This window comes from Onychomys torridus, chromosome 18 (assembly GCF_903995425.1).
Source record: "Onychomys torridus chromosome 18, mOncTor1.1, whole genome shotgun sequence".
Lineage (NCBI taxonomy): Eukaryota > Metazoa > Chordata > Mammalia > Rodentia > Cricetidae > Onychomys > Onychomys torridus.
The window spans coordinates 59,176,898-59,244,348 of record NC_050460.1 but is presented as its reverse complement, the minus strand read 5'-3'; the positions used below and the strand labels follow the sequence as shown (position 1 = coordinate 59,244,348).

The window sequence follows — 67,451 nt, the reverse complement described above, 5'->3', positions numbered from 1 at the left end:
ATGACCAGAGTAGAGGGAAACAAAAACAGAGGACATGACCAGCTCCAAGAGGGAGAAGCAAAACCAAAATGCATGTGAATACACAGATTAGGCCTGTCCGCCCACACAGAAACATTCAACGAAGGTAAGGCTGGTATAGACATGAAATAAAGTGACATTAAACCATAAATGGTGGGTGCTCTGGTTTAAGTGCACACTGAGGGGGTACTGTCTTGAGCATGGGAGGAGGGGCTATCGGGAGGCAACAGTGAGAGAGAATGCTGTCCCCCACAGTAGGGAACTGGGTCATATCTACAGACAAAAACTGAACCCCCCCCAAAAAAAAAACCAGAATGAGCATGTTATTTTCATAAGTAATTGTACAACAAAAGAGTGTGGGATGGAGAAGAGGGACCCCTGAGTCTGTGGGATGGAGGAGAGGGGCCTGCTGGGTCTGTGGGATGGAGGAGAGGGACCCTGAGTCTGTGGGATGGAGGAGAGGGACCCCTGAGTCTGTGGGATGGAGGAGAGGGACCCTGGGTCTGTGGGATGGAGGAGAGGGACCCTGGGTCTGTGGGATGGAGGAGAGGGACCCTGGGTCTGAGGGATGGAGGAGAGGGACCTTGGGTCTGTGGGATGGAGGAGAGGGACCTGCTGGGTCTGAGGGATGGAGGAGAGGGACCCTGGGTCTGTGGGATGGAGGAGAGGGACCTGCTGGGTCTGAGGGATGGAGAAGAGGGACCCTAGGTCTGTGGGATAGAGAAGAGGGACCCCTGAATCTGTGGATGGAGGAGAGGGACCTTGGGTCTGTGGGATAGAGAAGAGGGACCCCTGAATCTGTGGATGGAGGAGAGGGACCCTGGGTCTGTGGGATGGAGGAGAGGGACCTTGGGTCTGTGGGATGGAGGAGAGGGGCCTGCTGGGTCTGAGGGATGGAGGAGAAGGACCCGCTGGGTCTATGGGATGGAGGAGAAGGACCCTGGGACTGAGAGATGGAGGAGAGGGACCCGCTGGGTCTATGGGATGGAGGAGAAGGACCCGCTGGGTCTGTGGGATGGAGAAGGTGGTCACCACCCGCAGGAACAGAGGGTCCTGCAGCATGGAGAGGGCATGACATGGAGCCTGCTAGAGCTTGTGTTCCTGAAGATAATGTGGGAGACAGCAGAGGAGATCCACAGTCCGCAGCTCCACCCAGCCATCGCGTCATGTGGTCACTCAGGATAAGGATGTGCCTTGGCTCAGCTGTGACCCCACCCCCAGCTGTGACCCACACTCCCAGCCGTAAACTGGCTGTTTTTGTCTGGAAACCGGATGAACAACAAGGAAAAGGAAGGTGGCCACACTCTTGAGGAAACATATGTGGGAGGAGCATAAAAACCCCAGGGCCAGGCACCCCACACAAACACACTCACTCCCACTCACGATCTCACGGGCATTCCTCTTAGTCCAACCCCCACCATGGCTGACACCTGCTGCACGAGGACCTGCGTGATTGCTGCGTCCACCACCACCTCTGTCTGCTCTAGCAATCTGAGCTGCGGCAGCCGGATCTGCTCTCCCGGCAGCGCCTGCACAGGTGCCTCCTGGCAGGTGGACAATTGCCAGGAGAGCTATTGTGAGCCTCCATGCTGTGCTCCCAGCTGTTGTGCCCCAACCCCTTGCCTCCTCTGCACCCCAGTGAGCTGTGTACCCAGCCCCTGCTGCCAGTCTGTCTGCAGCAGCTGCTGCACACCCTCATGCTGCCAACAGTCTAGCTGCCAGCCAGCTTGCTGCACTTGCTCCCCCTGCCAGCAGTCCTGTTGCGTTCCTCTCTCTTGCACACCTGTCTGTTGCACACCTATCTGCAGTGTTTCCTCATGCTGTCAGCCATCCTGCTGTGGGCCTGTCTGCTGCAAGCCTGTCTGCTGCACACCCATCTGTTCTGGATCCTCCCCATGCTGCCAGCAGTCTAGCTGCCAGCCCTCATGCTGTCAATCTCCCTGCTGTGTGCCTGTCTGCTGCACACCCATCTGCTCTGGATCCCCATGCTGCCAGCAGTCTAGCTGCCAGCCCTCATGCTGTCAATCCTCCTGCTGTGTGCCAGTCTGCTGCAAGCCTGTCTGCTGCAAGCCCTGCTCCAGTGTGTCCCTGCTCTGCCGCCCTGTGTGCAGACCTGCCTGCTGTGTGCCCACCTCCTCCTGCTGTGCCTCCTCCTGCCAGCCCAGCTGCTGCAAGCCCTGCTCCAGCATGTCCCTGCTCTGCCGCCCTGCCTGCTCCCGCCAGGCCTGCTGTGGCCTCTCCTCAGGCCAGAAGTCCAGCTGCTGATGGGCCTGTTCCTGGTGCCATCTGGCTCAGGTCCCTCCCTGTGGCCCCTCTCAGCCTCTCCAGTCTGCTCCTGACTGAGATAGATGGTCCCCGCAGAAGAGGGACACCACGTGTCCCCTGTGCTGACCTGACCTCTCCTCCTACCTTTCCTGTCACTCTTCCCTGTCCCTGTGCTGCTCTGGGTCACTTAACCTGATATTAGCAGCGCACAACACCAATAAATCCATGGCCACCCAACACCCTTCTGTGTCGCTATTTTTCTTAAGTCTGAGATGAAACGTCTAGCACAGACAACAGGGAGGAAGTTGGGGCTTTAGCCTGTCGCCTCGGGAGAGGTGAGAATGAAGCAGAGAGAGATGTGTGTGTTTCATTCCCTTCTTTGTCCGTCTGTCCTTCCTGCTCCAGCTCACAAGATGGCATTGCTCACATGCAGGGTGTATTCCCCTCAGGGAACCTGCTCTCAAAACACACCCCAGGATGTACCCCGGTTCCAGTCAGGTAGGCTACAGGGAGCAGCCATCACTTGCCTCATGCTGTGAGGGCACATGACCTCCATGGAGTACAGTCTCCCTTAACCACAGGCGTATCTGGAACTGAGTGACCCTGCCCAGTGGTCATGAAGGCCTGTAGCCTCTCTTCTGAAGCTCAGGGCCTCTTTCTAGACAGATTCAACCAAGAAGCCACATGCCCAGGACTCCCAAGGACTGGTCGCCTACATATGTGGCCTGTGTTGTCCATCTGGGCAAACTTGTCTGCACCAGGCTTTCTGTGGATGCAGGAAACAGGGCAGAGGGCTGCAGCCTTCAGCACCCATAGGTCCTCTCTCTGGTTGCCGTTAGCTGTCTAAAAATCCCTGTCTCCAATGCTCTTCTGACAAGCCTGCTTCCCTGGTCCTTGGAGCAGGTATGCACCATGGCAAGGGTGGAGGAGGATGTACAGACTCCGGGAGAGTACCCTGACTCCTGTCTGTTCCCAGCCCTTGGGTGTGGCCGCCTTCCCTAGCAGCTCCATCAGCGTGATAACACTGAATCAGGATCTACCTGTCATAATTGGTCCTGACTGTCACCTTAACTGTGCTGAGAGGTGGCCTGGAAGTGATGAGATGCAGCTCTAAGCATGCGTGTGATGGCATGTCCAGAGAGATCTAATATGCCCTGGTGCCTCACCCAGTGTTCCAGCACAGCCTGGCTGCCCACCCTGGCTGCCAGCTCTCTTCTGCACAGGGATGCCTCCCCTGACACTGCACTGTGCTTTTGTGCCAAAGTGCTGGGACAGTCCTAGGAGACCAGAACTGGGTAGAGCTGAGAAGGCCCAGCTCTGAGCAGCCTGGGGGCATGGGCGACCCTCCTGAGTCAGGAGATGCAAGTATCTGTCAGTCATAGCTCCAGACTCACTTTCCCAGTGGCCATACCCCAGCCCTGGCCTCAGCTTAGTCAGATCCATGCTGTGGGGGGTCTGAGGATGTCCTCAGCCCTCTGCCCATGGACAGTATCTGGTAGACCCTGAGAAGGCTGTGGGCTCTTATGCAAGGGTTCATGGTCAATTGAACTCACAAACTTGGGCAACAACATGGCTGTGACCCAGAAACACTGGGGTGTGGCCTCTCAGTGACCAGGTGATGCTCATGAGATGATGGATGAGCGTGTGACCACTTGGCAGGAGGAAAGGTTACCTAAAGTTAGACACTCGTGGCCCTGCAGACTTTTGAGACAACAGACTCCAAGGAATTGGAATGTCCCTGGGAGTTTTATGCTGGAAGAAGGAAAAAGCTGAGCCTGGTCCTAGCCAGAGGAGGAGTTTGTCTCCCAGAATACCTTGCAGGAGCCACTGGAGCCCAAACAAGGATGGTGGGCAGGACGACATCTTGACCAGCACTGCCGGCTGTGCATACCTGCTACCCTCTACTTCAACTTTACCCTGGTGTCAGAACACTGAAGACGGACTTGGGGTGGTGTTTTCACTGGACCTCTCCTGCTCTTCCCCATGTGGCTGCACTTTAAAAAAAAAAAAAAAACCCTTTCTCTGCTGTTCACCAATACTTGTATAATTGGTACATCAAGGCCCGTGGCAAGTGTGGCATGTCAGGGCTGCAGATCTCTGAACCGGCTGCTAAGAGAGTCTTGACTGAGAGCTCAGAGACATGGAAAGCTGTCAAGCCTGGCTGGACAGGTCTGGACAGTTCCTTCCCTATGGCCACATGGGCATCTGGAGATGGCTCAGTGATTAAGAGCACTGACTGCTCTTCTAGAGGACCCGGGTTCAATTCCCAGCACCCACATGGCAGCACACAACTATCTTGAACTCCAAGATCTGACACCCTCACACAGATATACATGCAGGTCATGCACCAATGCAAATAAAGTAAAAATAAATGAATTATTTAAAAAAAGACTGAACTCTGGGCTACCTTAGTGTCTCTGAGAAAGGGGTTCATCCCTATCTCCCCCAAACCCAGCCATGGTACAAACCCAGCCATGGTGAAGGACCAAAGCAGCATTCACTAGGCATCAGGGACAAGCTGATAAAGGCACAAAATTGCCCAGCCCTTTGGATAGGCCAGAATAAAATATCTAATAAAGCCAATCACTCAAGCTCACTATGAAGATGTAGGAATTGGTAGCATGGCCTCAGATGACACAGTCTTAGGGTCATGGTCTTGGAACACATGGGTCTTTTGTCACCTCAGACTCCCTTCACCCCACAATCCAGTGACTCTGGGATATCTAATCTATAGAAAGTGGTGAGGGGCAGAACACCAAGATGCAGCTCGGCTGGGCCCCACACTCAGCCTGTGTCACCCTGGGAGTCACACAGCATAGGTTCCACAGACAGAACCCAGGGCTGAGCACCCACACTCCTGAAATGGAGGCAGGGGTGTGAAGCCATGTGTCTTGTCTGGGGACACATGCATCAGTACTTTGTGAAGACATGGAGAATGTCACCTCTTAGTGTATTTCCCAGAGAAATGGTGGGGGACTTTTCCTAAGTGTTACTGTGGAATAAATGACCCATCGGAACCTCCCACCCCACCCCCAGCTTAGCTGGAATTCATAAATTCCACAAACAGTTTTATAGCTCCACACCGCTTCCCTGGCACAGTTTCCCCACCTCAGAAAAGCTGAGGGCAGCTGGCAAGAGGCAGCCACCTGCCCTCAACACAGGCTTCTGGCGGTGACCCATATGCCCAGCCCTCTCTCATTCTAGCATATGGAACCACCTAGAACTCACTGCTGTGATCTTGGATTTCATCCTTCCTCGGGTGCTCAGCACTCCCTGTCACCCAAGGACTACAGTGTTGTAAAATGACAACGTCACTGAACAAAACTGCATGCCAACTTCCCAAGAAGACCCTGTATCATATTCTGCGTCTCCCTCCCCAAAGCAGAATTTGACCAAGTGCAGGCACTGTCCTGTCCCCAACCACACTTCAACCAGCAGAGTCCTCCAGGTCCAGGCTGCAAAAGTCTTTATCATGAACACCCTTCGTGAGACAGGTGACCATCTCAGGCAAGGCCATTAAGGACAGAACCTTCTCTGGAGGCCAGACACTCACACACACAGAGCCATATTCCAGGCCATGTCCCCAGTGGTGCACATTACCCAGTCATCATGGAAAACTGTCAGGTATTGGACAAGAGAGGCGGGCAGTGTGCCAGCCAATGTGGCCTGTGACAACAGGCCTTAGCTGTGTGCTCTGCATAGACACTCAGAGCCCTCTGACCTGGATCACTTGACATCAGGAAATAAACACCAGAGGAGGCTGTTGTGTACAGACACACTGTTCTCTGATGAGTTTTTCATTGTTTTGGTGGTGGTGGTAGTGGTGGGGTTTTTATTTGTTTGTTTTGTTTTGTTCTGTTGTTTGTTTTTTTAAGGTTTTGAGGCAGGGTCTCAATAGCTAGTCCAGACTGGCCTCAACCTTGAGACCTGCCTGCCTCAGCCTCTCTGACTTCTGATGAGATCTTACAATGATTCTCCACTGGCTCTTCCCTTTTCGGCTCCCCAGTAGCCATTGGTACAGGATGGTGCCTCCAGCTGGCCCTGAAGAGTATGGCCACCAGGCCTCCACCAGTGGCTGACATCTTACATACCAAGAGTGGATCTTCGAGCTACCAGGTTTGCTACCTATTTCTTTCTCCCAGAAACCAGGTCTCAGATTCCCACAGTCTCTCCACCTGGACAGAAGGTACCAGCGAGCCTGCTGCAACCTCATCACTCTCAGAGTTGAGCTCTCCACCTCTCCCTTGAGCTCCCAGCAAGCCCTGCTCCCCAGACCACCCAGGTCCAAAGCTGTGCTTAGTCAGGAAGAGGAACTTCCTATAATGCACACAACAGGAAGAAAGCTGCGTCTCTCTCTGGGAAAACACAGGTTGGAGGATAAAAGGCCCACAGGCCAGCACCTCACACACACTCACATACACACTCACTCACTCACTCACTCTCCTCCAGCCGACCCCACCATGGCCGCCTCCACCATGTCTGTCTGCTCTGACGCCTGCACCAACTCCTCCTGGCAGGTGGACGACTGCCCAGAGAGCTGCTGTGAGCCCAGCTGCTGTGCCCCCAGCTGCTGCCAGCCCAGCTGCTGTGCCAGCCCAGCTGCTGCCAGCCCAGCTGCTGTGCCCCAGCCCCCTGTACTACTCTTATCTGCACCCCAGTGAGCTGTGTGTCCAGTCCCTGCTGCCAATCTGTCTGCACACCCTCATGCTGCCAGCAGTCTAGTTGCCAGCCCTCATGCTGTCAATCCTCCTGCTGTGTGACCCTTTGCTGCAAGCCTGTCTGCTGCACACCCATCTGCTCTGGATCCCCATGCTGCCAGCAGTCTAGCTGCCAGCCCTCATGCTGTCAGCCATCCTGCTGTATGACTCTTTGCTGCAAGCCTGTCTGCTGCACACCCATCTGCTCTGGATCCTCATGCTGCCAGCAGTCTAGCTGCCAGCCCTCATGCTGTCAGTCATCCTGCTGTGTGCCAGTCTGCTGCAAGCCTGTCTGCTGCACACCCATCTGCTCTGGATCTTCCTCATGCTGCCAGCAGTCTAGCTGCCAGCCCTCATGCTGTCAATCCTCCTGTTGTGTGCCAGTCTGCTGCAAGCCTGTCTGCTGCAAGCCCTGCTCCAGTGTGTCCCTGCTCTGCCGCCCTGTGTGCAGACCCGCCTGCTGTGTGCCCGCCTCCTCCTGCTGTGCCTCCTCCTGCCAGCCCAGCTGCTGCAAGCCCTGCTCCAGTGTGTCCCTGCTCTGCCGCCCTGCCTGCTCCCGCCAGGCCTGCTGTGGCCTCTCCTCAGGCCAGAAGTCCAGCTGCTGAGATCCAGGACCCATTGAGAGCAGTAGGGACTACCTCCCCACCAGCCTGTAGTTCTCACTCATGCAGGCACAGCTCAGAAGAAAGATGTATGCCATCTGAAGAGAAACCAGAGTAGAGCTCAACCACTTAGAAGGACCAGTGTGTTCCTCCTACACCTGGCCCCAGGATTGCTGGCTCCCTTTCCCTCCCTGCCTATCTGATGACCCTGCTTCTGTGGTCAGCTGTACCACTCTAGACCTCTGCACTTCAATAAAGTCTCCTCTGACCCACTCCGGCTCTACTGTGACTGTCATCCTGGGGCCTCACTCTGGGGCCTGCACCCTCCCACCCTCCCTGTATCTCCAGTTGTAAAGCTCGGAGTCATTTCCTAGACCCACAGCTCCTGTCCCCTTGTTCCATACTCTATACTGGGGTGGGCTTCCTCCTGCTCTGGTTCTGGACCTGTACTTTCCCATCTCTGGGGCCCAAGGAGTGACTTTGATAAACCCACTGAAAGGGCTTCATGGTGAGGGAGAGAGGTATGCCGAGGAGGGTAATGGAGGGTGTGTCCTCATCCGGAGAGCCTAGGAGAAACTCAGCATGGCATGGTGGCTTTCCAAGAATTCCAGGACTGAGGGAAGCTGCTCTGTGGATCCCACCACCTCATCTAGGTGCCAGCACAGTGCCTGTCACCAACAAGGCAGAGGTAGGGCCTTGAGGTTCCTTGGTCATTCCCACAAGCTGACCACATCTCCCTGCAAGGTGCACAGCCTAGGAACATGGTATCAATTGCAGACAGCTCAGCTGAAGGGAATTCATCAGCTCCAGCCACAGCCCACAGCTCAGGGGCCGAGGATCCTATTTCTAGTGTCACAGGGTCCCTTCCTGTGTGGTACAGGGTCCTATTCCTGGGTAGCAGATGGTCCCTTCCTTGATGGTGCAGGGTCCCTTCTTGGGTGACACCCTCCTAGGAGTGGTAAAGAACAATGACAGTGTTTGCTGCCACCAATCCTGTCTGGTTCTTCTTGGCCAATTGTCCCCACCTCCTCTTCTTGGTTCAATGGCAAATGACTGAGGAGACCAGGTATGCACCTTAGAGGGACAGCTGAGTCCTGACCCTCCTCCCCTGTAAAGTGTTTGGATCTGACCAGTATCTAACCAGAGACTAAGTGCTTCAGGCCATGACCAGAGATGCTTATAAACATCAGATCAGGTTTATGATGTCTGAGGAAACCCCATCACCATACAGAGGATGCTGTTGCTGACATAGGAGTTATACAGCAACTCCCTCCCCCTTGCTGTCTGTGCTACACCAGCCTGAGCTGCTAGAGTGCCCTACTCTTGTGTAGCTCACAGAGACAATGGTCTGTCTGACTCCAATACACACACTCACTAGAACCAAAGGTGCTCCAGAGAGGTCACACTGTGGTACCCAGAGATCAACCCCCACTTCAGGACAAATTGATGTCCCCAGACAGAAATGCCTTTGGGTAAGCCACTAAGGCCATCCCTGACAGTGGCAGGGACATCCATTTCATCAGATGTACAAATCTCAACCCAGAACAAGGAATATGAAGAACAATGTGACTTTTACAGCAATGATTTGCAGGTGCCAATGATGTTGAAGTGAGTGAAATGCCCAATAAAGGATTTAAAAAACAGCTGTTAAAACACTCAATGAGCTGAGACCCAAGGGTATACAGATAAATTGTTAAATGAAATTAGGAAACTATGTGGACTGTGAACGAGAAACTCAGGAAAGGGTTTTGTTTTTGTTGTTGTTTTGTATTGTTTTAATAAAAGGAACCAACCAGAAATCTTGAAAAGGAGGAGAACCATAATCCAGATAAAGAATTCAGCTGAAAGCCTCAGCAGCAGATTCAATCAAATAGAACAAACTATGTCAGGGCTTGAAGACAGGTCTTTTGAAATATCACATTCAGACAGAAATAAAGCGGGGAGGGAATGGAGAGAGCATAGGAGATCTTTAGGACACCATCAGTCATCAGTGTCACCATCACTGGCATACCTGAATGGGAACAGAGAAAAGTTCAGAGCATAAAAAAATCTACACAATGATATCTTACTGGAAAATTCCTTAGGAAAGATGTGGACACCAGGGAAGGGAAGAAAGTTCAAAGAACATTAAACAGACTGATAGAAAAACCCTCACCACTGAATATTATAGTCTGGCTGTCAAACAGCAGGACAGAAAGTACTTAAAATCTGCAAGAGAGAAGCATCAAGTCCCATTTGACAGCAACTCCCTCTCCCCCAGATCGGATGCAGACTCCTGAGCAAAATTCTGCAGGCCAGAGAGTGTGGAACAGTGTGTTAAAGTTCTACAAGGAAATAACTGTCAACCAAGATTACAAGCCCAGCAAGGCTTCAGAATCAAAGAAGAAACAAAGACCTTCCCCAATAAACAAAAATGAAGGGATTTCATTGCTAAGATATCAACCTTACAAACAGAATCTTACACCCAGAAATGGCAGAAAGTATAAATTCCCTCAGAAAAATACCAGTGAGAAATAGAAAAAGATCAAATACTATCAATTTGGCAAACCATCAAATCACAAAGACAAATAAGAGAGGAAGAAAAGAAACAAAGACCACAAAACAGCTACAAGAAAAGCAATGGTGCAAGTCCATACCTTCATCAATAACTCTGAATGTTAACAGTCCTAATTTATTAACTAAAAGGTAGAGCAGCTGAATGGATTGAAAAACAAGACCCAACGGCACACTGCCTGCAAGAAATTCACAGCTCCAGAAAGATACACAGCCAGAGAGCCTGAAGGAGAGGGATGAAAATATCTTTTTAGGCAAATGGAACTTGAAAACGGGCAGTAGTGGCTATGCTTATCTCCGACAAAACAGAATTAATACAAGCAGAAAGGAGAGACAGACATGTAACGACACAATGACCAAGGGGTCCATTCATCAAGAAGACACTATTACTAACCTATATTTACTCAATGGTGGTTGTTCAACTTAACAAAGCAAGCAACGTTCAACCAAAAGTGACACAGAACCTGATAAAATGATGCTGTGCCAGGCAACAGTCACCCCCAGCAATGGGTGGAGCATGCAAAAGTCAACAAATGCCTGAGCTGATGGCGCTGCCAACAGAAGGATGTGTGTGCTGACAGACACTGACTGGGCGTTCCAATAGCTGCAGCATACACAGCCTTTTCTATGGCACCTTGTGCTTTCTCTAGAATAGACCATATCAGAGGCTACCAAACAAGTCCTAACAAATTACAAAACCACTGAAATCACACCCATAGTGGTGTGCATCTGGAAGCAACAGCAAGTCAAACTTAGACATTCTAAAGTGCACCGAGATTGAGCTGCACATTTTATTTTTATTTTGCTACATGGTAGCAAGTTTCCTTACAGTACTGTCATACATACTTAGCTTTGGTTGAGCCTCCTCCCTCCCCTTCCCTTGTCCACTTAAACCATTCCATGCCCAGTATTGTACACTTCCAAGCTTATGTCACATGTTTAGTTACCCCCACGCTTCCTCTGAAAGCCTTACCACCCACCAGCCCCAGGTTCCCTTCCTAATTTCCCAAGCACCATACACATTCAGCCCCATAGAAGTGCACATATATAAAAGCAAAAAGCTAGAATTCATATATAAGAGAGAACACACAGTGTTTGTCTTTCTGAACCTGTGTGGCCTCACTTAATATGATATTTTCTGGTTCCACCCATTTTCCTTCAGGTTTTCATCATTTCAATTTTCTTTATGACTGAGTAAAATTCCATTACGCATACGTACTACATTTCATTGTCTTGAGTTGATGGACACCTAGAATGAGTCCATTTCCTTCCTGTTTTAAATAGAGCATCAGTGAATGTAGCTATATCAATATGCTTCAGTTGATGGGATGGCTCAATGGGTAAGATGCTTTTTTGAGGCTCCGGCAGACTGAGTTTGAGCCCCAGATCCCACAAAGTGGCAGGAGAGAACTGACTCCTAAGAACTGTCCCCTAACCTCTACATATGCACCATGATGCATACATTTTTACACACAGAGAGACACACTTTTTTTAAGTAAGCATTCAGTTCCTGAGGAAAGTAGAGGTTGTAGAAGCATAACATAACAGACAGAAACCCCTAGGGCACAACAGAAGTAGTACCGAGTGAAGTTCCTAACAGGGATGCCCACATCAGAAGATAGAAAGCCTAAAAATAAACAATCTAATGATGCACACCAAGGACTCACAAAGGCAAGAATGAAGCACATCCCAAAACGGTAGATGGAAAGAATGCTAACCAGGGTGAAAATGAAGTCGAGTCCGGGGCACAAAGCAAAAAGCCTGTGAGACCAGGTAAGCCTTATCTGCAAGAGCAGGTGAGGCAGGGGAGGGGAAGGTATCAGGGGCATGGAGATCCTTGCGTTCACAGACACACACTGGGGGAACCTGGAATGATAAGTACACAGGACTGTTCCTTCAAGGGAAGGAGTGCAAAACCTGTTTTCCACCCAGAGGGCTGGAGCAGGCATGCTCTCTAGCCTGGTGACAATCTGTGTGGCCAGAGACTTTTGGGCATCAGGCCCTTCTTTCTTGTAAATTTACTTTCTTGGTCAACCTACCGAACCCATCTTTATGGAGGGTGCCACATGTACTTAACAAAGAGTTTTGAAGTCATCACATCTGATCTGTATTTAGCTTACTTTGTTCCTCAAAGAGATTTAGGTATGATTTGCTGTGAATGTGGGATAGAGTTCATCATCACAAGAATAGTTTTCACCAGGTTATGCTGTGTTTAAATGCGCCAAAAATAAACAATGTGGGGTCAGACTTCCAAAGTTTGAACCAACACCAGCTACTAGTCATGTTGTGCCTAACTGCCTTCTTGCCTCCCGTGGCATGTCACTCTGCTGCCCGCAAAGGTCACAGAGACCCTCGCATACTGTCATGTTCAATCACAGGGCTGAGCAGGCAAGAGGAAAGGTTAGCAGCAGGGAAGACAGGTGTGCTGACTACTCCATTCTGAAAAGCAGGAACCGGGATGAAGGCAACGAGATGTGCCCAGCCTCAGTACCTGCAGGACACAGAGGGCACAATGACCCAGCTTAATAGGACCCCTAGCAGGACAGAGAGGAGAGTGATGAAGGAGTGGAAAAATACATGAAGAAAAATTAGAGAGATCCATAGCAGGACAGAGGTTCCACGGGCTGCAGAGGAGCCAGTTAGCATTAGACAGGGACGGGATTTTGGTTTTTGTTTTTTTACACAATGAAGGGTCTGTGGGGCTGGATGGTCATGAGGGCTGCACACTGTGAGTCTGTGCAGTTCCATCTACATGTACCCTTTACAATACAGACGGGAAAGCTGAGGTGTATTCTATCCCAATAGAAAACAGTTGAACTATTTCCAGAAATAGCTGAAAACCTTCCCAAATATGATGGGATTCCTGGAACCTCATGTCTAAGAAGTCCAATGAACTCCAGGAAGAAGGAATCCAGACGTCACCAAGGAGACACATGGATGCAGTTATCACAAGACAACTGAGGTAGTTAGGAGCTCATTTGTCCCCCAAACCCAAGGCCAGGAGGCAATGGGGTGGTGTGCTTAGAGGACAGGAAGGAAATTGCCTACTCGGGAAGTCGACACTCAGCAAACTGTCCTTCACACACAGAGGAGAGCTGCACATGGTGGCTGGTACCCAAGTCCCAAACTACTTAGGAAGCTGAAGCAGGAGGACTGCAAGTTAAGAGGAAATATCTAAAAGGGCTGAGGCCCCTGAATGCTCCAACATGGAATGCTTTCAGGGTACATGCAGGAGCCTAGGCTCAACCCTCAGCTACACAAAAGAAAAAAAAAAAAAAAAAAAAGGAAGGGTAAATTCAGATGTCTGCCTAGTTAAGAGAGTACATGGTTCAAAAACCTGCTTATAATAATTGTTTTTTTTTTTTTTAATTTATGACAGAAAGGACTCAAAGTAGCATTCAAAGCTACAGGGAGAAAGGAGGTCTGTCTGTAACATCTGTCTACAACATCTGGTCTCTAGACTCTGTGGAGTCTGCGCCGACTTGTCAAGTTCCTTACTTGTCATCAGCCACAGTCCAGGGTTCTCTTCCAGTCCATCATGTTTACATAATCTTGCAGCCAGGACACTGTTTCCATGTATGATCTAGTGTTTTAAAACTCCCTTTCCTTTAGTGGGGTTAAACCTTGGCCAGTGTGGGTCTCCATTGCCGTGGTTCCCAAGGCTGTTTTTCCCTGTCTCAGCTCTAATCTGTGTTTCCTGTGCTCTCTGGGTTCCATTTGCACTTCCTTTTCCTGGTTCCTTGAGGTGTGAGTTTAGATGACTGAGTTTCCCTCTTGCACTGTTGTGGCCACATCCCAGCTTGGGTTTGCTATGTTTTCCTTTTCATCCTTCCAGCTTCCCTCCTTCACTATTTATCTATGTCTTCTCTCTCTACAGATCGGTGAACTCTCCAGTTCTCTTTCTGTTCTGATGTCTATTTCTTTCCGTCATGGTCAGGAATGATGCCTCCTATAATCTCAACTATTTCAAATCCATTGGCACTCATTTGGCCCGAGCTGTGAGCTGACCTGCAGGATGGGGAGAAGCCATTGCCGCCTTGTGTGATCTGTGTGACTGTGCGCCTCGCTCTCCAAGCCCTGTGTGCTGTGACACATCCTTCACCTGCTGGTCCTTTCATTTGTAAATTCTTTTAAAAACACTACACTAACAATGGCTCGCTGACATTGCCAGCTGTCCTCTGCGTACTGGAGCTGTTGAGTTCTTCATCTGTCTTGAGGTCTACATGATGACAACCGTGTGTTCTTGACAGATGGATCTCTGTACTGATGTTTAATGTCACCCGCCATCTCCTAACCAATTCTGACTCTGCGGCACGCCCACTCTGCTCGCTGCTCAAATCTCTGTGGTTACCGTTTGCAGGTGTCTCTCCCCACATTCCTCTCCTTTTCATTCATGCGTGTCTCAGGATCAAAACTGTCTGAACTGACCTGGGCCAGCGGATGTGACCCAAGATGGTCACTAATTAAAAACCACCTGAGCGAAGCCAGGGCCGACAGCTTCAGAGACGAGCAACAGCAAACTTAGAAAAGAACTATGACCTCTTCTGCGCCGCTCCCCACCCACAAAACGTTTGGGTGTCACAAATGCAAAGTTGATTCAACAGAGACACCAAGCAGTGCAGTGTATGTCAGGGGACTGAGGAACTGCACAGCCATCTCAATCACGCAGAAGAGACGCTCAGGAAAAGCCAACACTCTTTCATAGCAAAGAACAAGTCTGGCTGAACTTCCTCACTGCAATGCAGGACACCCACGACGCCCCACCACTAACCCTTTCTAAGGTCAGGGACCAGGCAAGGGTGTCCATTCCCACCGCTTCTACTCAACATTGCGCTGGAGGTTATAGGCAAAGCCATTAGGCAAGAAAAACCACAATTACCAACAGTAAGGCCCTTGGGGTCAAAACTGTGCTAACAGTGGTGCCAGGACACAAAGTGAGGGCTGTGCTCTCTTCCACAAGTCATGCTGGGACAGTCAAGGGGTCACACGCTGAAGATGTTACTACATTCTCTCTTTCTCTTTTTTTTTTTTTTTTTGACGGAGCTGAGGACCAAACCCAGAGCCTTTTGCTTGCTAGGCAAGCACTTTACCACTGAGCTAAATCCCCAACCCCGATACTATGTTCTCATGCCACATCAAAAACAAACTCAAAATGGATCAAGAAGAAGAAAGCATAAATCTACCGACCGAAGACTCAACTGTGGTGGCTTGGACAAGTCACAAAAGCACAAAGAACACAAAAGAAGAGAAATGAGAAATTAAATCCGCAAAATTAAGAAAGCATTGGGAGCTGGGCATGGTCTGCCTGCCTTAATTCCAGCACTTGGGAGGCAGAGACAGGCAGATCTCTGGATCTCTGTGAGTTCGAGGCCAGCCTGGTCTATAAAGTGATTTCTAGGAAGCTAGGGCTCTTAAAAACCTGTTGAAACCCCCCCCCCCCAAAAAGAAAAATTAAAAAGCATTGGGCATCAAGATACATTTGTAGCATGAATCTTAAAGAGTCTTGTTAATAAAAATCAAACCTGAGGCCAGTTATTGGGGTGAATGCTGGAAGATCAGAGAAGTAGAACAAGCCACAGCTACCTCACCTCGCCAGTTCCTCAGCTGATCCTGTTTCCTCAGACTGGAAGCCTCTGAGTCCTCATCCAAATGGATCTCAGCTGAACTGCTGCTCACAGCCCGAATGCTTAACCAGCCAAATGCTGCTAGTTTCTGGTCCTCATGCCTTATATACCTTTCTGCTTTCTGCCATCATTCCCTGGGATTAAAGGCTCACTTTCTGGGGTTAAAGGCATGTGTCACTATGCTTGGCTGTATCCTTGTGGCCTTGAACTCACAGAGATCCAGACAAATTTCTGCCTCTGGAATGCTACCACTTTGTTTGATATTGTGGCTGCTCTGTCTCTGACCCCAGATAAGTTTATTAGGGTGCACAATATTTCGGGGAACACAATACCACCACAGACATTGTTAGAGAATTCAATGACAACCCTCAGAACTCAGACATTCCAGGAACCTGCTACCCAGAATCCATCAAGAATTCCATGGCAGGAGAGACAACCCAATCTAAGACAAAAGACCATCCATTTTTTTTTTTTTAACCTTTTTCGAGACAGGGTTTCTTTGTGCAGCTTTGGAGCCTATCCTGAAACTTGCTCTGTAGATTGGGTTGGCCTTGAACTCACAGAGGTCCACCTGCCTCTGCCTCCCAAGTGCTGGGATTAAAGGCATGTGCCACCACTGCCCAGACAAAATATTTTTAAAAGACAATGCAATGTTAAGACTGTGCATAGGTCTTTAGTGTGTGTGTGTGTGTGTGTGTGTGTGTGTGTGTGTGTGTGTGTGTGTGTAGGGTGTATTGGAGCCCAGTGCCAGGTCATTAGAAATGAACAAGAAAGTCTAGCAAGCAGGGAGCCAGTGCACACCCTGGGTCAACTGTAATTAAACATACACATAACAGGGGCTGACAAGGCTGTGGAGAATGGCAGCGTTGTGCGCTGCTGGGGACTACAGACTGGAAACAGCCCAGTGGTCTCACCAAGGCTAAACAGAATCACATGACTGAGCTGTTCTGCCCGGAGGTCTCTGCCAAGGAGTTGGTGAAATGTTCAAACATGAGTGCAAGAATATTCATAGCCAATCGGCTCATAATTGCACAAAGGTAAAGACAGACCGAGAGCCCATCCATTGACAAGAGAGAAGTGAAGTGTGGTGTAGCCACATAAGAGAATATGATTCAGCCATGAAGAAAGAATGGATTCCTGACACAGCCGTGATTGGATAAATATGGAAATGTGATGTTCAGTGGCTCAAACAAGACACCAGCCAGGATACCTCCATGGGCTCCCTGAGGCTTTGAAAGTTTTGAAGCCTGATGACTCATATTTTCAAAAATGTATTTCTAGCCCTATCTTCTGATCTGGTCCTCTTCAGCTGCCTGTCTAAGGGACAGTATCTGACCTCTGACCTCCAGAGAGAGAGAGGCTGAGGGTGAGGCTGGGGATTGGTGGAAAGTTGAGGTCTGAAAGGCCCCATGCAAAGCCTTTCAAAACTAGGTCAAAGGAAAGGCTGGGAGTCCTCAGCTGAGACAAGGTGAAACTGAGGGTCACTGGCAGAAGCCCAGAGGTCTCAGTGAGCTGTGGCTATCACAATACTATAACACATCTCTGGGCTCTGATGCTGAGACCTGGCACACATGCAGTTGTGTGTAGAAGTCCATGGGACAGAGCTTGTATGAGAAGCCGCACCATGTATATGACCAAGGAAGTCCACACCATGTGTCATAGAAGCCCCAGTCTGCACAGCCAGGCCTTTGATTGCTGAGCTCTGCTCCCATGTTACTGTGCACACACCTCTGTCCACTGCTTTCTGGGGCACAAGAACCTGGGACACCCAGCAAGTGCCCACTGTGCCCAGGTATCTAACAATATGGAGGACATTGGGAAGCAGAGGCTATAGGTGGGATGTTCTGGCCACAGTGCTGGTCTCAGACACAGGAGAGACATTTCTGTGACGGGCTCATCACCTCTCTCTCCCAGCCACAGGCAGGCTGGACCACCCTCTGAGGACAAGGCTGGAGGATACAATAGTCTTGGTGCTCAACGCCATCACCAGGTAGCCTGGCAGGTGGCCACAAGGTAGAGGGCACAGGGTCAGCCCAGGAAGGCCATACTTCCCTCTAAATGTGCCTATTCTTAGGGCAACCAGCCCAACATGAGTTTATGACTGAGCTCCGCAGAGCACCCTCCAGACTGAACAACAAGGAAAAGGAAGGGCCTAGAGCCTCCTGCAGCAAAACACGCCTGGGGGATAAAAGCCCAGAGCCCAGAGCACCTCATACACACTCACTCAACACTCACACACAGCCACTCAACACACTCCCAGCTCCCAGCTCACCCCACCATGGCCGCCTCTACCATGTCTGTCTGCTCTGACGCCTGCACCAACTCCTCCTGGCAGGTGGACGACTGCCCAGAGAGCTGCTGTGAGCCTACCTGCTGTGCCCCCAGCTGCTGCCAGCCCAGCTGCTGCCAGTCCAGCTGCTGTGTGCCCAGCTGCTGCCAGCCCAGCTGCTGTATGCCCAGCTGCTGCCAGTCCAGTTGCTGTGCCCCATCCCCCTGCCTGAGCTTCATCTGCACCCCAGTGAGCTGTGTGTCCAGCCCCTGCTGCCAATCTGCCTGCAGCAGCTGCTGCACACCCTCATGCTGCCAACAGTCTAGCTGCCAGCCAGCTTGCTGCACCTGCTCTCCCTGCCAGCAGTACTGCTGTGTGCCAGTTTGCTGCAAACCTGTCTGCTGTGTGCCAGTTTGCTGCAAGCCTGTTTGCTGTGCACCAGTCTGCTGTGAGACTTCCTCCTCATGCTGCCAGCAGTCTAGCTGCCAGCCCTCTTGCTGCACCTCCTCTCCCTGCCAGCAGTCTTGCTGTGAACCCACATGCTGTGAGCCTTTGTGTTGTGAACCTGTCTGCTGCACACCCATCTGTTCTGGATCCTTCCCATGCTGCCAGCAGTCTAGCTGCCAGCCCTCATGCTGTCAATCTTCCTGCTGTGTGCCTGTCTGCTGCAAGCCTGTCTGCTGCACACCCATTTGCTCTGGATCCCCATGCTGCCAGCAGTCTAGCTGCCAGCCCTCATGCTGTCAATCCTCCTGCTGTGTGCCTGTCTGCTGCAAGCCTGTCTGCTGCAAGCCCTGCTCCAGCGTGTCCCTGCTCTGCCGCCCTGTGTGCAGACCTGCCTGCTGTGTGCCCACCTCCTCCTGCTGTGCCTCCTCCTGCCAGCCCAGCTGCTGCAAGCCCTGCTCCAGTGTGTCCCTGCTCTGCCGCCCTGTGTGCAGACCTGCCTGCTGTGTGCCCACCTCCTCCTGCTGTGCCTCCTCCTGCCAGCCCAGTTGCTCCAAGTCCTGCTCCAGTGTATCCATGCTCTGCCATCCAGCCTGCTCCAGACAAGTCAGCTGTAGCCTCTCTTCTGGCCAGAAGTCCAGCTGCTGACCATGAGTGCTCATCAGGGGTACTGTCCAGCACGGGCTGCTCTGTACTACTCTAACCATTCCCAGCCTCTAGCCTTGACCACAGAACATTAGCCATGGCCATCCAGAAGGTGGTTGGCTCCTGAGTCCTTTCCTGAGGCTGCCTGAGTGGAGCCCCACTGCCTCCTTAGGCCCTAAGTCATGAGATTAGTCTCAACTCCAGCAGTCTTAGCCTTACCTGGGCTTTCACTGCATATATCCTGATAAGCCTGCCTTTGGGGCCTGTGAAGATAGTTCAGTGGTTAAGAGCACTTATGCTCTTGCAAAGGACCTGAGTCCTGTTCCCAGTGCACAGTGGGTGACTGACAACTGCTGTAGGCTGTCATTCCTTTTCCAGGGCATTTGACATACACACACACACACACACACACACACACACACACACACACTTAAAATAAAAAATAAATCTTTAAACTTCCACTGTCTCCTACCGACCTGTGTCTTGTGTGTGGTGTGGGATGGATGGGCTTGAAGGACCAGGCTTCATGCAACAAGTAGGACCTAGCTGAAGGGTACACCATGACTCTCCTCAGAGTAGCTCCTTGGCATCTGAGGTTAGGAATACGGGGGAAAATGACTACCTGGTAGCCATGGACCCCTGAGCCGTCCCTGTTCTTCCCAGCCCCACGGCTGCTCATGAGTGCTGGGATCCACTTGAGCAAGAACCTCCTACCGGAAGCCACACCCCCAGCCTCCTGGAAGTGGGGCGGGACCAGCCCTTTATGGCAGTTGCTCATTCTGCCTCCAGCTTTCCCTGTAACTCTACCCTCCCCAGGATGCTCATCTCAACCAGGGCTCCGGCTCCAGCCAGGACTCTGAAGCCCCAAGAATGCCAGCCTCCTGCAGTCTTCTGGGTACCTCCTGCCAATCAACCCAGCCTTCCTGGATTCCAACACATTTCCCGCAGCCCTGCTGCCCTGCTGCCCTGCGGCCCTTCCAAGCAGCTGCCCCACACAATGTGGAACTGATGTCTCTTGTTGCTGCTTGGCATGCCAGACCCAACATCCCACTCAGCCCAAGCGCAGGGACCTCATGAGTGGATGCTGGGTAGAGTGTGATGATTAATACTGCCAACTTGACAAGATCTAGAGTCACCTTGCAAACAATCTGTCAGCGTATGTGGTGTCCCCTCCTCAGGCCAGAAGACCAGCTGATGATCCCCAGTCCTCATCAGGGATACCGTCCCCCACAGCCTGCTTCTCTACTACTCTAGTTTTTCCTGCCTTCTAGCCTTGACTACAGAGGACTAGCCATAGGTCTCCATAGGCTCATGTATTTGAATTCTCGGTTCCCTAAGTGGTGGAACTGTTTGGGAAGGATTAAGAGGTGTGGCCATGTTGGAGGAGGTGTGGTCATGTTGGAGGAGGTGTGGCCATGTTGGAGGAGATATGTCACTGGGGATGTGGGCTTTGAGTGTTTGAAGTCCAAGTCAGGCCCAGTCTCAGTGGAGTGAGATGCAAGCTCTCAGCTCTTGTTCTAGTGCCTGCCTGCTTGCCTGCTGCTTTGCTCCCAGTCATGATGCTCAGGGACTCGCCCTGTGGAACTGTAAGCAAGCCCCCAATAAAATGCTTTCTTTTGTAAGTTGCCTTGGTCATGGTGCCTCTTCACTGCATAGAACAGTGACTAAGACAGCATGTCTGTGAGGGAGTTTCTAGATTGGGTTGACTGAACTGGGACTACCCACCCTAAATGTGAGTGGTACCATTCCACAGACTGTGCTCCTGGGCTGGATTAAAAGAAGAAAGTGGGGTTGGGGATTTAGCTCAGTGGTAGAGCGTTTGCCTAGCAAGCGCAAGGCCATGGGTTCGTTCCTCAGCTCTGAAAAAATAAAAATAAAAATAAAAGAAAAGAAGAAAGCAAGCTGAGCACCAGCAATCCTCTCTCTCTCTCTCTCTCTCTCTCTCTCTCTCTCTCTCTCTTTCTCTCTCTCTCTCTCTCTCTGCTTTCTGGCTGCAAACGCAGCTGACCAGCTGCCTCACACTTCTGCCACTGTGCTGCCATCCCCACTATGACAGACTGTGTCCCCAGGAACCATGAGCCACGCAAACCTTTTCTTCTCTGAAGTTGCTTCCTGTGAGGTTTTTTTGTTACAGCAACAAGAAGAATGAATAATACACTGGGTGACACCAATGGTGACACCAGACCCAGGTCCTCACACACAGGCCTTCCCCTCACTCAGAAGACCACCTGAGATAACCTCCAGGGCCATCCCAGTACCCCAGACCAAATGTCACAATGTTGTCCACTTTCCTGAGGGACAAATCTATGTGGCTATAAGTAAGAGGTTCCAGAGGGCCATGGTGGTCTCATCCTGCTGTGGGTGTTGAGTAGCCAACAGGTAAGGCTCAACTTCCCCCAACACATGTCTGTCTCTCTTTGATGCCCGGATGGCCATGGGGCTGGCACAGAAGATGGAGAAGAGAGGACTCCATGTGTAAGCCACTATGGACACTCCTTAAAGACTTCAGGTCACCCCGTGCCCCAGAAGTTCAGCTGTGGACATGTGGAAGAGACATCAACACACACCCCACACCCCCACCCCACCCACCCACACCTCATCCACCGCAGCACAGTTCACCGCAGCCAAGTGGAGGAGGGGCATCAGATGAATGGGGAAACAGGTTTAGTCTTTAACAAAGAGGAAGCACCAGCATTTGTGACAACAGGCTGAGACTGGAGGATACTCCACAAAGTGAAATAATGCAGGCACAGACAGCCCCATCTCACTGCCGAACAATGTCTAAAATGTCAGCTCACGAGGGGTGGACCCAGGGCCCAAGGGTCAAACAGCCTAGTGTTCCTATCTGGAAACTGATGAACACACCCTGTGTGGGGTCTAGCGGTCTGGGTAACAGAGGAGAGAGAGCTTGTAAACTCAAGGGGACTTTGCTGGAATCACAGGGACATTCCATTCACATCCCGAGACAAAACTATGCTTCTGTGAAACTGAAGATTGAGTAGCCATAAGAAGGTAAACATTGGCCACTCAGTATAAAGATGAATAACAGACTCTAGTGATAGAATGAGTCTGGAAATAAAACCAGGACCATCTTGCAGAGACGTGTACGCAGGGTAAAAGTGAGGAAAATGGGAGGATCGAGACCCACTGAAGGATCACTCCAGAAGGAATGGTGTCTAGAGTCGCCAAAGGGAAAGCCAAGAAAGGAGAAACAGGTTTTAGGATAATCCTGAGATGACAGGTCACACTGTAAGTCTCAACAGACGACAAAGCCACACACAGCCTGGAAACAGATGCCAGCATTACAGAGTAAGAAAAAAGACAACAGAAAGAAGTTGAAAGACAGAGAAAACTGTCAGGGAACTCCAGTTGTCTCTGCTCAGGGACATGGGCACCAAGATAATAGGCATCGTCACCTAGGCTTTGAGGGACACTGGTTCAAACCCAGACTTTTTGTTGGATTGTTTGTTTGTTTTTTGAGACAAGGTTTCTCTGTATAACAACCCTGGCTGTTCTAGAACTCACTCTGTAGACTAGGCTAGCCTTGAACTCACAGAGATCCACCTGCCTCTGCCTCCCTAGTGCTGGGATTAAAGGTGAGCACCACAGCTCCAAATCCAGAATTCTATACCCAACCCGACTATCCTGGCATGGGTAGGTGGGTGGGCAGGCAGGTCAGGAGCTTCTGAAGTGTGGCCATTGCAGGATGTGTAGTCTCTGGTCAAAAAGAACAAAAAAGGCTGAGAGTCTTGTAGCATGAATCTTAAAGGTACTTGTTAATAAAATCAAACCCAAGGCCAGTTATTGGGGTGAACGCTGGAAGATCAGAGAAGCAGAACAAGCCACAGCTATCTCACCTTGCTAGTTCCTCAGGTGATCCTGTTTCCTCAGGCTGGAAGCTTCTGAGTCCTCCTCCACATGAATCTCAGCTGAACTGTGTTGCTCCAAAGCCTGAACACTTAACCAACCAAATGCTTAACTAACTACATGCTTAACTAACTTGGTGCCTGGTTTTCACATCTTATATATCTTTCTACTTTCTGCATCACTCCCTGGGATTAAAGGCTGGGTTTCTGGGATTAAAGGCATGGGTCACCATGCTTAGCTGTTTCTAAAGTGGCCTTGAACACACAGAGATCCGCCTAGCTCTGCCTCTCAAGTGCTGGGATTAAAGGAGTGCACCACCACCACCCAACTTCTGCTATGGCTTACTCTTCCCATTTTCTAGCCACCATTTGTGGCTCTGTATCTAGTGGCTGTCTGTTCTCTGACCCCAGATAAGTTTATTTCGGGGAACACACAATATTTTGGGGGGAACACAATACCACAGAGTCTCACTGGAAATGCTGAGTGTCTTGGAGGGCCAGGCACAGCTGAGGGAAGACGCCACCCTACCCAGCAAAGTCTCCCTCACAATGTACACACAGCCTCCAGTCAACACGCCTCTGTCTGATTCAACTGTGTTGTATAAGACTTGCATCTTACTAACATTTGGAGAGGGAAAGGGGGTAGGAGAGCTGTCATTAAGCCCCCAGCTGAGTTGTATTATGTAACACGTGGTGGTGTTGTTTTTTTATTTTGCCTATGTTTTAAAATGTTTAAAGCAATAGTAATAACAATAATAATAGTAATAGGTCCCAGTCACTCAAGCACAGGGTAACAACAACCCCAGAATCCAACACCATGGAGCCCTGCTCACCTCCAAAACCTCTCAAGGGAAGCGGCCTCAAATGTTTTCCAGGCCTTCAGCAGAGTAGAAACAAAAACAAACACAGGTGAGGCGTGCACACTGCCCATGACCAGCGCTAATGAGGGGCTCCAGGCAGCCAGTAAGCAGGAAGGAAAGCCTGAGAAGTTTCTCACCAGGACAACACCAGCCCAGGGCAGTATAAAAGCTGACAGCCAGCCCCTCACACTCACACACTCACACTCACACACTCACACTCTCACAGCTCCTACCAGACCTGCCCACCATGGCCACCTCCACCATGTCCATCTGCTCCAGTGACCTGAGCTATGACAGCCGGGTCTGCCTGCCCGGTTCCTGTGATTCTTGTACTGACTCCTCCTGGCAGGTAGACGACTGCCCAGAGAGCTGCTGTGAGCCTACCTGCTGTGCCCCCAGCTGCTGCCAGCCCAGCTGTTGTGTGCTCAGCTGCTGCATGCCCAGCTGCTGCCAGTCCAGCTGCTGTGCCCCCAGTTGCTGCCAGCCCAACTGCTGTGCCCCATCCTCCTGCCTGACCCTTATCTGCACCCCAGTGAGCTGTGTGTCCAGCCCCTGCTGCCAATCTGCCTGCAGCAGCAGCTGCACACCCTCATGCTGCCAACAGTCTAGCTGCCAGCCAGCTTGCTGCACCTGCTCCCCCTGCCAGCCATCCTGCTGTGTGACTCTTTGCTGCACACCCATCTGCTCTGGATCCTCCTCATGTTGCCAGCAGTCTAGCTGCCAGCCCTCATGCTGTCAATCCTCCTGCTGTGTGCCTGTCTGCTGCAAGCCCGTCTGCTGCACACCCATCTGCTCTGGATCCTCCCCATGCTGCCAGCAGTCTAGCTGCCAGCCCTCATGCTGTCAATCCTCCTGCTATGTGCCTGTCTGCTGCAAGCCTGTCTGCTGCAAGCCCTGCTCCAGCGTGTCCCTGCTCTGCCGCCCTGTGTGCAGACCTGCCTGCTGTGTGCCCACCTCCTCCTGCTGTGCCTCCTCCTGCCAGCCCAGCTGCTGCAAGCCCTGCTCCAGCATGTCCCTGCTCTGCCGCCCTGCCTGCTCCCGCCAGGCCTGCTGTGGCCTCTCCTCAGGCCAGAAGTCCAGCTGCTGACAGGTTGAATCTCTCAGCCTTTGCAGGCTATGTCTTTACTTTTAAGTGATTATCCACTCTCAGGAGCCCCCGGAAGCCAGCCGGGGCCACCAGAGTTGTCTCACTATGGATTGGGGGCTACACAGATGCTGCCTGATGGGGTTTGAAGGTGCCACCTGGCCCCTCCCCCTCCAATTCCCTCTGTGACACAGAGAGCAGCCCCCGAAGCCAAATGTGACAAGTCCACTGCTGTGTTCAATAAAGTGTTCATATCAGGAGCTACGGGTTGGATGTGTGCATTTTCTGGAATGTCCTGGGTCTTCATACCCAGTCTATCATGGCTCTAGGTGCCTCGCCTGTAAAACTAGACACAGAAAGATTCTCCAGTGCCAAGTCAGGACACTGAGAAAACAATCTAAGGCAGGTGTGTCTGCCTGATAGTCTCTCAACATGGTTATAGCCTGAGAACACATGCTGGGGGGCCAGAGGTTCCAGGTCAGGAGGCCATGATAAGAGGTTTCCACCCTGCCTGTCTCAGATCATGAGAGTGTGAGTTTCAGCCCCTACTGTGACAACACTGGTTACATCAGAGCTTAAGGCCTGGCTGAGGAGGCAGGCAAAAAGACATCATGTGAACAGCCCCCCAGGATGGTGAGAAGGACAGGGCTGGGCTCCCAGTGGACCACTAACATTGGAGAGTCAAGTAAGTATCATTGAGACCAGCCAGGAAAGCCGGTAACAGGAGCAGACACCTCCACAGGTTGTGAAGACAAGCTCCATCCTACACAAGCTGAGCTCTCCGCAGGAAGATTTGAGAAGTACCCCCAAGAGAAGGATCTCTGAACACAGTGGTGTTGGGATAATCTTTTTGTACACTGAGTAAAAATGTATGTCTGTCCTTCCTCATCTGCCTAAGACACCTTCTGAATGGTTTACTAAAGAGCTGAATGGCCAATGGCTAGGCAGGAAAGAATAGGTGGGACTTCCGGGAAGAGATGGGAACTCAGGGAAAGAATCTGAGGTGGGAAGATTCCCAGCCAGACGCAGAGGAAGTCAGACATATGGTACTGAGGAGAAATAACTAGCCATGTGGTAGAACGCAGACGAATATAAACGGGTTAACTTAAGAGCTAGTTGGGAACAAGCCTAAGCTAAGACCAAGCTTTCATAATTAATAAAAATCTCTACGTCATTATTCAGGAATTGGCAGTCCAAAGAAAGTCCGACCATAGTGGAGCCAAATTTAAAGTTACATTGTTCCTGCTTGCTGGGTTTATTCATGCCCTGCATCCAATCACTTGGTTATTCAAATACTCCAAAGAGAATGGCCATCCCCTGGGTATAGGGAGGAAGGCCTCACGGCTGCACTGCTCAGCTTTCTGGTTCACAACAAATGCCTGAGGTAGAGAGTATGCCAGTGTAGATAGAGGAAAGGTTGGCTTGGGATCACAGTTTCATCTGTGATCTGTCATTGCTCCAGGGCCTATGGCAGGGCACGTGGGAAGCAGGTGAGAGAGGAAGGAGCCAGTGTCCACAGGCCTCTTCAAGGCACATCCCCAGTGACCCAGCTCTCTCCTACTAGCCCCATTTCTAAAGATTGTACCAGCTCCCAGTGGCACCACAGGCTGGAGACCACTCCTGTGCCTTCAGCACACAGTCCTTGGACACATTCCAGCCCAAATGGCTATAAGGTGTGTCTGTCTGTCTGTCTGTCTGTCTGTCTGCCCCCCTCCTCTCTCTCTCCCTCTCTCCATTTCTCCTCCTTCTCTCCCTCTCCCTTCTCCATGACATGGAGACAGGGTTTCTCTGTGTGGCCCTGGCTGTCCTAGAACTTGTTCTGTAGATCAGGCTGGCCTCTTGTCATAGGGTCTCTTTAAGGGACAGGGTAAAAAAGACTAGAGTGACTCCCAGATTGTGACCCATAACCCACTGGCTCCTGTTGAGTGCCCCTTCCCATGCTGGCAGTGTCATTTGGGGGAGATTGTAAGGCCTCTAGTAGATGGGACCTAGCTGGGGGATGGACTACCTCTGAAGGTAACACTTGATCCCCCCAGTTTGAGTCCTGTGAAAGACTAGCTCATGTGAAAGACTTTTCTGTGAGAGCTCAGGGACCCTATGTCCACCCAGAGCTACCCAGTGAAGTGTTCCTCAAGGTGCTTCTGGGAAGCCACAGAGCCATGGTCCCAAGGGCCAGGCAGCCACCCCAGCTGGCAGCAACCTTGGTTTTGAGGTATTCAGAATACAAAAGTCACAGTGGCCACACCTTTCATCCCAGCACTCAGGGGGCAGAGGCAAATGGTGATTATTGAGGCCAGCCAGAGCTGCACAGTGAGACCCTGTCTCCGTGTCATGGAGGCTTCCACCGAGATTTTAAAGGAAAGCCTTGGAGGCCAGGGAATGTGCAGTGAACAGGGTCACTCTAGGAAGCCCCTGAGAAGCTGTGAAGCTATGAGAGTTGAAGCGGCCATCCCCTCTTATAACAGGACTGACCCTAATGGGGCCAGTTGTTTTTTTGTTTTTTTTTTTTTTCCCCAGGGACCAGTTTGCTAAGACCTCTGCCCCGTATTACCCCACCCTCCTAGGTTCACTCATGTCTGGCTACAGTCAGACCCTCAGGAAGTACGTCCAGTCTGGTGGCCAATCAGTGTCCTACCCGACCACAAGAAGGAACTGATCTTGCTATTTTCAGTCAGACAGACCCTGACACTGCAACCACACTTGCTGTCCAGGTGTCATGAGCCAATCATAAAATGATTCCTGTACCAGTAAAGGTCTGTACCCAATCACTTCAAGGTACACTTAACCACAGCTGGAATCTCCAAATCCTGCTTTAAAGGAGACTGTAAGTTTCTCTTGGGGTCACCATTTACCACTTGGTCAGATGGTTTGACCCCAGCATGCTGGAATTTTTTTTTTCCGAGACAGGGTTTCTCTGTAGCTTTGGAGCCTGTCCTGGGTTAGCTCTATAGACCAGGCTGGCCTCGAACTCACAGAGATCCACCTGCCTCTGCCTTCTGAGTGCTGGGATTACAGGCATGCACCACCACCGCCCGACTGCATGCTGGAATTTTTTATTAAACGCTCTTGTTGATTGCATACATGACTGGTGGTCTTTTAAAGGACTTCTTGTAAACCCTAACAATAGTAAAACCACAGGGGTAAGGAGGATCCTGGGTAGCTGGAGATGCCAAAAATCTCCAGGGCATGTGGGCTACAAACAGCATGGCTTCAGAGGTGGGGATGCCCTAGCCCTTGCAGCTCACATCATGACCCAGCCTAGATGCCTGGCAGGGGCTGCAGAAGACAGTGTCACCCTGCTGGGTTTCAGTCCTGCTTCGGTCTGACTTGGCCAGCCCCTCATTCCTCCCTTGGAAGAGGAATGCCTTCTCCATGCCACTGCATCTCAGAAGCATGTAACTCATTCCCTATTTTTACAGGAGCTATCTCAGACTAACCTAACAGAGACTTTTGAACAAAGATGGAACTGTGAAGACTGTGGGAATGTGAATACACTTGAATCACGAGACGCCTAGGGCAGAATGCTCCAACATGAGTATGAAATATCAGCCCCAGCCTCACGCACTGATGGCTCAGCCCCCAGCTGGTAATAGAAGAGAGGATGAAAACTGTAGAAGGTAGAGGCTGGCTGGAGGGAAAAGGTCACTGGGGTGAGGAAGTGTGGCTTTAAAGCTTGTGTCATCCCTGGTCCCTCCTCCACCCTCTCTCTGCTTCCTGTCTGTCTGGAGGTAAATGGCCCTGACCTCTGTACATCCCTTCCACCATGATGCTCTCCTTATCACTAGTCCAGAATCAGCTGAGCCAAGGAATGGACCAACACCTCTGCAACTGTGAACTCAAATAAGCCTTCCTTCCATGGGGCTGATTCCATCTGCACTCGTGATAGAAGGAGAGGCCAGTTGAGAAGAGGGAGTCGCTTTCCATTGGAAGCTCACAAGGCTCCAGTCCAAACCTGGGCAGTGAGGGAGGCGTGTGAGCCTGCTGCCATTGTCACTGGACTAGAGACAGTCACCACTTACAAAGTCATCCTCTGCTGCCTGGTAACAGAGACAGTTCTCCCTGGGGCATCTGGTAGGTGTCTGTAGGGTGAGGGAGTGACATGAAGTGTCACCGCTGGGTTCTGCTGGACAAGAGGCTCCCCCAGGGTAATGACAACACAAGCCAGGGCCTTTCCATGGGATGTTGGGTGAGCAGGGCCCCAAGAAGGGCATCTCCCCTCCCCACCAGTCACATACTTATAATACACAGAGCTCATCACAGAAGTTCCTGAGTGACCGGCTGCCACAGGCGAGCTGCACTGGCACTACCCTGTCCATAAACTCCCATTTCCCAACCTTCTGGGTTTCCGGTGTGCCAACGGCCTGCTTCCTGACACCAGCATCATCAGAGTTGGGGTCTGGCAGCTGTCCCCCTACCCACCTTACCCCCTGCCTAACCTCAGGAAGACAAAGATCTCAGATGTTTGGCCTTGAACTTCAGCCTCCTGAACAAGAGACAGTGGCTTTCTGTTGCTCTAAGTGACTGCACAGCCAGCCCAGCTCTTGTCTCAACCCCATCTTCTTGTCTTCTCACCTACCCCAGGAAGAGCTAATGCAGCCAGAGGCCAGAAACACCAGGTCAAGGCAGATGAGTACGCTGCAGGCTACGGAAGGACCAAGGACTTGGTGGCATCCAACACTGCAGACTTCCAACAGCACAGCTGAGGAAGCCGCACACCTGGAGAGGGTCTTTTCCTAGCTAAGCACAAGCATGGGCAAGGTCTCATCTGGAGGCTCCAGGGGAGAATGGTTCCAGGGTCTCTTCAACTTCAATTTCCAACTATCCCTGCTGTGCAGAGTCAGTCCCCCCCCCCCCCCCCCCCACCACCCCTATCCTCCCCACCCCTGACCCCCCATGTTCTGTTGCCTTCTCCAGCCACCCTCCTGCCTCCCTCAGATGCTATCCCTGTGGTGATACTGGGCCTCTGCAAACCCCAGGATAACTGCCACCACAACACACACACACACACACACACACACACACACACACACACACACACACACCATGAAGTCTCCCTGCCTTGTGAGAACACAGACGTAAATTGTAGGAGCAGAGGCTATTACTCTGCCCTGAATGAAGGCTTTCTTCATTCATCTTTGCAAAGAGGAGAAGAGGTAGAGGTGGTGGAGGTTCACGTTAAATTCTTGAATTGAAGGGGCTCCAGGACTCCAGCGTGTTGCTAAGTAGAGATAAATAATTACCTTCAGGGACTCAAAATGCTAGTGTGTGCACATGTGCGCACACACACACACACACACACACACACACACACACACCACCTCACTAAAGCAGCAGCAGGAAGAAAGTAGGACAAATGAGAGCCACGGGGGTACAACAGGCCAGTGTAAGGCAGAACGTCTGAGAGAGGCAACCCTCAGGGGAGGTCACCCTGCTGCTGGCCTGGGCCCTGAGCCCCTCTGTGGAGAAGCCGTGAGGTTCACAGGGGCAGTGTGGAAGACTGAGGTGAAGAAATGCACAGACATGGAATGGGATGCCTGCTCCTGATGCTCATTATATTTCTGCTGCCAGCAGTTCAGGGCTGAGGGATGTTGGGTAATCATCAGCTTCCTTTGCTGCTCTAGTGGCCTATGGCTTTGCTGCAAAAGAGGCAGGCTGTGCCCTCAGGTTTGGGAGGTCTACGTGGAGCCACAAGTGACAGCCTGGTGGAAAAGTGGTCATGCAGGTTCTCACCTCTTAGCTGGGATGGCTACAGAGGTCCCAGGCCCGGTAGCAGGCTAGAGGGATGCAGAGAAGAAGATGCAGGGCAGAAAGGGCAGGGAGGCTGGCAGCATCTGAGGTATAGCGGGTCCCAAGAACACACAAAGGGGCTGCGGCTCACCGGCATCCATCAGGCTGCCTGACGGGATAGGCACACAAAAGGCTTGACAGAAAGGAACACACTTCGTAGAGACCGGCATATCTATCTATATAGGCTTTAGGAAGCAGCAAAAGCTTCTACAGCCCTGGGGCTTGCAACCACTATGAGGGTACAGGACAAGGAAACAGGACAGGAAGCCACTCATTCACACTGCTGGGAAGCTCCCCAGGCTTTCTGAGGTCACATGGTCGTATTTGCTGAAGGAACAAATGAATCCCTGTATCAATCGCTACACAATAGGGTTAGTGTGGGGGTTAGTATTACCAACTAGACAGGATCTAGAACCAGGATAAGCCTCTGAGCATGCCTAGGAGGGTTTGTCTTGACTACATTAATTGACCGGGAAGATCAGCCCACAGTTGGAGGTGCCATTCCCTGGGCTGTGTAAATGGAGAAAGTAGCTGGGCGGCGGCCCCATCCATCCTCTCTGCTTTCTCGGGCCCGCTGCTTCCTGCTCCTGCTCCCTCAGCTTCCCCACTGTAATCCACTGAACCTCGAACTGTGAACCAGAATAAACCCATTCCCCCTAAGCTGCTCCTGTCGAGGGTTTTATCACAACTGAAGAGAAATCAAAACAGGCAGCTGACTTTGTGGTAAGGGGTGATGGCAAGTGTTTTAAACATGTTTGGAACCACTTGGTCCTGCCGTTGTGGTCAGAACACAACAGCTGGTGACACATACATACACAGGCATGCTGCTGTTAATAAAACTTTATTTACAAAGACAGGAAGTAGGCCAAATTTAGCTCATAGATCCTAGTTTTCCAGCCTCTGTGTTAAAGTTTTGCATTTTACAATGGAAAGTCAGAATAAATAATAAAAAGATTTCACTGACAGTACAGGATGAAAAGAACAGGATCCTAAAACTCAGCCCAGCCAGTGTCACCATGGGCTCAATAATGGCTCTAAAACAGCAGCACAAAATGCATGTAAGCCAAACCAGAACATCCTGTTTATGGAAGGAAGGAGAAGTTGACGTCAAAGCCAAAGCTGTTTACGGGGAGCATAACTCAGGAAGACGCACCCCAGAATAACAAGTCACTGAGGAACAAGTGATGGGAACATCACACAGAAGACCAGCTGCATTCTGGGTAGTTTGGACATAGGGCTGGGTATAAAAGCCACCATGGGCAGGAGCTGCAGACATCATCACCTTCCTCCAGATCAGCCAGCCTCCACTATGTGTCACACCAGCTGCTCCTCAGGCTGCCAGCCAGCCTGCTGTGTGTCCAGCCCCTGCCAGGCATCCTGCTGTGTGTCCAGCCCCTGCCAGCCAGCCTGCTGTGTGTCCAGCCCCTGCCAGCCAGCCTGCTGTGTGTCCAGTCCCTGCCAGGCATCCTGCTGCAGGCCTGCTATATGCATTCCTGTGAGATGCCAGGTGGCCTGCTGTGTGCCTGTGAGCTGCAGGCCCACTGTGTGCATGGCTCCCTCCTGCCAGTCCTCTGTGTGTGTGCCTGTGAGCTGTCGGCCAGTCTGTGTGAGCTCCTCCTGCCAGTCATCTGGGTGCTGCCAGCCCTCCTGCCCCACCCTGGTCTGCAGACCTATCACCTGTAGCACCCCTTCCTGCTGCTGACCATTGTCCCAAACCAGCTGCTGCCAGATGGGACACATTTGTTCTCTCCCAACACCTGTCATCTGCGAGGTAGATGAGAAGTGTGTCCTGCCTACCCTGGAACTGTGGAGAGAGGGTACAGAAGAAAAATCCAGCTTCTCCCTGACTCAGCCCAACCCCCAGGGGTGTCTGACTCCTGGTGTCCCTGTCTAGCCCTGTGAGCCAAATAAAGTGCTTTCCCATACAGCTTGTGCTCTCTTTCATCCCCACAGAGTTTTCAGGTTCTCACTATGTAGCCTTGGCTGTCCTGAAACTCACACTGCATGCCCACTCCCAAAGATCTGCCTGCCTTTGCCTCCCAAGTGCCTACATACTTTCTATAAAAGATTCACTTTTATGTGTATGAGTGTTTTGCCTATGTACTTGTCTGTGTACAAGAATGCATTGCTTATGGAGGCCAGAAGAGGGTTCTGATGTAGGGTGAAAAGGGCCAAGGGGAAAAAAAACACCATGCCACTGGCTAGACCCAAGACCTGGGCCAAGGAAATACACCCTGACCCTGACTGGACCAGGACCAGAACCAGGGCTTGAAATCCCACCAATCCTTGAATTTGCCCCAGAGTCAGGCTGCAGAATCCCACCAATCCCTGAGCTTGTGGGATTTTGTGGCCCAGAATCAGGCCACAAAAACTCACCAATCCCAAGCCACCCTGGGAAGCTCCACCCCCCACTCGACCCCACCCCTCAACCACCCCCCCACACACAAAAACTATATAAGCTCTGTACCCTGTTCAGTTTGCTGCTGCTTCTCTCCTGAAGCAGGCACCCTCCTGGACTCTCCCTTCCCAATAAATCTCTTGAGTGAGGTTTGTTGCGCAGTGTGACATTTTTGCCCAGCAGTAACAACTGTCACCAGAGCAGAACTGAGCAGAGTAGAACTGTAACACTTTCACTGGGGAAACTCCCCTGGCAAAGCAGAGTTGTTACACTTGCACTGGAGAAACCATCCCCTGGACCAGGGCTGTAAGCTGTTATGCTTACAGTGACTTTGTGGTATTCCTTGGCTTCCAGTGGCCATGATACCTTTCCATCTGAACTCCAATGCTTACATCTGATCCCCTGGAACTGGAGTTACAGAGGTTGTAAGCCACCATATGAGTGCTAGGAATTGAGCCTGGCTCCTCAGAAAGAGTAGTGCTCTGAACTGTTCAGCCATCTCTCTAGTACCTCCAGATGCTTTTGAAGTTCTTTCCTTGAAAATCCATAACTAACTGTATTGGGGACAACAGCCACTCCTCAGAGAGCCCTTTCCTCTGCTGAGCTGAGGAGACACACCCTTGGTATAAGGAGAAGTATCCTTGGTACGAGGAGTGAGCTGAAGTGGCTGTCTGGGGCCCACTTCCTGAGACTGGCATTGGGGGAAAAAAGAAGAAAATCTAGTCATCCTGTGGGTTGGAAGGGGAAGAAGCCCCAAACCATGAACCATCTTGAAGTATTGTCACAGCGGGCAGAGCAGAGCAGGGAACTTCTACCTCACATCAGCACCAAACACCCAAAGACTCTGCTGGCCAACATGAGCAGAAAGTGTGAGAAGGTGCAGAAGTATGAAACCCAGAAGCAGGGGGACCTGCCTTACCCTAATCCAAATGAGCAAATCAGCCTTCCGAGAAGATAGGGATCAGGAGCAGAGTCAGTGACCAGGCATCTGGTACAGGACACCTGAAAACTAGTGTGGGGCAACACCATTGAGCTCCCCAGCATCCAAGCCCAAGTCACTAGGGGCCCATCACAGAAATCTGAATCTTTGGTACAAGGAAGGTAAACACTGAAACACTCACACAGAGGCCCCGGTCAGATTCCCACCCACACAGGACAACTGACAAAAGCTTCTAAGAGAGATGAGATTCTCTGTGTCATTTTTGCTGTTCAATCCAATCACCAGAGAGTGATACATGAATTAAAAAAAAAAAAAAAAAACAGTAAGGAAAACTCAATCCCAATCCATCATCAAAAGGCAGAGCAAACCAAGCAAAAAAAAAAAAAAAAAAAAAAAAAAAAAAAAAAAATCAGACTCAAAACAACACAGGTGAGGAACTGGAACATACTAATTCTAAAATATCCCTCTTAAGTGTGTCAAAATATTACTTGTGTGTGAACAGATGAGGATTTAAAACTAAGACAGAGTCAAATAGATATAGTCAAAGCCAAAATATACCGTGAAAGGTGAGTTCCTTCATATGCTCAAGCATATACTTGATGTAGCCAAAGGTGGGGTCAGTGGATGGGAAGATAGGTCAAATAGAAGTAGTCAAAATTGTAAATACGAAGAGAAAGTGTGGTAGTATTGTGTTCCCCAAAATATTGTGCATGCTAATAAACTTATCTGAGGTCAGAGAATGGAACAGCCACAATATTAAACATAGAAGATAGGCAGTGGTAGCACACGCTTTTAATCCTACCATTCCAGAGGCAGAGATCCATCAGTTCAAGGATACAGCCAAGCATGGTGACTCATGCCTTTAATCCCAGAAAGTGAGCCTTTAATCCCAGGGAGTGATGGCAGAAAGCAGAAAGGTAGATAAGGTGTGAAGATCAGAAACTAGAAGCTTTTAGCTGGTTAAGTTTTCAGGAGTTGGAGCAGCAGTTCAGCTGAGATCTATTTGGATAAGGACTCAGAGGCTTCCAGTCTGAGAAAATAGGATCAGCTGAGGAACTGGTGAGGTGAGGTAGCTGTGGCTTGTTCTGCTTCTATGATCTTCCAGCATTCACCCCAATAACTGGCCTCAGGTTTTATTTTATTAATAAGAACTTTTAAGATTCCTGCTACAAGAAAGATGGGGGGCTGGAAAGATGGCTCAGCAGTTAAGAGCACCGGCTGTTCTTCCAAGAGATCTGGGTTCAATTTCCAGCACCTACATGACAGCTCACAACTGCCTTGTAACTCCAGTTCTAGGGGATCTGACACCTTCACACAGACAAATATGCAGGTGAAACACCAATGCACATTAAATAAAAATTTTAGAAAAGATAGAGAAAGATAGTCAGAGCAGGAGAAAACAGAAACAAAATACAAGGCACTCTGGGATGCTGGATCATCATCTGTGGGTGAGACTGTATAATTAGCATGCCCAGAATGAGTGAGACCATTCTCAGAGATACTCATTTGTGTCTCACTCTGGCTATCTGTCCCATGCAAACAAGATGCCCAAGGGAATTGGGATTCCCTGGGAGGCTCTCAGTAGGAAATAAAAGGCTGAAGCCTGGAGCCAGCCAGATGGGAACTTGTCTCCCGGAAGAAAGTTCATGCAGACAACAGGTCACACCATCTTCTGAGACAGGCTGAAGCTAAGATAATGATGGTGTACTACAATGGGCAGGACTCCTTAATTATATATACCTCTTGTCTTGTATCTAAACCTTACCCTCATGTCAGGACCTGAAAGGTGGCCTTGGGAGAGTCTCTGGATCTCTCTCTGTCTTTCTTTCCATATGTGAATCACAATGTGGCCACACTGAATCAATCTACTTTTTTTCCCCTGATTTTTGCTGTTATTGTTTGTTTCATCAAGGATAGGCAGCCACATCTGAATGATTGGGGCTACCAGGGCCAGGCTCTGACCTTTAATAACCCTGATAATAAGTAGTGTCACAGAAAGGAAGAGAAGAGGAGAGGAGAAGGTGGGATAGGAGAGAAGGGGAGGGGAGGGAGGAGAGGAAAGGAGATGGTGAGGAGGATGGAGAGGTGAGGAGAGAGAGGAGATGGGTGGAGAGGACCAAAGAGAGAAGGAAGAACTAGACAGGAGAACCAGACACAGAAGTGACATCTAAGAAAGGCTCCACAGAAATACATAAGACACAGAGATCCCCTCGTGTGTGACTTTTCCTGGGAGATGTGAATGTCTTGGAGAATTTGATGTGAATGTCAAGACCCTGAGGACAAACCAGAGAAAGTATTTTCCCAGTCCCCCTTTGTGAACCAGTGAGTTTGGACAACCAATGGGCAGCTACACAACTGAAGAGTCCACTCTTGGCAACAGTTAACTGCTGATACAGCCTCAGAGTGGGGAGGAGTCTCCTGTGCCATCCTGTGAGTCCTCCCATGTTCTAAGAGGAATGTCAACAGACTCAGGCTTGTAAGGGTCTCATGCAGGCAACCACAGCTGCTCTGGTTCCAAGATGGCAATTGTGTGTCATCCTTAGAGGGCAGCTCGCCACAATATCCTATATAGGATGCATCTTCCTCAACACCCCAAATAGGATGCATCTTCCACAATATCCCCTAAAATGGGATGTATCTTCCTCAAACCAAAAATACCATGGCTACATATACTTAGTTTAATATGTGACTGTCAAAAACCAAAAGTAATGAGGAAGTCGTGAACTTACAGATTAAACCACAAACTAGGAACACAGAAGCAAAGGCAGGGATTACATCAGACATCTGATGAGAATCGTATGCCCTAACTGCTGAGGAGAAGCCATCCCACCCTGTGAAGTGAAAGGATAGAGGCTGAGACGTCACTGTCAGCAGACACGCACCATCAGAAAAGACTTCAGGTCAAGGATGGTACAAGGAGAGAAACTGGAGTCCACATGAGGGACTGTAGAAGGTACACAGTGGAAGTTAAGAACACTCTGGAGAGAAGGGTGCTCAAAGCTGTCAGGGGCACATTGCCTACAGCAGACATGGACAGACCATCAGGAGCAGCTGGAGTGTTGAAACTTCTAGAAGGATGCACAGTCACCAGAACATGGACTGTGCTCCCAGAAACTCCCACTTCCTTAAGCAGAGAGGAAAGGCCTCTGCCAGTGACAAACACATCAAAGGAAACTCAACAGACATCTGTTGAGATACTGAGAGAATACACTCAGGAAGATTTTAGAGGCCCAAAGGAATGGAGGCTTTCTTCTGCTTCCTAGAAACTGTCTTTAAGGGAGTACTTCTGTCACAGTGCAGTATGGAAGAGGCCTGTGGGCCCATGCTGGGGAGGAAGGGCCGATGAGGTCTCCACCCTGCACTCTGAACAGGGCAGAGGGTCTCAGAGGCCCTGAGCCTCTCATGTCTGAATCCAGGTTCACCTGCCTGGTTGGGAGGCGGACAGCAGATGATGATGATGGTGATGATGATGATGATGATGATGATGTGTGTGTGCGCGCGTAGAGGACACGAGGGCTCAGGGGTATCTGTGAGTGCATGCATGAATGCGTATCTGGAGCTGCTAGGAGTGTATGAGTGCATGTGTGTACTAGAGAGGTTCTGAGTGGGCATAACTATATATGCCTGTATACATGTGTTTGTGTGCATGGGGGTATGGGCATTTAGTTCACTTGTGCATGTGTGTGTTGAAGGAATGGTACATGTAGATATGTATGCACATTCAGGACAGTGAATCTCTGACATCTGGATTCATTTCTGGCTCAGTTTCATAAAGCCCCACACACTCATCACAGACAGTGTTGGCTGCTGACTCACAAACCATTTTATCTGCTTGCTGTTCTTCACCGGCATAAAACAGCTATAATCTAGGGCAGCCAGCAGTGAGAGCTCTGGGAAAGACAGGGCAGGACAGAGCCACAGGCAGGCCCAGCAGACCCTGGGAGCCAAAGGCATGCCCATCCCTGGGAGCCTGCACATGAACTTCTCACCACAGTCCACATGAGACCACGGATGAGGATGCACATCAGACATTTCACCAATGCACACAGAGGAAATAACCCTGTTTAGACATCGTTGACAGAGACTTGAACTTCAAAGTACATGTCTGAGGCATGTGGAGCAGATGCAGCTCTATTCACTGATAGGTGAGCGATGCCCACATGACTGCCCCAGCCACTGCCATTAGAAATCAGCAGAGCATCACTATTACGATGCTTTCTTTTTTTTTTTTTTTTTTTTGAGCTGAGGATCGAACCCAGGGCCTTGCGCTTGCTAGGCAAGCACTCTACCACTGAGCTAAATCCCCAACCCTACGATGCTTTCTAATTCCTAATTTTAAAGCTATATGTGTTTTTATACTTCATCATCATTCAATGAAGGATGACCAAGAGTGAACCACTGAAGAGAAGGTGTGACAGGGTCAATCACATTGTATAACTAAGATCCAAACATTGTAGAAGGACCCCGGAGGAAAATGTCACCAGGATCCAGGATACAGACCCGAGAACAAACAGCCAGGGATAATCTAAGCACCTACTGCCCATGCAGCCCCTGTGCAGTCAGACCCGAAAGGGAGAGCAAAGGACCAAAACACAAGAGACAGTGAGCCTGTGGCAGGGGCCACATTCTCCTGGGACACAGCAGGGACCTGACTACTTCATCAGTATTGGGGACTAAGGGGGTTCAGCCCCTCGATAGTCCCCTCCCAGGGTCCGGGAGAATCTACAACCAGCTGATAATTAATCTTTGATGAAAAGAAATGAATCTATGCACATAAAACTCCTTAGTTCATACGCTTTATTATTCTGTGATTGTTTTCTCTCTACACAGCTTCTATTCTGCTCTCACGTCTAGCTCCTTTCTTGCCTGATTCCTCTCTATATTAATCTACTGTCCCCTCTAGGTTCTATCTTAATTCCTTCATCTAGTTCTATCCCATCTAGGTTCTCATCCATCTAGTTCTTTCCCACCTCAGCTCCTCTCCCATCTCCTTCTCTCTCATCTTGTTCTTCCCCATCTGGCTCTTCCTCATCTTCCATCTCGTTCCTCTAGTACTCTCTTCTAGCCCTTCAATCTAGTTCTTCCCCATCTCAGTTTGTTCCTCTCAAGTCCTTACCCATCTAGTTCTTCCATGCTCTTTTTTCTTCTCCATTCTCTGCCCTGGAAGTCCCGGTATAAAAAGGGAGGGTCCGAGCTAAATGCTTTAAAGCTATTACTTAATGTCCACCTGACCTAGGCGTGTCCCCTTGTGGAATTTACCTTAAGTCAGGAGACTTGTATGTGGGCTGCTATCACTGTTAGTCCTTGAAAGTTGGGCACCCACTTGGGTGGTGTCTCCTTGTGGAATTTAAGTCAGGAGACTTGCATGTGGGCTGTTATCACTGTTAGTTCTCGGAAGTTGGGCACCCACCTGGGTGGTGTCTCCTTGTCCTTGAAAGTGGCTAAGGGAGATATCTGATTCCAGAGAAAGCCTTTCCTGAGGCTGTTCTCCAAATACCTGGAATGTGTATGTCCAGAGAGTGACCAGTCCACACTGTTAGCCTTTCTTAGGGAGAAGTCAATTGGGAAAACTATGAAGGTACACATGATTTTCATAACAGAATACAGCTGATATATAACAAGCCAAGTAACACCAAAAACTCCTTGGGATTTGGCTTCCTCTGGAGGAATTCCCTGATTCATCCAGGTAGTGACTTTGCCATAACCAGCTGAGTTCTTATGATATCTCCCTGCGGCCCACAGCACATCAGGCCATGTCCTCCACCAATGTCCATCTCCCGAGCCATAGTGAATCAGAGAAAGCATTGGCCTATGATCACCAAGAGAGTCAAGGACCAGGACAGATGCAGATGGCTGATTAGAAATGTTGCTTTATTTGGCACATGGGTTAGAGAAGCACCCTGAATTCAGGACATTCTTCAAAAAGGGACAGGATAGGGGGATCTGATTCATTCTTCTTCATCCTCTCTCCAGTTCCTGAGTGCAGTGGGCATGTTTCCCACCTGCCTCCTGTTGAATCCACAGTCAAGAGTGGGATTGGCCAGGACAAAGTATGCATCTTCACTGGTCAGCAGCAGGAGGGGGTGCTACAGGTGACAGGTCTGCAGACCAGGGTGGGGCAGGAGGGCTGGCAGCACCCAGATGACTGGCAGGAGGAGCTCACACAGACAGGCCGGCAGCTCACAGGCACACACACAGAGGACTGGCAGGAGGGAGCCATGCACACAGTAGGCCTGCAGCTCACAGGCACACAGCAGGCCACCTGGCATCTCACAGGAATGTATATAGCAGGCCTGCAGCAGGATGCCTGGCAGGGGCTGGACACACAGCAGGATGCCTGGCAGGGGCTGGACACACAGCAGGATGCCTGGCAGGGGCTGGACACACAGCAGGATGCCTGGCAGGGGCTGGACACACAGCAGGCTGGCTGGCAGCCTGAGGAGCAGCTGGTGTGACACATGGTGGAGGCTGGCTGGTCTGGAGGAGGGTGAGGATGTCTGCAGCTCCTGCCCACGGTGGCTTTTATACCCAGCTTTTATACCCACCTCAATGACTAAACCACCTAAAACGCAGCTTTGTATTTGTTTCCTATCCTTTCTCCAGGGCTAGCCTTGCTTTTGTTTCTGTATGTTTGTGTTTTTGTTTGCCCTCAGCTAATTACATCTCTTCCAAGTTCCTGGAGAAGGTATTAGCACAAACAGTAAACACCAAATCCTGCAGCTCCATATTAGCCATCTGGGACTCATGACGGATACATCTGGACATCAACAACTTTGGGTGGTCCCACCCCTCCACCTCTGCTTTCTACACTGCATGGAGCCTCTCTCTTGAGCAGTTTCCGCTCCAAGCCTAGAGTTTTTGTTGGTGGATATCCCAGAGTCCAACATCCTGGGGTCTCTAACTGAAACTCAGGTTTCATCTCTACAACTTCACACAATGATTTTTCAGTAGACCTAAGGTATCCAACCCTGCCACAGGGTCTGAGCTTAGAGGTGTTCTGAAACTTTGTGACAAGCCTTCATAAACCCCACAACTCTTGGAGTTTGCAAGCCTAGAAAACAATGTAACAATGTTGCCATGTTCTTCCCACAAGATACAGTGTAGTGCCCCTTTGCCACAGCTGTTAAGGCCTCAGAGCACCTTAACCTTAGCTGAAGAACCTGGGGATAAATTCCCTAGGCAGTTGGTTTGGAGCAGGGAAGTCCTTCAGCTCATTTCCAGTTCAGGTTTTCTCCTTCCATATCAATTTGAATTTTCCCACATTGGAGCCTTTGAGGAGTGGGGTCTTGCTCTAGGTGTCCTTAACTACTTTTCCAGCATAGAATGGGAGGTTTCTCTTTAATGGTGCTAATCACCACCTCGACGACACTTTCTCCATACTCCCCTTGTCTACAACTTTAAACTGGCCCAGGCTCCTTTCCTCACCCACCTGCACATCCTCACATTATCTGCTCTTCTCACTGTATACTCTCTGAGAGCAGTCACCGCGCCACAGTCCAAACCCTGGACTGACATCACCACGCCACAGCCCAAATGCTGAGCTGACATCACTGCACCGCAGCCCACACACCAAGCTGACATCACCATGCCACAGTCCAAACGCCAAGCTGGCATCACAGTGCCATAGCCCAAATGCTGAGCTGCCTGGAGAACTCTATAAAATGCATTAGCCCATCACCTTTGAATGCCACTTCACTTCGAGTTTTTTGGACAGGGGCAGAAAGCAGTTAGATTTGATGTTTTTATTTTTATTTTATTTTATTTTTGTCAGACTCTACTATAAACCTTTTAGCACAGTTCCTGATGAGTCCACATTCTGCTCTGCGGCCTCACCAGCAGTCCTTAGTGTCTGCCTCTTATTGGAATTCTACTCTTGCATACTCTAGAATGGCCTATTCAACTCTGCATACAGCATTGGAGGGCTGCTCTAGCTCACAGCTCCAAACTCTTCCCCGTTCCTTGTGCTAACCAGCTCTAAAGGACTGTGTACCACATAGCAGGGCTTCACTGGTTGGTGCCGGAGGATGATGGGAATGCCTGGCGCTCTTTCCCAAGATGGCCTTTACTTGAGGTCCAGTGGTCCAACAACCCAGAATGCAGCTGGTCTTCTTTGCATATTCATGTTCTGTCTTGGTGTTTTCTGGTTGCTGTGGCAAAATGCCTGGGGGAAACAGCTGAAGAAGGACCGGTTTATTTTGGTTCACAGTTTGAGAGGACACCATCTAGATGGCAGAGAACACGGGGTGGCAGGACTGAGGTGGCTGGGCATATTGCATGGTGTGCTCCCTCATTTTCCCTTGAATTAAGTCCATGACCCCAATATATGAGCTGACACCTACCACCCACATTCAGGATGGGTGTGGTGGTTTGAGGGAGAAATGCTTCCCCACAGGCTTGGGCATTCAACACTGGGGCTCCAGTTGGTGGCACTGTTTGGAGAGATTATGGCCCAGCTTTGCTGGAGCAAGTGTGTCACTGGGGCAAGCTTTGCGAGTGTAAAGCCTTGTACCACTTCCAGTTGGCTTTCTCTGTTCTACGCTTGCATTTGAAGATGTGAGCCTGCCTTCTGCCATGCTTTCCTGCCATGATGGCCATTTAGCCCTCTGGGGCTGTGAACCGAAAGAAGTTCGCCCTTCACTAGGCTCTCTTGGTCTTGGTGTTTCTGTCACACCAGAAGGAAAGGAATGAACATATGGGTTCTTTTTCCCTCCTCAGTTAAACCTCTCTGGAAATACCTTCACAGACATGCCCAGAGATGTGTCTCTTAGAAGGGTCTAAATTTAGGAAAGATGACAACAAAGATTGACCATCACCATGTGCATAAAGTGTCAGACTTTGGGCTTCTTATGTGTGTCTGAGGGTGACATGTTTATATATGACTCTATGGCCATGTGTAGCTACACGCCACTCAGAAATGCCCTCTAGAAATCTGCCCCTTCTTCTGTCTCAGCTCCCAGGACACCCCACCATCATGTACCACACAAGCTGGTCTAGACTCTTGCCCACCTGCACTGCTTCTCTGTGCTATGTCCCTATGTCCCTACTGCCTTCTACCCAAACCGGGGCAATGAGACTTTCTCCTGCTGCTGAAGTCCATGTGTACCTCTGAAGATAGCATTTGTGTGGCTGCCATCTGTAAGCAGGCCTCCTGCATGTCTAGAGGATGCATGCTGGCGTCCTCCATGCCAGTGAGCTCCAGGCCCATCATACTCATGAGCTGCCCTGCTCCAGATGCTGCTACCCTCCTGTCTCACCCTCATCTTCAGGACCCTCCCCTGTGGCATCACTGCTTTCTTTTTTTTTTTTTTTTTTTGGTTTTTCAAGACAGGGTTTCTCTGTGTAGCTTTGCACCTTTCCTGGATCTTGCTTTGGAGACCAGGCTGGCCTCACAGAGATCTGCCTGCCTCTGCCTCCCAAGTGCTAGGGTTAAAAGGCATGCATCACCATGCCCAGCTCCAAAGCTTAGATTTACACTGTACAGTAGTCACAGACCACCTTGACTGTTGAGCTATAAAAGTACATTAGCAGCTCTCCTTTCCTCACCGGTCTGCAACATAAAGAAGACAGCTGTAGCCCAGGGCAGTCAGCAGTAAGAGCTCTGGGAGAGACAGAGCAGAAAGGAGCCACAGGTACAGTAGATACCAGGTTCCTTGTCCATCCCTGAGAACCTTTGTGAACTGCTCCCAACAGCCTGCAGGAAACCAGAAATAAGGATGCACACCAGAAATGGGAGACTGTCACCAATATGCAGAAAGGAACTAACCCCCAGATCATAGATATCATTGACAAACACTTAAAAACACATGTCTGCAGCACATGGAGCCCACATTCAACTCTACTCATTGACAGATGAGCGATGCCCCCACATGCCTGCCGCAGCCACTGCCCCAAGAAATCAGCAGAACATAACGATGCTTTCTAGGTTCTAAGTTGAAAGTGATGTGTGTTCAATACATTATATTGATTACCAGTCAATTAAAGATGGGTGAGTGTGAACCACTGAAGGGAAGGTGTTACAGGATCAATCACGTTGTATAACTAAGATTCAAATGTTTGAAAGTGCCCTGTAAAAGTCACCAGGACCCGGGATACAAGACAGTACCAGAGACAAAAACTAGCCAGGGACAATGAGAATGTCTGCTGCCCGTGAGGCCCCTGCTACAGATGCACTGAGCAAGAAGAACTAAGATGCGAGAGGATGCAGCTAGTACAGTGAGTCCACAACAGGGCTGCATGCTCCTACCTACAGGGATGCCAGGGACCAGACAACATCTGCATAACCAGGCCATGTCCTCCACCCCATCTCATCTCCCAAGGACCACCATAGAGAACATTTACTAATCTTACATCCTTTCTGACGCAAGAGGAGCCAGGAAGAGAGACATGAAACAGGACAGACATGTGCAGCTGAACTCAAAACACTGGTTTATTTATCACCCAGGGTTAGAGAAGACCCCTGCAGCCAGGACATCCATAGGAGGTCAGGGGGAGGGGATGCAGATCTTGCTTCTGCATTCTGTTCTCACCCGAGTGTCAGAGTGGGACAGGTATGTTTCCCACGTGCTGTACACACAAAGCCTGAGGTCAAAGAGAAAAGTTTTGAGAACACAAGTGTGTCCCATCTTCACAGAGGCAGCTGGTTTGGGACACTGGTCAGCAGCAGGAAGGGGTGCTACAGGTGACAGGTCTGCAGACCAGGGTGGGGCAGGAGGGCTGGCAGCACCCGGAGGACTGGCAGGAGGGCGCCATGCACACAGTGGGCCGGCAGCTCACAGGCACACACACAGAGGACTGGCAGGAGGGAGCCATGCACACAGTGGGCCTGCAGCTCACAGGCACACAGCAGGCCACCTGGCATCTGACAGGAATGCATATAGCAGGCCTGCAGCAGGATGCCTGGCAAGGGCTGGACACACAGCAGGCTGGCTGGCAGGGACTGGACACACAGCAGGCTGGCTGGCAGCCTGAGGAGCAGCTGGTGTGACACATGGTGGAGGCTGGCTGGTCGGGAGGCGAGTGATGATGTCTGCAGCTCCTGCCCACGGTGGCTTTTATACCCAGCTCAGTGCTCCAACTACCCAGAATGCAGCTGTTCTTCCTTATTTGCTTCCCTGTTCTCCCAGGTTGGCTTTGCTATTGTCTGTGCCCCTGCTTTGTTTACCCTCAGCTTCATGGCTAATTACACCTGCTCTACCTCCTGCTCTGCCTGGACTCCCACCCAGCCTCCCCTGGGGCCTTCTGGATTCTACCAAGCTCCAGCACTTCCTGATTTCCTCACATGAGATCCAAGAGACCCAGGAGTCTAGTTCTCCCTGCAGGATGGCAGTCCTCACACACCCACAAAGATCACACTTCTCATAGGGTTAGGAAGGGCTTGCAGAATGGGAGAGGCTAAACACACAGGGGGTGCCCTGCCATGAGCCACCGCTGGAGTCAGAGAGCAGACAGAAGCCAGGGCATAGAGAACAGCTCTCTTTCAGCACGCCTCTGTGTGTGTGTGTGTGTGTGTGTGTGTGTGTGTGTGCGCGTGCGCGCGCGCGCACGTGTGCGTGCATGTAGATGTGCACATGAGGTTCAGAGTTTGTGCATTTGTGTGTCTGAGTGTAAACGTGTGCATAACCATACATGTGTGTCCAGGACTGTATGTCCACATATGACCACATGCCACCAAAGGTCTGTTTCCTTTTCCATGCAAGCCTTCCCCAGCCCCAGCCACCTGTGCCACATGAACTGCTCCTCGGGCCACCTGCTGCCTGTCCTGTGTCTCTGTGATGCCTCATCACTGCCTGCTGCCCTCTCAAGGCTGTGAGAACCCCAGTGTGGTTCTGTTGAGATGGACTCTGTGCCCTGTGTCTGCCTCCTGCCAGCTGGCCTGCAGTGAGCCTGGAAGCTGCCAGTCCCTAGGGCTCCATGTGGCTCCTCTGCCTGCTGCTGCTCTCTCCTCTCCAGGCCCTCAAACACTGGACTTGCTGCTGTGGTCATGAGCCCAGGTGAGAACTGTGCCTCCTAGAAGGCACTCCACTGTGGTCCTGCAGAGCGTGAAAGGGCTTCTTCTATCTTCCCTTCCTGCTCTATGATATTGTGAACCTGCCTCTTCCCCTTGGAGAACACTGGAATAGCAGAGAGAGAATGGGGTGCAGCCCATGCTCATGTGGGACAGTCTGCTTAACAGTCCAGAACCACCGGTGTGGCACATTGCAGGCCATGTCTGCTAGAGCATTTCCAGGGAGGATTATTGAGAGGGTAGACCTTCCTTAAATGTGTGGTGTTGTCCCATTGGCTAAGGACCATGATAGAGTGGATATGGAAAAAGGAGAAAGGCAGGCAAGTGCTAGAATTCCTGATTGTCCTTTTCCTGGTCCATCACGGTTTGAAGGGCTCTGCTCCATAATGATGTCCTGAATTCTGGAACTGAGAGTCAAGATAAGCCTTCCCTCCTCTCAAGTGTATTTTAAAAACAACCACTGCAATGCAAAAACATCAAATGCAGAAAAATTGGTGCTGAAGAAGTCAGGACATTGCCATGAATAACCCTGGCCATTTGGCTCTCAGCCATCTGAAGTTGGTCTGTGGAAGGAATGTGTCAGGATCTGGAGCTGTGGACTGTTGCAACCCTAGAATTCTGTGAACAATGCTTAACCTGAACAACACACCTTCCTTGTCCACAACATCCAATTCTCTTAAAACTCAGGCTGGAATGCCAATAGAAACACACTCAGGCAGTAATGTGTGTACTCTTGAGGTTTCCGAAGGAAACAGGGGCTGTATTGGATGCAGGACTATAGATTCTTTATGTTATATTCTGGCAAAGGATTGTTCACATTTTGCCTGAGTCTTGGAAACAAATTTGGTGAAGAAAATTCATGACAGCAAAGTCTTTATGTAGTTGCATGGTTGTTGCTGGCTGGTTTTAGCCAGATTTACATTGAGTATTAGGTACAAAGGGTAGAGCAGAAAGATTTGGAAAACGTGCCATCTAGCCAGAAAGAGAGCAAGCTGAAAGTGTGGATGAGCAGAGTGTTGTTGTTAAAGAGACTAGCACCATTAAAGAAAGGCTAATGTCACCTACCTGCTCTTCTACTTCCTGGTACCATCATCTATGGCCACAATATGGCTTCACATCCAGCAAACACACAGAGGAACATCCAGTCTCCATTTCTCCCTTCTATGCCCCATTCTGTCCATTCTGGAATGGGGCTGTGTACTCTGGCATTAAATGTTGTACATACATAACTTGATTTTGGTGTTCTAAGGACTCACAGCTAAGAGTTTACATCAAGAGAACCTGCTAGTATTTGCTTTTATAAATGGACATGCACCTTTAAATCCCAGCACTCGGGAGGCAGAGGCAGCCAGATCTCTGTGAGCTCAAGGCCAGCCTGGTCTACAGAGAGAGTTCTAGGACATTGAGGGCTACACAGTGAAACCCTGTCTGGAAGAAACAAAACAAACAAACAAACAGACCTGCAGGCAAAGTGCCTTCCAAATATTTATGTTTATACCCATAGACTGAGGCTGTTCTCAGCATTACTCAGCAAAGTCTGCAGTGGGAAGCCATGGATACAGAGACCTGTAACTGGTCAAAGTGCTGAGGATAAGAGACTTGATTGCTCAGCCCTAGACAGAACACCCACCCACATTGTCTCTTCTCAGAGGTCTACGGAGCATCACTGGAGACAAGATGGAGCAGAAAGAATGTCAGAAGATGGTGAGGAGCACCACGAAATGCTACATGACATGGATGCTATACTCATGAAACCGAGTGGTTACTGGACAACACCAAAGCTGTCGACATCCCAGCATGGTTGGGGAGGAGCAGAAGAGGCCCCTCCCTTGGCTCAGGAGCTACTGGCAGTTACTGGCTTCAGGAGGAGCAGGGGTCATTGTCTTAGTAGGGGAGCCACTTAGGTAAGTTCCCCAAGTCAGTAAATAACTCTCCAGCCCTGCGCATGCTCATGCAAGCCCAGTAAAACTCAATAGGTTATTAAAAAGAGTAGGAGGTGAACAGGTCAGGAAGATGAAGGGAGCAGAGAGAGGGAGAGGAGGATGAAAGAGGGAAATGGGGTAAAATGAGCAAAATACATATATATAATTGCCAGAGACTCTAAATTGCCTTGAACCGCTAAAGACACTTAACATTTGAGCTGTGTTGAAACTGTTAAGACCGTTGGGAACCACAGATGGAATGGGTGAGTGTTTCTCACCATAAGATGGGCATGAACTTTGAGGAGCCAGGGGTGCAACGCTCTGATTTAAAGTGAGGCGTGTGGATATCAAGATAACTTGGGCTGACATCTGAACATTAACCTTCATTGAGAACTTGATTGGCTCTAGACTCTTATAGGAGACTGAGACAAGCCACTGGACATGTCTGTGAAGGCTTTTCTAGATAGGAATAATCGAGGTGGGTGATGCCATCCCATAGGCTGGAGGGCTGAACTGAATACAAGCAGGGATGAGGAAACAGCAGGGCACCAACATTCCTCCTTCTCTGATCCCTGACTACCATGATATGAACCTTCTCCACTCTGTCCTCAGTCACAAGGGAGTGAGCTCTCTAAACCCATGAGCCAAAATGGCACCTTCCTCTTTTAAGTTGTTTTGTTGGGGGATTTTATCAGTGTGAAAACCAGCTAACACCAAATGGGCAAAGAGGCTTCAAGTCTGCACCCCGTGCCTTCCGGCGGATGTGTCAGGAACTTACAGACTCTCCCCACCTTTGGTTCTGAATCCACTTCCACCTCCTGCTTGAGACCACAGCTGTGTGTGATGAACATGAGTGTGCAGAGCTCATGAGTGTGCACGGACATGCAAGGATGTGTGTATGTGTGTATACATGTGAGAGTGAAGGCCTGTGTGTGCTTGGGGATGCATTCGGGAGAGTTAGTTAGTTCATGATGACTGGTTCCTTTCTGGCTCAGATTCATTCACAGCCTCAATTTTAAGTACATAGCAAGTCACAGGCCACCTGGTTATTGGGGTATATGATCACGCTGCAACTTATATCTCATCCCCGGCCTACAGGTATCACAGAAAAGCCTGGGGCATGACAAAGCCAGCAGTAAGAACTCTACAGAGGGACTGGCCTGGAAAACACCCAACCCTGAAGCAAAACGAGAGAACTTCAGGCTTGCCCATCCCCAGAACCTCTATAGGGAATGATCAAATGACCCTGTAAGAGACCAGGGATAAAGCAACCCACTGGAAATGTAAAGGCTGTCCCCAACACTGTACAGAGGGAAATCAACCTGGACATACAAGACAGGCAAAAGAGACTTACACTTGAAAGCTCACACCTAAAGGATATAGAAATATGTCCACTGTTCATTCAAAGCCCAGATCTATATGCACCAACTGTGGAAGCAGCTACCCTGAATGCTGGTATCACAGGACACTGTGCTCAGTTTGTGTTGACTGTGTATTTATTACATATAATGGATCATCAGTCACAAGAAAATGAGCACCTTTGGACCACTGACAAGCAGGTGGATGAGTGATAACCAAGTCCACATCTCAGATTCTGGCATTCAGAAGCTGGCCTATGGTGAGAAAAGTCACCATGAGCCACAATATGAAACAACCAGAGAGGAAAGCTGACTGAGGACAGTGAGCATTCTCCATCCAGGAAGCTCTTGGGACAAGGGCACTTAGAGAGGGGGTAGGGTGGAATACAGAGCCATGGGAGAGGATGAGTCCGTGGCAGGGGTGTGCTCCAGAGCTTACTTAATGTGCAGGAACCTGACCACACTCATTATATCGAGCTAAACCCTCCGTGTCTTACATCTCAAGAATCATTGTGACACAGAGTCATAAAAAAGTACTAACCTGTCGGGTGGTCGTGGTACATGCCTTTAATCTCAGCACTCGGGAGGCAGAGCCAATCGGATCTCTACGAGTTCGAGGCCAGCCTGGTCTACAGAGTGAGATCCAGGACAGGCACCAAAACTACACAGAGAAACCCTGTCTTGAAAACAAAGCAAAACAAGACAAAAAAGCTCTTACATCTTTTCTGGTATGAGAGCAGCCAAGAAAGATGGACATGAAACAGGACAGACAGTGGAGTTGAACTGAAGAAACTGGTTTATTGGGCACTAAAAGTTAGAGATGGCCCTGGCGCCAGGGCACCCTTCCAAAGGGTAAGGAGAGGGGGTGGGCAGAATGTCCTTCCTCTCTGCCTCATATGCTGAACCAGCAGCCTGAGGACAGGTGCTAGGAGGGGACAGGTTGACTCATCTTCACTGGGTCACTGGTCAGCAGCAGGAGGGGGTGCTACAGGTGACAGGTCTGCAGACCAGGGTCGGGCAGGAGGGCTGGCAGCACCCGGAGGACTGGCAGGAGGAGCTCACACAGACAGGCCGGCAGCTCACAGGCACACACACAGAGGACTGGCAGGAGGGAGCCATGCACACAGTGGGCCTGCAGCTCACAGGCACACACACAGAGGACTGGCAGGAGGGAGCCATGCACACAGTGGGCCTGCAGCTCACAGGCACACAGCAGGCCACCTGGCATCTCACAGGAATGCATATAGCAGGCCTGCAGCAGGATGCCTGGCAGGGGCTGGACACACAGCAGGCTGGCTGGCAGGGGCTGGACACACAGCAGGCTGGCTGGCAGGGGCTGGACACACAGCAGGCTGGCTGGCAGGGGCTGGACACACAGCAGGATGCCTGGCAGGGGCTGGACACACAGCAGGATGCCTGGCAGGGGCTGGACACACAGCAGGATGCCTGGCAGGGGCTGGACACACAGCAGGCTGGCTGGCAGCCTGAGGAGCAGCTGGTGTGACACATGGTGGAGGCTGGCTGGTCTGGAGAAGGGTGGGAATGGCTGGAACTCCTTCCTGGGGTGGCTTTTATACCCAGCCCAGTGTCCCTCAACTACCCAGAATGCAGCTGCCCTTCCTTATTTGCTCCCTTTGTCCTCCCAGGCTGGCTTGGTTGTGTCTGTGTTTCTGTTTTTGTTTTGCCCTCAGCTTCATGGCTAATTACACCTGCTCCAAGCTCCTTCTGCACCTGGGCTCTTCCAGCACCTTCTCCATTCAGGCTTGCTCTGTTGCCGTTTGTGAGTTCTTCTTTGTGACACCCCAAAGATCCAGGAGGTCAGATGCCCCTCGCTATGGCACAGTGGTCCTCACACTACCAGAGACTGCACTTGAAGGGTTGGCAGAACCTGACAGAGCATGCTGTAGCTCAGAGATGACGTCAGATAGCACACAGGAAGGGCATGGAGAACAGCGGGGAATCGGTGTGTGTGTCTGTGTGTGTGTGTGTGTGTGTGTAGAGAGAGACTGAATGTGGGGGAGTATGAACATGTGCTTAAATGCACAAGTGGTTCAGAGTTTGTATCTGAGTGCAAATGTGTATATAGCCACACACATGTATACAGGACTGTATTTCCATGTGTGACCACTCATGCATAGATCTGTTCCTTCCTCTGCCCAGCACCCCTTCAGCCCAGCCCCGATGGGCCACATGAATGGCTCCCCAGGCTGTTTCTCTGCTTCTCTTCCACTGGCTACAACTCAAGCCAGGGCAGTGGGGACCACTGCTACCTGGAGGCCACCATACCCTGTTGCTGACTCCTGCATGCTGGCCTGCTGGGGCTCTGAATTTCCAGTCCTCTGAGTGCTGCTCTGCAGGCTCCTCCCCTCTGGCCCCTCCACCTGCTGCTCAGCTTTCTTCTCTGGTCCCTCAAATACTACGGTCATCACCATCATCAGCCTAGGTGAGCACTATCTACCATGATCAGGGAGAGCCAGGAGGGAACTCAGCTCTGTGGAGCAGGGGCATACCCAAATTCCTCCTTCCTATCTTTATTGTCATTCTTTCTGCTGACACTGAATAAAATTAGACTTCTGCCCAGATGAGTAAATGTATCAACCCTCATCCTGTTTGCAGATTCAGGACCTGCCCTTTGGAGAACATTTACCATAGAAAGAGGCTGGGAGGATAGGGGTGATGGTCCATCTTCATTGTCAACTTGATGGATTTAGAATCTCCTAGAAAGGACTGGAGAGATGGCTCAATGGTTAAGAACACTTGACTGCTCTTCCAGAGGTCCTGAGTTCAATTCCCGGCAACCACATGGTAGCTCACAATCATCTGTAGTGAGATCTGATGCCCTCTTCTGTTGTGCATGAGGACAGAGCACTCAAGTACGTGAAATAACAAAAATAAATCTTTCAGAATCCCCTAGGAGACAGAGGCACGCTCTAAGACCTGTCCATGTGTCTTCATGGAGGATTGGCTGAGAGGATAGACCTCCTTGACCCTGGTCATGATCTATCCCATGGGCCGAGGGACTAAGGGACTAGATGGACTAAGGGAATGGGAAAGTCAAGCTAGCAACACCATTCCTAGTCTGCTGTCACATAGCCCATCATGACATGAACTGCTCTGCCACCCATGATGGACTGAACCTCTGAGATCAGGGGCCAGAATGACTCCTTCTCCCCTTAAGTGGCTGCATTGAGCATTTCATTACAGCGAACACAAAGGTAACCAACAGAGAAGGTGAGTATTGGAGACGTCAGGACGCTGCTGGGACTAACAAACACTGGCCATGTGGTTCTTGGGCCTCTGGTTCCTTTGTGGACAGAATGTGTAAGAGCTCTAACTTTGTAAGCTCAAGGGTGCTATAAACAGAACCAATGGGTCTTCCTGGTGGGTCTCGGAAGACCAGAATACCAACAGAAATTCAGACAGGAGGGCGTGCTCTTGAGGTTTCATATGGGAGAAGGATGCTACTGGGACCAGAGGCCATTTGTGTGCTGTGGGATGTTCTGTATGTCAAATGTGTTGCTCTGATTGGTTAAAATAAATAAAGTGCTGATTGGCCAGTAGCCAGGCAGGAAGTATAAGCAGGACAAGCAGAGAAGAGAATTCGGGGAACAGGAAGGCAGAGGGAGACACTGCCAACCACCTCCATGACAAGAAAGATGTAAGGTACTGGTAAGCCACAAGCCACATGGCAAAGTATAGATTAATAGAAATGGGCTAAATATAAGAGTAGGAGCTAGACAACGGTAGGCCTGAGCTAATGGCCAAGCAGTTTAAGTAATATAAACGTCTGAGTGATTATTTTATATGTGGGTTATGGAACCACGGGGGCTTGGTTACACCTGGAGAGAAGATCTCCAGCTACATTCATGTGTTGCTCTTGGAAAGGATTTGTGTGCCTTTTATCACCTCAAAGCATAAATTCCAAGTAACGAACAAATTAATTGGATGGAAAAAATTTCAAGATGGCAAAGGTGGTGGCTTGGTTATTGCTGGCTGCTTTTAGCCAGATATATAATGAGAATTAAGATAAGGAAGAAAGGAAGGGAGGGAGGGAGGGAGGAAAGGAAGGAGAGAGAAAGAAGGAAGGAAAGAAAGAAAGGAAGGGAGAGAAGGAGGGAAGGAGGGAGAGGGAGGGAGGGAGGGAAAGAAGGAGAAAGAGAAGGAAGGAAATAAAGGAAGGAAGGAAGGAAGGAAGGAAGGAAGGAAGGAAGGAAGGAAGGAAGGAAAGCAGATGAAAATTAGGCAGCCTGGCCACTAGACTGGAAGCAGTTAGCATGCTGTGCTGAGGACCATGTAGTTGTTAAATAGATTAACACCAGGGGTTGGGGATTTAGCTCAGTCGCAGAGCGCTTGCCTAGCAAGAGCAAAGCCCTAGGTTTGGTCCTCAGCTCCAATCAAAAAGAGAGAGAGAGAGAGAGAGAGAGAGAGAGAGAGAGAGAGAGAGAGATTAACACCATTAAAGGAAAGCCACTTGGCACTAGGACAACAAGAAAATGGCCAGACCCCACCTTTCGAAGGTTCAGGATGAGAACAGGAGCCAAGTTGCTCTTTCCTGCCCCAGCAGTAAGAAAAGTAAACACGCAAGGGCTGGCCAGAGCTGACACTAGAGTCAGCCGCAGAGGCTCCAGATTCTTTATTAGTCACTTTGTCACTGTGACAAATTACTCAACAAGAAGCAGTTTAAGGGAGGAAGGGCTTATTTCATCTCACGGCTCAGAGGGATAAAGTCCGTCATGGTGAGGAAGTCATGGCAGCTGGTCACATTGCCATTGGCAGTCACACGCAGAGAGGGGGATATTGTGGTGCTCAGCAGAGAGAGAGGGAAAGCTGGTGCTCAGCTCACTTTCTCCTTTTTATGCAGTCCAGAACCCCAGCCCATGATTGGTGCCAACCACATTTAGGGTGGGTCTCCCCATTTCCATTGACCTAATCTAGATAATTGCTCACATGCATGCCCAAAGATGTCTCTTATAGATTATAGATTCAGTCAAGTTAATAGTTGATATTAACTATCAGAGAATTCCTTTGTTTCTCAGTCTCTAAATGTAATTTTACCTTCCAATGAGGCACCAGATTCTAAGCATGTGTGAGTGTAAAGCACACAGGGTATGTGGATATATGGAGATACATAGGTGTTTCATAAAATGTGGATATGTTTGAGGGAGTGTGTGTGTGTGTGTGTGTGTGTGTGTGTGTGTGTGCTTAAGCATGAAGGAGGCACAGAAATGTGTGTAAGATTGTGGTGCCTGAACGTTTATACATGAGCAAGCTTCTCTGTGTGTGATTGCATTTCACTGTGTGATTCTGAGTGTGTGAAGACGTGTATGAGAGTGCATATATGTATGATTGTGTGTGCACTGGCCTGTGTGTACACATGAAGAAGGGTGTGTGTTCAGGACTGTTATCCCATGATGAATGATTCTATATATGATTTATTTTCATTCAGATCCCTCATGCAATCAACACAGTGTGTCCTTGACCACGTAGGCATCTGGATTATAAATGACTTTTACAACTCATGTGTTAAGGTAGGTGGCTGGCACTGAGAACTCCACAGAGGGACGGGTTCAGGACAGTGTCCAGGGCTTTGGCAGAACCTAGGAACTGTCGACCTGCTGTTCTATGAGGAATGAGCACAACAGACTGCAGGAGACTGAGGGTGAAGCTTTGCACAGGAGAGAAGGAACTGTAACCAACACTACCCAAGGAAAGAGTGACCCCAGGATGTCAACATCATGACTATGAGCAACACAAAAGTGCCAGCCTGAGGCACAGGATGCAGCTAACTTGATCCACTGAAAACACAGAACAGAGCTCACCTGACTCTAGAAGCAGCTGCATCAAGCATGAGTGGAGGTTGGATGGTGTGTCCGTCCACACTGGAAGTGACACGAGGGGCTTATTGTATCTGGTCATCAAGAACAAATAGGCAGGCATGCCACAGTGGCGGTGGTGATTGACAAGTTCACATCACAGAACCAAGATCCAGCTTTCAAGAGCTGCCAAGCAGGAAGAGAGTCATCGTGACACATGGCACAGCACGTCCCAAGAGAAGAGGGAAATACAGCTGTGGATGATCCAGCCGATCTAACATCTGCTACCTATGCATCCCCAGCTGCACTGGGGAAGGAGACCTGGGGGAGGCAGGATGGAGCCACAGAGATGAGGGACCATGGCAGGGGCCATGTGTTCAAGGGCAGACAGACAGGGCAGGGATGTGACCACATCCACTTTGTCAAGCCATGTCCTCTGTCCTGCATTCCACCTAATGAGGAGCCACACTGAGGCTGGATCCTAGGGAGCACTGATAGTAGAGGCTTTCTGATACCAAAGCAACTATACACACAGACAGACAGGAACCAAGACAGACACGTAGAGCTGACTAGAGAAGACACTTTATTTGGTAGAGGGGGTAAGAGAGAAACATCTGAGGTAAGACATTCTTAGAGAGGGGCAGGTCCGGGGAATCTGCATTCTCTCACAGTTCCAGGATAGCCTGGACATGCTTCCCCACTTGCCTCATGCCAAACCCAATCATGGAAGAAGGAGGTGCGTGGGGATAGATGGTGACAGCAACTGGTTTGGGACAATGGTCAGCAGCAGGAAGGGGTGCTACAGGTGACAGGTCTGCAGACCAGGGTGGGGCAGGAGGGCTGGCAGCACCCAGAGGACTGGCAGGAGGAGCTCACACAGACAGGCCGGCAGCTCACAGGCACACACACAGAGGACTGGCAGGAGGGAGCCATGCACACAGTGGGCCTGCAGCTCACAGGCACACAGCAGGCCACCTGGTATCTCACAGGAATGCATATAGCAGGCTGGCAGGGGCTGGACACACAGCAGGCTGGCTGGCAGGGGCTGGACACACAGCAGGATGCCTGGCAGGGGCTGGACACACAGCAGGATGCCTGGCAGGGGCTGGACACACAGCAGGCTGGCTGGCAGCCTGAGGAGCAGCTGGTGTGACACATGGTGGAAGCTGGCTGGTCTGGAGGAGGGTGAGGATGTCTGCAGCTCCTGCCCACGGTGGCTTTTATACCCAGCTCAGTGCCCCAACTACCCAGAATGCCACTGCTCTTCCTTATTTGCTTCCCTGTCCTCCCAGGTTGGCTTTGCTGTTGTCTGTTCTCCTGCTTTGTTTACCCTCAGCTTCATGGCTAATTACACCTGCTCCAGCTCCTGCTCTGCCTGGGCTCCCACCCATCCTCCCCTGGGGCCTTCTGGATTCTACCAAGCTCCAGCACTTCCTGATTTCCTCACATGAGATCCCAGAGACCCAGGAGTCCAGAAGTTCTCCCTGCAGGATGGCAGTCCTCACACACCCACAAAGATCACACTTCTCATAGGGTTAGGAAGGGCTTGCAGAATGGGAGAGGCTGAACACAGGGGGTGCCCTGCCATGAGCCACAGCTGGAGTCAGAGAGCAGACAGAAGCCAGGGCATAGAGAACAGCTCTCTTTCAGCATGCCTCTGTGTGTGTGTGTGTGTGTGTGTGTGTGTGTGCATGTAGATGTGCACATGAGGTTCAGAGTTTGTGCATTTGTGTGTCTGAGTGTAAATGTGTGCATAACCATACATGTGTGTCAGGACTGTATGTCCATGTGTGACCACATGCCACCAAAGGTCTATTTCCTTTTCCACGCAAACCTTCCCCAGCCCCAGCCACCTGTGCCACATGAACTGCTCCTTGGGCCACCAAGGCTACCTGTCCTGTGTCTCTGTGATGCCTCATCACTGCCTGCTGCCCTCTCAAGGCTGTGAGAACCCTAGTGTGGTTCTGTTGAGACAGACTCTGTGCCCTGTGTCTGCCTCCTGCCAGCTGGCCTGCAGTGAGTCTGGAAGCTGCCAGTTCCTAGGGTGCTGCCAGCCCTCCTGCTCTGCCTGACCCTTCCAGCCCCTCCTCTGCCTGCTGCTGCTCTCCTCTCCAGGCCCTCAAACTTGCCTGCATGAGAACTGCCACTCTGGCCAAGACTCCATCATGACTGTGTTGATTTAGGAATGGTCTCATCTCTCCGAACCTCTCATTGCGGTGTTGGGGCACCGCCCAAATGCCTGTTTCCTAGTCTTGCTGTCTTTCCTCCTAGCTATAAAGAAAATTAGACCACCCCTGTGTGATCAAAGGTTTGACCCTCTTTTTGTTCTGCTTTCTCCTGTTCTGAACCCTCTTCTGGATCCCACCCCCAGATCCTAGCAACCAGAAGGAGTCAGAGAGAGGCCTGAGGCTAGTGCCATGGAGAGACAGTAAGAAGACTCATCTTCACTATCAACTTGAATAGATTTAGAATCTCCTAGGAGACAGAGGCACATCTCCTGCATGTCTGTGAGCGTTTCCAGGGAGAATTAACTGAGAGTCTAGATGATCTTTGAAGGGGGGTGGCTACCTCCAAGTGGGCCAGGATAAAAATGGAAAAAGAAGAAAGCCAATCAGTTACAAATATTCTCATCTCTCTCTTGTGGTCCATTGAGACTGTTGTGCTCCCCCATGATGGACTGAACTCTCTGAATCCAAGAGCTAAACACCTCCTTCATCCAGTTAAGTTGCTTTATTCAGCATAGCTATACAAAAATGACTAATACAGAAAATTGGTCTGAGAAGCCAGGAAACTGCTGTGACTAACCCTGATTATGTGGTTCTTAGGCCTTTGACTGGAGTCTGGATAGATTTATAGGAGTTTTGACATATGGGCTTTATATGCTAGAACTCAAATGCTAGACAAAGAACTAATGAGGCATCCAGGTGAGAAGTCAAGACCAGATTGCCAACAGAAATTTGACAGAAGGATGTGCTCATCAAATTTCAGGATGCTGTTGGGAACTGGACCAGAAGCCATGCACAGGATAGTCTGCAAGAGATTTTCCTCTGTGTCTAAAAGTGCTATGTGAGGCTGGGTTTATAGTGGTGGCTGAATTAACCACTCAAGACATTAGAGAATTCATACAAAGGCCTGGTTATTGCTGGAGGCTTTTAGACAGATTTGTAGTAGAATCAAGAAATAAAAGCAAAGCAGAAAGATCCGAAAGCCACGCAGCCTGGCCAGAAAGGGAGCAATCAGAGAGCTGTGGCTGAGGAGGGTGTGGTTGCTAAAGAGACTGACACCCCTAAAGAGAAGCCAACCACTTTGTCCTGGGACAAGAGAAAACTGGCCAGATTCTACCCATCCAAGGCTCCAGAATGAGAACGTGAGCCAAGGCCAAGCCCGCCCTTTCAGTATTGTGTCCTTTATTATGCCCCAGTGATGAGAAAAGTCAACACCGCAGGGCTGGCAGGACCTCTGCCTGTGCCTCTGAGCAGCAGTGAGACATTCTTGTGATTTCTTCCCGTCTCAGTGAAGAGACGAGAATGGTTCGCATGAGTGAGTGAGTGAAAAGTGTGTGTGTCCACAGAGAGACACACATGCTGTGTGTCTGCAGAAGCATGCATACATGTGAAGAAGTGTGAACGCCTGTATGTGTGCTAAAACACGGGGGGTGGGGGAATGTGTGTTTAAATGTGAGTGTCTGAATATACAGGCATGACTGAGCCTACACAGGTGTGTGTGTGTGTGTTTTTCGTGTGTGTCCTTTATGTTCATGAGGGTTTGAGTACAAGATTTTATATATATGTGTGTGTGTGTGTGTGTGTGTGTGTGTGTGTGTGTGTGTGCATGTGTATGTGTGTAACCTGGGTGTGAACACATCATAGGTGCATGGAGTGTGCTGTATGTGTGGGACAGTTAGTCAGTTTTAGGGAAAGCGTTTATTTAAACAGCACAGATGCCTGGTGACCTTGGATGCTAAGGAATTAAAAAACAACATTTGCAACTCAAGTCTCAGGGCCAGCCTGCTGGGAATAAAGGAAAAGGTCAGAGCTCAAGGCAGCCAAGTTGGGAACTCTAGGACCACAGGTCCAGGATGGTGTCATGGGATGCAGCAGAGGCTGAGATCCCCATGCCTGCCTGTCTTAGGAACCTCCACAAGGGACAATCACAACAGAACACAGAGACCGGGCATGGAACCAGCCAATGGAAACAGATAGTCATCAACACTTCCCAGAGGGAAACCTTCCCCAGAGTGAGCTATAGAGGGGATGGTCCATCTCCACTGTTAACATAACAGAATTTAAAGTCGCCATGGAAACACGCTTCTGTGTATGCTGAATATTATGTTTCTAGAAAGGTTTCACCGAGGAGAAAATACTCCCCTTAAATGTAGGCAGCACAAGCACTATTCTGTGAGCTGGGATTCCAGACCGAATTAAAAGGAAAAAGCGAACCAAGCACCAGCATGCATCGCTCTCTGCTTCCTGACTGCAGATCAATGTGAGCAAGCACCTCATCCTCTTGCCACTGTGACTATCCCATCATGAAGGGCTGTACCCTCAAACCGTGAGCCAAAATAAACCCTTCCTTCAGGTTACCTTCACTGGATATTCTGTCCCAGGAAGAGGGACAGAGAAACTAACATGATCATTGAAAATCATCTGAAAAAGAAAGCACGTGTTAGAAGAACACACAGAAGTGACCCACGCCACAAAAAGATACAGAATGGTACACACGTGGCTCCAGCAGGGGCCACCCTGAGAAGTTAGTGGAACATGTGTGTTCCAGCTGCGTTATAAGGAAGTAACTAGATAGATGTGTGTCTGTCATATTGTAATTGATCAACAATGAGAAAATGGGCATAAATTTCCCCAGTACTGAGAAAGTGATTCAGAGCACAACAGTTTGTACAGCTGAAATTCAAACATCTCAGAGCTGCCCAGTAGGAATACAGTCACTGTAACCTGGGACACAGGATATCCCCAGAGGAAATAGAAAACCTTTTATAAACACTCTAGGACTCACCATGCATGAGCCCCCCTATAGGTACCATTTGAGAGGCAAGCAGGAGCAGGCACTGCAGTTGAGATACAGTGAGTCCATCACAGGACCACAGGGATGCCAGAGGCATAAACATGCCCACTCATCAACCATGCCCTCCTCTCTGCATGCTACCTCCTAAGGAACCACGGTGAGGCAACATCATTAGAAACCACTGGTATTACATGCTTCCTGATGCCAATGAAGCCAGGACAGACAGACAGGAACCAGGACAGACAAGCATAGCTGAGTAGAAAAGCTACTTTATTTGACACATTGCTAAGAGAAGGGTCCTGGAGCCAGGACATCCTTAAAGAAGGGCAGGGGGAGAGGTATCTTTATCATCCCACTGTGTTCTCTCCCAAGTCCCAGGGTGAGCTCTGTGTGCTTCCAACCTGTTTCAGGTGCAGAACCACTGCCACAGAGGAGGGGACAGATGTGTCCCATTTGCACTGGCAGCAACTGGTTTGGAGACACTGGTCAGCAGCAGGTGGGGGTGCTACAGGTGACAGGTCTGCAGACCAGGGTGGGGCAGGAGGGCTGGCAGCACCCAGAGGACTGGCAGGAGGAGCTCACACAGACAGGCCGGCAGCTCACAGGCACACACCCAGAGGACTGGCAGGAGGGAGCCATGCACACAGTGGGCCTGCAGCTCACAGGCACACAACAGGGCACCTGGCACCTCACAGGAATGCATATAGCAGGCCTGCAGCAGGATGCCTGGCAGGGGCTGGACACATAGCAGGCTGGCTGGCAGGGGCTGGACACACAGCAGGATGCCTGGCAGGGGCTGGACACACAGCAGGATGCCTGGCAGGGGCTGGACACACAGCAGGATGCCTGGCAGGGGCTGGACACACAGCAGGATGCCTGGCAGGGGCTGGACACACAGCAGGCTGGCTGGCAGCCTGAGGAGCAGCTGGTGTGACACATGGTGGAGGTTGGCTGGTCAGGAGGAGAGTGATGATGTCTGCAGCTCCTGCCCAGGGTGGCTTTTATACCCAGCCCAGGGCCCCTCAACTACCCAGAATGCAGCTGCCCTTCCTTATTTGCTCCCTTTGTCCTCCCAGCCTAGCTTTGCTATTGCTCATGCTCTTGATTGCCCAACTGCGTGACTAACGCAGCTCTCCAGCTGCTGCTACATCTAGGCTCCCAAGCCATCCTCTCCTGGTACCATGAGGATTCTTCCATGCCCCGTGAATTCCTGATTTCCTTACATGAGCTCACAGAAGTCCAGGAGTCCAGATGTCCTCCCTGTGGGACAACAGTCCCCCCACAACCACGGAGATTTTTCTTTGCCTGTGGTCTGGAAGGCTCTGCAATACATAGGAGGCTGGACACAGTGAGTGCCCTCATTCATCCTGGGGAAAGGCGGGTTGCATCAGGCACATCCTCAGAAAGCAGATAAAGCTAATACAGGTTCACAGTGGCCACAGTCCTCCTTTTGGTGTGTTCAGCAGTGAGCTGCACGTACCATCATGAAAGGCAGTTCTCTAGTGGGGCCTATAGGGGTCCACACAAGGCACTCGGGACTGGGGAAGAGGTATCTGAATGGGCCCCGGGTCTTTGGATGCCTCTCTGGATGAGATGAGGAGATACAGGCACTCATGTGAGGCTGACTCTTCCTCCTTGGCACTCAACCCACCCTTCTACAGAACAGAGGCCGCTCATATATTGTTACCACCCTCCGCCCTCCCAGCACCTGCTGTAAGACACAGAGGAAGAGTCCAAAGTCACTCTCAGGAAAGGTTTCATGTTTCTTTGTTTCCACTTAACTCCATCCTTGACAGGACTGAAACTTTGAGACAAGAAGAAGATGCTATGCTAGAAGATGCCAGCCAGGATTGCAAACATGCTCCATAGCTATGTTCCTAGCTTCCTAATAATCAGTTCAGCTATGGGCAATGTCTGAGCATCATTCCAGCCCCTGCTTGCCCTCCCCTCTTCCTTCAGAAGTGGAGAAGATGTCACACTGGAAAGAAGCAGACATTGGTTCCCAAGGCCAGACCATCCCAGCAGACTACCTGACTCCATGAACCAAGGCTATGGGCTTCTAGGTTAGGCTGGTGTGGGTGGGAGAGCCAGCCTCACTGACTTCTAGCCACTGCACACCTTAGCCACATCCTCCAAGCTCTTAGCACTAGTAAGGAGGTAGACCAGATGTCTGTCACAATGGCAGCTTTCCCTTGGGAGCTCCCCATTGAAGCTGAGGAGAGGGGTCCTCAAAGACCTGCTAAAACCACAGCCTCTGCTGCATGAACCAGGACCTTTGGGAACAGAGGACTGAAAGTCAAGAGTGCAGCAAACCTGAAACCCTGATGGAATGGACAGCTGAGGAGCCCTCCCTTAACTACATGGCTGGTGCACAGGTAGATGCCCACACTCAGACAGGGCTAGACTGAGGTTCACATTAGCTCCTGAGTCAAATGAACCCCAGTGTTGCCCAGCTCTCTGCCAACCCAACATCACAATGAAATGTGGTCAGTGGGTGAGAGGAAATCCAAAGTGGGCAAGAGAAGCATCTAGAACATGGGCAGGATGTACCCCAGAGAGAGCTTGGGGTAGGTTGAGGGGATCAGAGCTAGACCACAGCAGAGGAGCCACCACAGGATTGAATAGACTCTCCCAGAATCCAACTGGGACCCAAGACCACTGTGCTTGAGCCTAGAGCAAGACTCACTGCTGACACCCCAATCCAATCCACAGGATTTCAGGGACATGGGTGGGATCTTGAGTGGAGGCTGAGTGGGTTTCCACATTTGCATTAAAGCCAGGCCTACACAAGCTCAAAATAATTGACTAACAACTAACTGGCTGTCTGCTTGAACAAAAATCATAGTCACAAGAGGATAATAGAACCCAGAGTCTCCGAACGTATTTCCATAAATAACCAGAGACAAAAGATTTTGTGATGTAAATCACCTTCCTAAGTCAAAGCAACCAGTAGAAAGAACCTGGGATGATCTCATCAAAGATGTGCAGTCAGTGACCACAAGCAGCTGTTCCATGTCCAAAGATCAAAGAAAAACATTATCTTCATGCATGAATAGGTAGAGATTCCCAGGAGAGAAATGGACTTAATCCAACAAAAGAGAATTCTAAAACTGAGATGTTCAATCGCTGAAATTTAAATACACACTGAGCAAGCCTGATAGCAGATTCAAGAAAGAAGAAATGTCAGTGGACCTGAAACACCCACAGAAGTCATTCCATCAAAAACAGATGAGCTGAGAGAGAGAGAGAGAGAGAGAGAGAGAGAGAGAGAGAGAGAGAGAGAGATGACGTGCTGGTGAGATGGCACAGCAAGTGGGACACATGCGCCCAAACCTCATGACCTGAGTTCAATCCTGAACCACCAAGGTGGAGAGGCTAGACAGAGACAAGTTGTCCTCTCATACACAGACACACAGACACACAGACACACAGACACACACACATACATACACATACACACATACACCACACACATATACACACACACCACACACTCACACATACACACACACACATACACCACACACATATACACAACACACACACACACACACACACACACACACACACACACACACACACACACATTTTTAAGTTTGGGGCTGGAAAGATGGTTCAGTAGTTAAGAGTACTTACTGCTTTTGGAGCAGACCAGAGTTCAGTTCCCAGTACCCATGTTGAGCAGCATATGTCACCTGCAACTCCAACACTCTCATCTGGCCTCTGTGGGCACTCACATGTACATACACTCACACAGACATAGACACATAAATAAGAGTAAAAGTACATGTTTTTTTTAACTAAACTAAAATAAAAACTGTGTTGGCTAGTTTTATGTCAACTTGATGCAAGCTGGAGTCATTTGGGAAGAGACCTCTCCACTGAGTAAATGCTCCCACCAGACTGGCCTGTGGGACAGCCTGTGATACATATGATGGTTGATGTGGGAAGGCCCACCTCACCATGGGTGGTGATCCTCAGTTATGTAGGAAAGCAGACTGAAGCTGGGTACATGCTGTTAATGCCAGCACTGGGGAGGCGGAGGCAGGGGGATCTCTGTGAGTTTGAGACCAGCCTGGTCTACAGAAAGGGTTACAGAACAGCCAGAGCTACACAGAGGAACCCTGTCTTGGGCATGGGGTCCGGGGCGGGGGTGGGGGGAGAAAGAAAGCTGAGCAGGCCAGAAAACAGCGTTCCTACATGGCCTTGACTTCCGTTCCTGCCTTGAGCTTCTGTCCTGATTTCCCTCGGTGATGGAGTGTGACCTGAGAAATGTAAGATGAAATAAAACCTTTCTTCCCCAAGTTGACTGTCCATCATCAGCCCTTCCAAAGGACAGCAGATGGCTGTAAGGGAGCCCACAGTCCTGAAGGGCACTACGATTGTGGAGGAGTTGACCTCCCTTCTCCCACTGCTAGTCAGGATAAAGGATGATAGCAGCTGCCAGTCAGCTGACCCAGGGTTACTCTGGAGAGGTAGAACCCACAGGGGCTCAGTCAGCAAGCTCAGCCAGAGGGATGGAGTAGCTGCAGGCCTGCGCCTGGCCAGACCACCAAAGGCTGAGTGTGTGGCATCCTGCACTCACCCCTAATCGAGGAAAGTTAGCATTTGAGGCAGGAGAGGCTGAGGCTCCTGGGGAGTGGGAGCTCCCAGCCTCCACCCCATCCTGGCCCCTCCTCCTGCTCTTACTCCACAATGAAACTGACTATTGGCAGACTACCTCAATCCGGGAATTCCAAGAGGCTGCCCCTCGGCTCTAGTGGACATGTTGAAAAAGAGAGTCACAACAGCCAAGGCCACCCCACCCTCAACCACTCATGGGGAAGGCTTCTGGCATGGGAAAAAACAGGAAGGGGCTGGAGAGATGGCTCAGCAGTTAAGAATACTTGCTGTTCTTCCAGAGGACCTGGGTTCGATTCCCAGTACCTGCATGGCCGCTCACAACTATTTATAACTCCAATACCAGGGGATCTGACACCCTCTTCCAGCCTCCACAGACACCAGATACCGGTGCACAGACATACATACAAGCAAAACACCCATAAACCTGGTTGGGAGGGAGGGGGATAAGGAGAGGTAAATGGGGAAGGGAGAGAGAGACTGATTGATTGGTTCTATAAAGACAGTGGGATGCCGCCATGCCCCATAGGGACCAACAGGATGGCAACCAGAATCCACAAGTGAACACACATGCACTAATCAATGATTCCTGACAAGCAGGCTGAGGCCATTCCATGGGAAGAACCACGTGCCCTCAACAAAGGACTAGAGTTGAGTCTCCACCTCACCTTGTATTCGAAACCCATCTAAAAATATAGTAATATCTTAGTTTTGATGGCTGAAACCATACACATCTCAGAAAATGTAGGATACATCTTTACAACCTTGTGTTTGCAATGGGCTCTCAAATATTATATAAAAATCATAAATAAGCTAATAGGAGTTCATCAACAACAGCAGCGACAACAAAAACTTCATTTAATCAAAGGATGTTAATCACCAAGGGCTGGGGACCAAGGCCAGTGGAAGAGCCTGTGACTAAGCGCTGTGTTGGATCCTCAGAAGACAGCACCATCCATCAGAAGTGTGGATGGAGAGAGGGAAGGAAGGATGAAAGAGTGAGGATGACAGAGAGAGGCAGACAGACTGCACAAGAGAGATGTGGAGGGTGTGACCAGAAAGCCTACAGGAGGGGACACACTGACAAGTGGCACATCTGATAAAGTTAATAACTAGACCATGGAAAGAATTCCTATGACACAAGGACACACCAGCACCAGGCAGGCTGAAGACTGGACGCTCATGTCTCCAGGGAAGACACACGAATGACCAACGCCCATTAAAGAAAAGCTATCACAGTGAGATCTGCTTCGTCCCACTTTGTGGGTTGGTAGCAGTGTTTAAAAAGGGAGGTAACCACCAGCAGGTGTGGGGAGTTTGGAACCCTCTGTGTTCCTGGCGGGATGGAGGGTAGAGCAGACACAGGGCACACTGTGCAGGTTCCTCAAAAGAGACACAGCTACTGCATAAACCAACAGCCACACCCCAGAGCCCCCTAAAGTTTCTTAAAGGGTCTTGCTCTCTTCCCTAGCACAGACACAGGAGCTGCTTTGGCTCTGGAGGTGCCATCTGGCCCTGGTCCCACAGCCCTCCCTTTAGAAAAATATTTGACTGGAGTCCTCACCCATCAAGAGCATCTGAGCATCCAAGCCTCATCAAGCTGGGACCCAGTGTTCAAATATCTATACCTGTAGGAATAATTCACATTCAAACCATAACACTCTACCCCATATACTTGTTGCCATCTTATAAATGAAAATGTATTCGGTCCATCTCTAAGGGTCTCCATAACCTTAACAGTTCTAACATGATTCAGAGGTGTTATTTAGGTCTCCTCTGACTCAAGGTAGCTCCTAGCTGTGAGCACTAAAAAAAAAAAAAAAAAAAAAAAAAAAAAAAAAAAAAAAAAAAAAAAAAAAAAAAAAAAAAAAAGTAAATAAACAAATAAGTCATATGTTTATGGTACACACAGACACAAGCAAGCATTCACATTGCAAAAGGGGAGGATGACAAAGAAAGATCACACCAAAATAGACTGAACACCAGCAGAGCACATAGTAAACACCACAGCTCCATGTCCGGCATCTGGGGCTCAGGATGACATCATCTGGGCTCCAACAAGCTTGCCAATCCTGCCCCCTAACTCTAGCTCTGATGCCTGCAGCACACACAGTCTCTCTCTGACTCTCCTCCTCCTCCTCCTCCTCCTCCTCCTCCTCCTCCTCCTCCTCCTCCTCCTTCTTCTTCTCTCTCTCTCTCTCTCTCTCTCTCTCTCTCTCTCTCTCTCTCTTTCTAACTCAGCTCCACCCTGTGTCTGAAGCTCTCCTTAGCAGACATTCCTGTTCCTGGCTTCTCTACCATCCTGGGGTCTCCAGGCTAACTATGGCTTCACCTTTGCAGCTTCATGCACAGAATGCTTATGGTAACCCTGCTACATATTGCTTGGCCTAACAGGTTTTTCTCTAGAATCTTGGTGCAAGCTTTAATGACCTCTTCACTCTTGCATCTTGCTCTTGCATATCCAAAACCAGGCTCTTTACATAAGCACGCTCTTTTTAGAGGAAAGTTTTTCAAATGAGTTTGCAATTTTTTTACACATTTTATTTATTTATTCTTATGTCTATGGGTGTTTTGCCTGCATGCATGTCTGTATACTATGTGCATGCCTGCTGCCTACAGAGGCCAGAAGTGTTGGATAATCCGGGATTGGAGTTAGAGATGGT

At 50.1% G+C, this 67,451-nt stretch overlaps 9 protein-coding genes across 41 annotated transcripts; 4 read left to right on the top strand and 5 right to left on the bottom strand.

The window, feature by feature from the left end:
* The first annotated feature begins 1,437 nt into the window (after positions 1–1,437).
* On the top strand, positions 1,438–2,283 carry LOC118569530 (keratin-associated protein 10-8-like). The gene is made up of 2 exons (XM_036167404.1): positions 1,438–1,789; positions 1,865–2,283. The coding sequence occupies exons 1-2, from the start codon at positions 1,438–1,440 to the stop codon at positions 2,281–2,283; spliced, it is 771 nt and encodes a 256-aa protein (XP_036023297.1).
* Positions 2,284–6,743: 4,460 nt separating this feature from the next.
* On the top strand, positions 6,744–7,585 carry LOC118569531 (keratin-associated protein 10-9-like). 3 transcript variants are annotated; one of them, XM_036167407.1, is made up of 2 exons: positions 6,744–6,840; positions 6,912–7,585. In XM_036167407.1, the coding sequence occupies exons 1-2, from the start codon at positions 6,744–6,746 to the stop codon at positions 7,583–7,585; spliced, it is 771 nt and encodes a 256-aa protein (XP_036023300.1). The 3 variants fall into 3 exon arrangements, with proteins under 3 accessions (XP_036023300.1, XP_036023299.1, XP_036023298.1); XM_036167406.1 differs by having other exon boundaries at positions 6,744–6,849; XM_036167405.1 differs by having other exon boundaries at positions 6,744–6,864.
* Positions 7,586–18,037: 10,452 nt separating this feature from the next.
* On the top strand, positions 18,038–24,930 carry LOC118569526 (keratin-associated protein 10-4-like). Of its 14 annotated transcripts, XM_036167386.1 has the most exons (4): positions 18,038–18,136; positions 18,230–18,550; positions 18,674–18,977; positions 19,080–19,120. In XM_036167386.1, the coding sequence occupies exons 1-4, from the start codon at positions 18,038–18,040 to the stop codon at positions 19,118–19,120; spliced, it is 765 nt and encodes a 254-aa protein (XP_036023279.1). The 14 variants fall into 14 exon arrangements, with proteins under 14 accessions (XP_036023279.1, XP_036023270.1, XP_036023277.1 ...); XM_036167377.1 differs by having other exon boundaries at positions 18,038–18,138; positions 18,229–18,977; XM_036167384.1 differs by having other exon boundaries at positions 18,038–18,168; positions 18,235–18,793; positions 19,031–19,120.
* A 7,069-nt stretch (positions 24,931–31,999) lies between these two features.
* On the top strand, positions 32,000–32,456 carry LOC118569536 (keratin-associated protein 12-1-like). Of its 4 annotated transcripts, none has more exons than XM_036167417.1 (2): positions 32,000–32,098; positions 32,177–32,416. In XM_036167417.1, exons 1-2 carry the CDS (start codon positions 32,024–32,026, stop codon positions 32,414–32,416), a joined length of 315 nt encoding a protein of 104 aa, XP_036023310.1. In that variant the 5' UTR covers positions 32,000–32,023. The 4 variants fall into 4 exon arrangements, with proteins under 4 accessions (XP_036023310.1, XP_036023309.1, XP_036023311.1 ...); XM_036167416.1 differs by having other exon boundaries at positions 32,019–32,086; positions 32,117–32,456; XM_036167418.1 differs by having other exon boundaries at positions 32,024–32,086; positions 32,147–32,416.
* Positions 32,457–40,113: 7,657 nt separating this feature from the next.
* On the bottom strand, positions 40,114–40,545 carry LOC118569537 (keratin-associated protein 12-1-like). Of its 5 annotated transcripts, none has more exons than XM_036167422.1 (2): positions 40,450–40,543; positions 40,114–40,389 (listed from the first exon to the last, which is right to left on the bottom strand). In XM_036167422.1, exons 1-2 carry the CDS (start codon positions 40,510–40,512, stop codon positions 40,120–40,122), a joined length of 333 nt encoding a protein of 110 aa, XP_036023315.1. In that variant the 5' UTR covers positions 40,513–40,543; the 3' UTR covers positions 40,114–40,119. The 5 variants fall into 5 exon arrangements, with proteins under 5 accessions (XP_036023315.1, XP_036023313.1, XP_036023314.1 ...); XM_036167421.1 differs by having other exon boundaries at positions 40,120–40,419; positions 40,450–40,542; XM_036167424.1 differs by having other exon boundaries at positions 40,120–40,345; positions 40,436–40,512.
* A 4,160-nt stretch (positions 40,546–44,705) lies between these two features.
* On the bottom strand, positions 44,706–45,041 carry LOC118569538 (keratin-associated protein 12-1-like). The gene has a single exon (XM_036167426.1). The coding sequence runs from the start codon at positions 45,039–45,041 to the stop codon at positions 44,706–44,708; it is 336 nt and encodes a 111-aa protein (XP_036023319.1).
* A 5,261-nt stretch (positions 45,042–50,302) lies between these two features.
* Positions 50,303–50,845, bottom strand: LOC118569311 (keratin-associated protein 12-1). Of its 6 annotated transcripts, none has more exons than XM_036167027.1 (3): positions 50,723–50,845; positions 50,529–50,632; positions 50,303–50,468 (listed from the first exon to the last, which is right to left on the bottom strand). In XM_036167027.1, the coding sequence occupies exons 1-3, from the start codon at positions 50,843–50,845 to the stop codon at positions 50,303–50,305; spliced, it is 393 nt and encodes a 130-aa protein (XP_036022920.1). The 6 variants fall into 6 exon arrangements, with proteins under 6 accessions (XP_036022920.1, XP_036022923.1, XP_036022921.1 ...); XM_036167030.1 differs by having other exon boundaries at positions 50,529–50,602; positions 50,771–50,845; XM_036167028.1 differs by having other exon boundaries at positions 50,529–50,662; positions 50,783–50,845.
* Positions 50,846–55,929: 5,084 nt separating this feature from the next.
* LOC118569334 (keratin-associated protein 12-1-like) lies at positions 55,930–56,307 on the bottom strand. 2 transcript variants are annotated; one of them, XM_036167087.1, is made up of 2 exons: positions 56,215–56,307; positions 55,930–56,124 (listed from the first exon to the last, which is right to left on the bottom strand). In XM_036167087.1, the coding sequence occupies exons 1-2, from the start codon at positions 56,305–56,307 to the stop codon at positions 55,930–55,932; spliced, it is 288 nt and encodes a 95-aa protein (XP_036022980.1). The 2 variants fall into 2 exon arrangements, with proteins under 2 accessions (XP_036022980.1, XP_036022979.1); XM_036167086.1 differs by having other exon boundaries at positions 55,930–56,184; positions 56,245–56,307.
* Positions 56,308–60,654: 4,347 nt separating this feature from the next.
* On the bottom strand, positions 60,655–61,107 carry LOC118569335 (keratin-associated protein 12-1-like). 5 transcript variants are annotated; one of them, XM_036167088.1, is made up of 2 exons: positions 60,955–61,107; positions 60,655–60,894 (listed from the first exon to the last, which is right to left on the bottom strand). In XM_036167088.1, the coding sequence occupies exons 1-2, from the start codon at positions 61,105–61,107 to the stop codon at positions 60,655–60,657; spliced, it is 393 nt and encodes a 130-aa protein (XP_036022981.1). The 5 variants fall into 5 exon arrangements, with proteins under 5 accessions (XP_036022981.1, XP_036022982.1, XP_036022983.1 ...); XM_036167089.1 differs by having other exon boundaries at positions 60,985–61,107; XM_036167090.1 differs by having other exon boundaries at positions 61,015–61,107.
* Between the last annotated feature and the right edge of the window lie 6,344 nt (positions 61,108–67,451).

Bases quoted from the DNA above. Each gene is read 5' to 3' on its own strand.
- LOC118569537 (XM_036167420.1), bottom strand. From the start codon at position 40,512: ATGTGTCACACCAGCTGCTCCTCAGGCTGCCAGCCAGCCTGCTGTGTG.
- LOC118569530 (XM_036167404.1), top strand. From the start codon at position 1,438: ATGGCTGACACCTGCTGCACGAGGACCTGCGTGATTGCTGCGTCCACC. The intron at 1,790-1,864 runs TCTCTTGCACAC...GCTGTGGGCCTG, and splicing joins GCAGTCCTGTTGCGTTCCTC to TCTGCTGCAAGCCTGTCTGC.
- LOC118569526 (XM_036167372.1), top strand. From the start codon at position 18,038: ATGGCCGCCTCTACCATGTCTGTCTGCTCTGACGCCTGCACCAACTCC. The intron at 18,169-18,234 runs GTCCAGCTGCTG...CTGCCAGTCCAG, and splicing joins TGCCAGCCCAGCTGCTGCCA to TTGCTGTGCCCCATCCCCCT.
- LOC118569538 (XM_036167426.1), bottom strand. From the start codon at position 45,041: ATGTGTCACACCAGCTGCTCCTCAGGCTGCCAGCCAGCCTGCTGTGTG.
- LOC118569536 (XM_036167416.1), top strand. From the start codon at position 32,024: ATGTGTCACACCAGCTGCTCCTCAGGCTGCCAGCCAGCCTGCTGTGTG. The intron at 32,087-32,116 runs GCATCCTGCTGT...AGCCCCTGCCAG, and splicing joins GTGTGTCCAGCCCCTGCCAG to CCAGCCTGCTGTGTGTCCAG.
- LOC118569335 (XM_036167088.1), bottom strand. From the start codon at position 61,107: ATGTGTCACACCAGCTGCTCCTCAGGCTGCCAGCCAGCCTGCTGTGTG. The intron at 60,895-60,954 runs GCATCCTGCTGT...AGCCCCTGCCAG, and splicing joins GTGTGTCCAGCCCCTGCCAG to GCATCCTGCTGCAGGCCTGC.
- LOC118569334 (XM_036167086.1), bottom strand. From the start codon at position 56,307: ATGTGTCACACCAGCTGCTCCTCAGGCTGCCAGCCAGCCTGCTGTGTG. The intron at 56,185-56,244 runs GCATCCTGCTGT...AGCCCCTGCCAG, and splicing joins GTGTGTCCAGCCCCTGCCAG to CCAGCCTGCTGTGTGTCCAG.
- LOC118569311 (XM_036167026.1), bottom strand. From the start codon at position 50,845: ATGTGTCACACCAGCTGCTCCTCAGGCTGCCAGCCAGCCTGCTGTGTG. The intron at 50,613-50,708 runs GTCCAGCCCCTG...CTGTGTGTCCAG, and splicing joins TGCCAGGCATCCTGCTGTGT to CCCCTGCCAGGCATCCTGCT.
- LOC118569531 (XM_036167405.1), top strand. From the start codon at position 6,744: ATGGCCGCCTCCACCATGTCTGTCTGCTCTGACGCCTGCACCAACTCC. The intron at 6,865-6,911 runs GCTGCTGTGCCA...GCTGTGCCCCAG, and splicing joins CCCCAGCTGCTGCCAGCCCA to CCCCCTGTACTACTCTTATC.